Source organism: Homalodisca vitripennis, chromosome 5, assembly GCF_021130785.1.
Source record: "Homalodisca vitripennis isolate AUS2020 chromosome 5, UT_GWSS_2.1, whole genome shotgun sequence".
Lineage (NCBI taxonomy): Eukaryota > Metazoa > Arthropoda > Insecta > Hemiptera > Cicadellidae > Homalodisca > Homalodisca vitripennis.
Window position 1 is genome coordinate 115,861,479 of NC_060211.1, and position 72,089 is coordinate 115,933,567.

A 72,089-nucleotide genomic window follows, 5' to 3' on the forward strand; every position below is an offset into this window, starting at 1 on the left:
AGATAAATAAAAGTGTGTTTCAAAGTAATCTATATATCAGTGAGTATATGTAGGTCTATATGATTGTTACCGTCAGACAACTAGACAGACACAGAGATTCAATTCGTTACCTTCGGCCAAATAATAAGTCTGTTTACATTTAACTGACTGTGATTCGACATTTATTCACGTGACCAGCCGTTGGTTTTAAGTGTGTCAAGCTGAGGAAAATATTACATGAGAGAATAAATTCTCGTTTGTATGTTTAACCCTTTAAAGACACTTCCATTTCGACCCCACCAAATCTAGCGTGGCTCATGGCTGACGATCGATCGCTTTCTTAGGGGAAATTCGTGTATCAATATCAAGAAAACACAGATTATAATATAAATTGCCTCTCGACTCCTGGAGTATCAGTAGATATTTCTACTATAGCACCAATGAAATTACTTTTACTCAATTTTCACTCCACTGTAACAGTTGTAAATTTATATTGCTTTAGGCGTTCATACGTGTTTGACAAAGTGAGCACAACGGAGTATAGAATCGTAAGTACAAATATACAGCATAAGAAGACTGCGTATTCTTAGAGTGATTACGACAGTTCAATTGAGATAGTTCAGAGGAGTAGATTGCAGCGCGCCGGACTTGGAGGAAAGAGAGTAGTTTAGTTAATTCATTGTGTGAAAGGTTTGTCGATAACTAGGCTACGTACTGGCCTCTGTCACGTGATCGTAGCTGTCTGTAGAGAGTGGTTTATATATCTCGGCCTCAATCGTATTTCTCTAAGATGGTTTTACATCAAATTAATTTTAAAATATCATCATTGAAATTCGATATATAACCTATATTAGAGAAAATATTGGAAGCCCTGTCTAAAAATAGTGTTCTAAGATTTTTTATAACATCTTCTGATATAAAATAGGTTTTATTTTGATTGTGTAAATTTAATTTAATTGACTGTTGTTGTTACTCATTAGTACTTTTCAATTTTCAAAGAATGATATTGTATCCAGATGGGGATTTTATGGACATTTTGTTCGGTAACGCGTAGATACAGTTTCTGTTCAAAATCAGTTTTTAGAGTTGTAATCCACTTTAATCCATAGAAATTACCAAATTTTTATTAATTTAATTTAAACTGTCGGGTATGGATTGTTATAGTCACTATTCTCACTACAACAAGTTTGATCATTTTCCGTACTGTACGAGAATCGCTGTTTCTTTCGTTTGCAACTAGGCTACTCTGTTCATTACTATCGGAGAAGTCCCGTAGGTATGTTCTTAAACGTGGTTGTGCTCACTAAAGACATGGTTTGAGTAGTATGCTAATATCTCAAAACCGTATTATTTTATTAAAAAAACAAAAACAAAACATAACTTAAATATCGTTGAGAACTGAAAAGAAGCTGAGAAACCGACCACTGCACTTAGTCCTAAAAGGACTTTTAAAAGTGCTTGCTTCCGGATTGACGATATATTCAGGATGCGTTTTGGGGAAATGGGCCGTCTCCTGTCCAGACCATAAGGAGGGATAGCGGGCACTGTCTGTCACTCCACCATGGAAGAAGTGGAGGGTAGCTTCGTATCAGTCTCTCCAGTCAAAACGAGTCTAGGCTAGCAACTGCTTTGATACTTAGAGAGACCCACCAACTCTCATTCACAATAAACTGACATATCGATCTACCCTTGCACCCCAATATCTCAACATTTGCGGTTAGTGGCCGCTCCTAGACATCCATAGGGTCGCCCAGATTTAAATTACACATCGGTTGGGCTGAACCCAGTGTAGGTTCAACTGAAAAGTATAAACCAGCCAGAAGTGAACCATCTTTCGTAAATTTTAACTATAGTTACGGTACAATGCGACACCCCTAGCATTTCATTTTGCACCCGAATCATGTAGTATAAATTTTCATAAAAAAAATCTACTATACCTATCACGCGATATTGTGTCTAATTTGAATCTAATAATGATTTTAATTTCGAAAAAAAAAACTTTGTATTGCGCCAAGAAATCACCACAAAGAACAGACAATTCAGATAGGAATGACCTTTATCCCGCCTTCCTTATTGGTCACTAAACCTTTAACCAGCGTGTATCATATTGTGTAACGATAGTTTTATATAACTCTTCGCTGCCATCAACATTTCACACCCGGATTATCAGTAAAGTTGTAGAGTGTTGTGCATCAGCATTTTATTTTTTTATAAATTCTGGTTACTATTCAAACAGGTTATTTCAGACCATCCGTATAAAATGTGGTCAAACTGATTAGTTGACTGGTTAGTTAGTGACTGGCTTACATGAAATGTTTAACAAGAAATTAACCCCAAATAATATTTGTAAAACATGTTCATTTTTATAAAATTGTAGAGAGCAAAATGTTGAAATCTAGGAATATTAAAATTTAACATAGGTTATGGTGTTAAATGTATGTTAATGCAATTTGTACTTAATGTTTTGAATAGAAAAATTATCAATATTTTTCCGTTCAAAAGAGAAGCAAAATATATTTGTATCATTCATTTTTTATAAATTATTATATTTTTGAGGTTTGGAGCTTGTATAAGCCTTTGCAATGTCTAACGATTATAGCGATAATCTTTAAATATATTTTAAAATAAAATAAAATATAAATATAAAATACTCAAAAGCAAACAAAATTTTAAAGTGAGAGGATTATATGCCACATTAAATTTTTTTTAAACCATAACAAACTGACAAACTTTTACATTTGTTTTACTGTCATGTTGCATTGTTTTCATGGCTGGAAACCATTTTTGGAGATATTTATTGCCTATTTCGATACAAAGGGATCGAAAATGCATGCAGTTTCTTTCTCGGTAAAGTTAGCTAGCTCCTTCTGTTAATCTATGTATATATTTTAAAATGTTTTGGTTATCTTTTCAGCATTGCGATCAAATCTATTATTGGCATGTCTCCTCAATTTGATGGCTGATTTTTAGTGACACAACGACTTTCAGCTTTTCTCAGAGGTAAGATAAAGAGCGTAAGAGTTCAGAAACTGGGCCATCTCTTACATCTACAAGTGTAAAAAAGTTTTCTAATTTCAAAAACCTGTGTGGCATTTATTTCACGATATCTTGAAGAATCCACGGACAGAGTGCGATAAAGGGACCCGGTTTTTATACCACTTAATACAATTATTGATACTTCATGCATTAAATAACAGAACTATCAATCGATATCAATGTATTTAAAATACTAAATAAAAAACATATGTTTCAAATTGTAAAAATATGGTAAATGTAAAAATATCTCTTAAATAAAAATGGATCTAAGACCACTAAACAATTATTTCAAGAAACTGGAAAACTTTAATTGAAATAATTAAGGAATTGTAACAACAACCAAACAAATTATGTCTATACGATTAGTTTTCTAAAGTTAAATATCATGTTTAAGTTAAGTCACTTTTAAATCAAATAGTATATGTATAACTTGAAACTATCTTTACAATCAGTTCATACCTATGGTTAATTAGTTAATTGTTCAAATTAATTAACCTATTTTGGGTAACTACATTGGTTGTAATAAATTAGCAACACTGTTTGTTACTATCGATATAAAAATCGGATTCGACTATCGTCCTTAGGAATAGATTAGGTAGTGTATTTAATAAGAAACTGTGCACTTCTACAGTAAGCGTGCCTTCCAAAAAGTGGCAGATAACCTATAATTTCGATTCCCAATAGTCAGAAGTGTAGGGAACAGTTTCAAATACAAAATCTTCATCTCATGTCTTCTTATCATCCATAACTTAATTAATATCGTATGGTTTATTGGGATTCCAAAGATTTATTTTAAATAAATGTTTACTATATTTTTTTTTAATATGAGTAATAGGGTATTGACAGGATTTTTGGTCCAAAGTATTCAAAGTTAAAATTGTCAAAAGTATTGACAAGGATAAATAATATGAATTTTTCCAAGAGATCTTGATCAATTTAAGCGGGGGTGATCGTGCGGCCTTAGAATCAGAATTGTAAAGTCCAATACTGGATTATGACAAAAATAATAACTGACAAAATTAGAGAGTTACACGTTTTGTTGGGAAAGTTTGTAGTATTATACAAAATACGAGTTAAAGCTTGGTTCAAATAGGACTAAACATTGTAGTTCATAATTAATAGTTTTGTCATGTTTATAGATTTAACGTTAATACAAGATGACAAGTCCTTTAAAATATAACGTAAAATTAGAATGTAAAACTGTTTAAATATCCTGCGTTTAAATATAGTTTAAATAATTTGAGTTTAAGAAAATATTATAATTGGATGAGCGTCAAATGAAAAAGCACTCGAGGGCCTGGAAAAAATATGATATTTCTGTCTGACAGCACTTTAGAACTTGAAGCTTCAAAATATATAAGCATCATCGAGTTTGATTTTTTGTTTGTACAGTAACTCCAATGAAGTTTGCCAAGCGTTAGTGGCCATTTTGCTTGGTCTTGTACATGATCTTATGGGTAACCATGATAGTGCTGAGAAAATCACAGAATAAATAAATTCGTAGAGAAAGTGAGTACAACCATATGACATTTCAACATGTAACGTAGTGTAGCACTTCTAACAATGAAATAAAATGAGCTACAGATAGAAATAGTTCTTACAACCTCAGCGATGCCTTGATTATCGACCTGAAGTATCCATACGTTAGAGTGGCGTACTTTGTTATTGGAAGGAGGGTGGACCTCTCTCACCCGCTTGTTTATAAAACAGATACACATCTTTATGTTTCTTTAGTTAAGAGAAATAAAATATAATAACAACTTTCTATTTTAGCCCAACCATGGAATTTGACTGACCTTTTTTTGTGATTGAAGTCTATCACTCAATAGACTGACACAATTTTCCTTTTGTCTGGCGGGAGAATGTACACAATTTATCTTCTGTATGTTTGTCTGGCTATCTGTCTGCAGAACAAAATGAGCTATTATAGACTTAAATTTTGCATGCTATCTCAGCGAAGCTAGTTATGCGTCACGCGGTGTGGCGTACCTCTATCTTTTTTATTTTGTAATGGTTTCTGTTATGTTAATGGATCTCCATAAGAAATACACGGAGCTTCATTGCCAATCCACGAAAGAGCTCTCTTTACTTTAAAAACTAAACAACCCACTGTCGTTCATGAATAAACAGTTTTGTATTCCGTAAATTCACATGCCTAACATCATATTTGTTGTTATTTAGTTTTATAAAGTACTCTTCAAAATTAAGATCAATGTTGTACTGTAAAGATGAAAGCTATTTGGATCATAGTATGTTTTATACTAAGAAAACACAGATAGCTAAGAAAAAGTGCCATTTTTATTGTTCCCAATGTACATGCCATGTCTGTTTAGTTACTCGTATTTTCAATCCTGTTGTACAATGATTATACAAAAATAAAGCAGCAAAGCTTGTATAACTCTTAATTACACGCTAATTGTTGGTTCTAAAAGGTTAGCATTTAAATATTCTGGAATATAATTTTTAACCAGAATATATACACTATAAACTATTTTATTACAGTAACTATTGTAGTTCTTGGTTAATGTGAAGTCACTTACAATCCAGTCTATTTATTGGTATTCGAAATCAAAGTACCGTATTCTATAAAACAAAAATTATTCTCAAGTTTGTATTTTAACAATATAGTTACGTAGCATTTACCAATGTCACAAATATAATGGTACATTTATATTTACAAACTTATAGTTACAAAAAAGGTAAACAACAATAACAACTATGGTTTTATTATAACTTTATAAATGAATTCTCATGGGTCCAGAGTTACCTAATTAGAGTATTTTTTATATAATCTTGTATAGTTAATTTGTGATAGTATTTGTGATAGTAATGTTATTACATTACTATCACAAAAATAACCTTTCTTACTGAACCGTACATATCAAATTATACAAATATCAATCAAATTTGGTCGTAAATTTGATGAAGGGAAACTTCATCATAAGAGAAATCAGTATGAAAATTACGCAAAGGTACAAAGACTTCTTGGGTATTATCACTGACTAAATTTAATTTTATTAATTTTTATGGTTTTTTCCTTAATGTTGGAAAATTATACAATCTTTAAATTATGACACTTTTGGCTCTGTGGTGCTTTCTTAAAAGTTTATTTTGTATTTCTTATAAGTCGATTTACTTACCATAACACAATAATAAATAACGTGAATTTATTCACAATTGTATTTAATGAATAAATCTTAATTGCGAATTAATGTATAAACTTTCGTTTTGTGTTATATCATTATTATTCTATTTTGAATGAAACCCCTGGTATAAGCATTTTTAGCGAGTCTAATTTTCTTAATTGTTCTTATGTTAACCTAAAATTTGGGAATTTACCCAAAGATTTGTCTTTTAGAGCATGCTCAAACCTGCTCATATTGCACAAAGAATATAATTGATTGTTTAAAACTTCAAGATCCGTAAGACAATTAATTTGAAGATAACAGTTAAATTAAGTAAAAAATACATACATTTATTAAAAATGGTTAATTATAGTTTTTATATTCTAGTGTTTTGAAAATTAGAAAATTATGTTTTATAATTTTTTAAATTTAAGATTGTTTGATTTATTTTATTTCAAATTCGGACATGCAGAGAGAAAGATTTTACTATGATTAACCTTTAGTGATTTTTTTTTTTTTTTTTTTTACTTTATGGCTATTTCATTACAAGATTGCAAAACGAAACTACAATTGTATAAATAAATATAAAAATTGTCTATGTTGTAAAACTATAATATTTAAAATACTTTGGGTAAAATTTTTCTTTATGCATAGGATACATAGTTTTCCACCTAACTTTCTCTTAGCAATAACAATAAAAAACAGTAGAATAACAATTGTATTTCTTGCTAACAACAAACATAATATGGTAATTGTATGCACAAAACATACCATAATGATGATGTGGATTGTTGCCATCATTACAATGTACACTGTACCTGCTGTACGTTCCTTAGGATAAGTATTCAACTATATACGTACATATATGTGGATAATAACAACCTGGGAGTAATGTTGCCAACTTCCACATTACTCAGATTATTTCACTGCATAATGCACTTTCATTAAGAAGTAAACAATGTTAAATATTATTGTAACAACACACATTCAAGTAAACATAGTTGTTTGTTTATTGCAAATGTTATTGTAATGTGATTAAATATAAATAACAATATTGAAGGGTAGAAGATAATGAATTCCGATAAGCTCTGTCAATATCTAGTTCTTTAACAAGCTTAAAAATATCCACTTTTATTTCAATGCAAAATAATAAAACTTCAAGCTTATTTTGCAATACAGCAATGACAGTTTGTAAGGTGTAGTGTTACCGGTGGTTAAAAGCAAGAACGTACTGTTATCATAAAAATACTTCAGAGCTAACTGATTGTGTCTCTGTTTCATTTATACGTATATCTGCCTACATAACATCAATACTATGCATACTACATAGCCTGTTACATAAATAACTCAAATAATCACAGAAAATTAGTTCTAGGTTCATGAAGCCACCGAAGTCTAGCTCTGCCCCATAGCATTTTACCAAGTAAACCAAAAGACCGAACCAGCTCTTCATCTTTCATCGATAGTCATCGATTCTACGTAAGAAGCATTCAGCGATGAGATTTCAGGGATTACTTCAACTGGGAAATCTCTTGATGAACAGGAAGGAACATCCTTGCTGTAGTCACAGTGACTACTGTTATCATTAACTTCTGATCGTGTGATCTCATTGTTATCCTCGCAGCTGAATCTCTTAGGATCATCAGTTCTGCCCAGAACACTTGTTCGCCTGGACACATCGCTGTTCTCGACGTAACTGTTCGGCCTGAAGTCCACGGAACTCGCGCGCCTACTTCCGGAATCCATGGCGACGTATCCATCTGCTGACTTACAAGAATCTCGTTTATTAATTGTCTTTTTGTCACTGCCAAAATCGTCATCCAGACTTTTATGTTGAGTTAGTAGTTTTTTCACCTCGTACTTGGATTCTTTGTCGTTTCTACCTTTGTCTCTGGTGCGATCAATGTTTATTTGTGCGTCGTTTTGGTATTTGCTCGACGTATTCGATCTCAAAACAGTATAATTCGTGATCCCCAAGTTGTTCATGGAGGTCTCATCGATCAAGGAGCACTTTGTACCCCGAGGGCTATCGTAATGATCTTTCTGTGGCTCGGCAGCTTCCTCATTTTGATACCGTTTTAAAGGTGAAGTCTGATTGAACTCCTCAATTCTTTGGACTTTTGGCACCTTATAGTTGAAGTCATGTTTCACACAATCTAAAACACAAGAAGAGTCCTGTTTAGACTTCGAATACATATCTTTGATGACATTTGTTCTTTTATGAGAAAACAAATCTTATATCTGGCGAATCTTTGCTGTTCTCACCAAAATCATCATCCGGTGAAAACTCTGCGAGATAGCCTCTGTTAATGACGAGCCGCTTCTCCAGCTGGAGTGGCAAGTAGTCTGCTCCATCCTCCATGATTTTTTCCAGACGGGCCGTGATCTGCCAGAAAGGTGGTCGCTCTATAGGATCCTCGTTCCAGCAGCTCACCATAAGTTCGTATCTGCAATCATGTCCCCATTTTTAAAGAAGCTATGTTTCAGAACCAATTGAGAATTAGGATCTTAATAAACATGCACCAAATAGATCACCATGTTTGTGAGTGGTAAAGTTATACACTTACAGTGAATCCGTACAAGTGTGAGGTTGTTCCATGCGGTAGCCAGCCCGTAGCAAGTGGAACAGATTATGCACGGCGACTCCCGGATAGGGTGAGGAACCCAAGGTCACTAGCTCCCACAGTACCACACCGTAGCTCCAGACATCACTCTTGGCCGTGTATACATGGTCGGCCAGAGACTCCAGAGCCATCCATTTCACTGGAACTAACAAACAGACATTTACAACGTAATATTGACAAGGAATACCTTAAAAACTGACAGAATCTAAAACCTTTTTATCAAACTCTATCTAAAGAAAGAAAGAAAGTAGATTCTAATTACTAGTGTTGATCATCTCTTCATCAATACCCATAAACCAATAGAATATATTTCTGCATAAGGTACGTGAGTGGTCCTTATCTTAGAACTCTATTCTCTGTACTAGGCAGAAACAACTCACCTCTCCCTTTGCTACGTTTGAGGTACGCCTCGTCTTCGTACACGTCCCGTGAAAGACCAAAGTCAGATATCTTGCAGATGTTATTCGTTGCCAATAACACGTTCCTCGCCGCCAGGTCCCTGTGTACTAGCTGAAACAGGACCATTGTTGAGCCTTCTACTTTAACAATAATAAATATCAATCTCTTAACTAATGTAAACTTCTTTGTTGCGTTAGTAAAAGGTGTGGGAAAATAAACGATGCATTAAAATGAATAGATATTTACCTTATTGTCTGCCAAGTAGGACATCCCCTTGGATATCTGCCAGGCGAAACCAAGGAGAGTTTTGTATGAGACAGGTTCAACAGCGGGCAAGGACAGTTCGGGGCAGACCAATCGGCTGCGTCTCAGGTACGTCCTGTAAGAAATAGGCCTATACAGTACACGAGTGTTTATTCACTGATATGTTACTTTCATGTTTAACCCGGTGTGCTGGGAAAATTGCTTAGTTTCAAAATCTAATGATATATTGTGATTGAATGAATGAATTAGCTTTATTTCCCGAACACAACATATATTAAAATACATACATTACCTAAGAGAGTAGAGTTCAAGTAACTTTATGGTTATAAAATAAAATGGGTCTTGTGAATAAGGTAAACAAAAGTAGTGAAACTAAGATTTGGTAATATTTGAGAATGAGCTCACATAGGCATTATGGCCTGTGTTCGATCTCGAGTTGTTAAAAATTAATATTAATTATGGACTACGTTGAATAACTAATTTAATTAAAATATGTATACATTGTAAGACAATTGACTTATTAAATTAAATAAAAATAATACGGGACAATTAATCTGAATATTTAACTGGAGTCCGACAGAAAAAATAGGAGCTTATCAGATAAGAGATAAGAGAGGGGAATTAAGCAATCATCACGTGAAAAAGTCAATTAATAATCCCTTATCGTGTAGGCTAAAGAAGAACATGGTCCTCAGTGGATACTAAAATCATTCCAATGCTCCAAGAATCTTCATTATTTATTAGTATCAAAATCCAAAAATATTTCAAGTTGCAGTAATAGTTTTATGTACCTGAGGGAGCCATGTTCGGCGTACTCAATGATGATGTAGACGGGTCCACCCGATGAGGTACAGGCACCCAGGAGCCTCACGACGTTAGGGTGAGAGACGTCCTTCATCATCTGGTACTCTGACAGCAGGTCTGCGGTCTCGGCCGGAGTAGCGTTTATCTTCAGTGTCTTCACCGCCACTACAGTCTCTCCTGCACAGATTACTCTAAATATGTTATTTGAGCATTTTTATTTATCAACAATAGCTGGATTTAACCTCCTTCACAGCCTAAAGTATGGTGGTATCCAACCGAGTCGTAAAATGTATAGTTGTAAGTTTGCAATTATAATACTACTTTATAATAATACTTAGGTTGAATACTACATACTGATTCTTTGTAGGTTGTTTGAACTGAAAGTGATTTTAGTTGCAGCTTATCCAGTGTAGGAGATAAGAATTTTTGCACACAGGATAAAATGTGCTTGATTGTAAAACAAAACAAGAAATGGCATTAATTTTGTACAGTTATTTCAATACTTTTCTAAATGTCCTGTTTTAATTCAACCAGACAACAAATTCTTACAGCATTGTAAAAGCCAGGTATATCCGTCGCGTCGACTTTGGATGACCTACTGTTATGATAATAAGTTGCAACCATATTCGCCTTTGAGGCATCAGTAACCAAACACAACAGTTACCTAGTAGAAAAGAACACAACAAATCAAATTATTACTGCATACTAAACAAATACATAAACAGATGGCAACTGTTCACAAAAAAGGTAACACAACACTATAATTACAAAATACGATGTAATGTTTTTTCCAATAGCATGTCATTAAATTATTTTCATTAATAATAATTAGCACACAGGATGAAGATTACACCAATCAAGAAAGAAAATATTAATGTTTTCTAAATATTGTGATTGAATAATATATGGGGTTTGTGGAGCTGTTTGGTTTGTGGAGTGTACTATAAGATGATGAATATTAAATACTAAATAGCATCAAACACTATTTTTAGTAGTTTTATTCGCCGAAGACCACCCAATACATTACCCAGAAACCATTTATTTCCAACATAAACCTCTTATACATGTTTGTTACATACCTTTCACTCCGTCAATATTCATAGCTCTTGCTTTTAGAACTCTTCCAAACTCTCCTTCGCCAAGACATTGTTCGATTACCAGAGAATCTCTTGGGAATTCCCACCTTGGATCCGGCTAAAAAATATGTTAATGTTTTACTTGAGATACATGTTCCACGATTAAAATTAACATGTTTGTTCGTTTCCATGAACATATTTGTTCAATATGATTCTTACGTTATTCTAAATACAACTGAAAACTTGAGCTACAAATTCATCGCATACCACTATAACCGGCTCGTGGTGTTCTGGAGCGAGGGGAGGCAATGTCTCCAGTAGAGTCTCTGCTGTCCTGTGAGCCTCTAAAGTATGCAACAAGGTGTTTGAGCTGTCCACAATCTTCCGACTGGCTTTGCGTTTCCTAGACAAGAATATGTAATGCTCAACCATATTTAATAGTATTATGGAACTAGACTTAATGTTTAACTAATTACTAACAAAAACTACATGCAATTAAACTCAGAACAAATTTGCCATATTATAATTAACTTCAATAGTACATATAAAAAGCTTCAACATGACCAATAAGACATTGCTGATCATTATAGTCACTGTGTGTGATATTAGCTTTAATAACTCTGTAATAAATATAACTAACAATTTTCATCCAAAAACTGCAAACGTTCTATTCGTTAATAATAAGAGAACAAGTATGTTTAGTTCTTATTAATATAATAAAATAAGCTTGCTAATAACTAGTCAAATAGATATATTTTTATTTACTTTGTAGCCAATCTGTGCGCATTTCCGCATAGTGCATACGCTCCAAGGGGTCCGGACCCACCCCCAAAATTTTCAAACTTTTCAATTACTTTGTTTGTAAACAATTATTATTATTTAAATTTAATTTAAATTCAATATTAATGACATGTACTGCTGAAAGATAGTTCTCAACAAAGAAACGGATCAAGAACATTTTAAGAAACAAAATGGGGCCTTACTCTCTATCCAGTATGGGAAAATATCAATTGCCTGGTTCCCCGCCACTCCTCCCCACAATTTTTTCCTGTATACGTTCTTGGTCCTATTGTGACTGGAAAACATATGTATATGCTTCTTATCTATAATTTTTTGGGAACATGTCCTAAACAATGCACTTCAATAATGTAAAACCTCTTTTAGACAGAAGTTTAGATAATCTAAACCTTAAATTTTAAAATTGACTTTTAGTATGTGGAGTACATTTTTTTTTAATTCTACTCAATGGCCAAAAGCAATTTTAACCCTAATATACGCTCCTCTCCCAAACACCTGAACGCAAAGCAAGAACAAAAGATTACTTAGAATATCGTGGTATTATCATACCCAAATATCGCATATTATATTTGTTATTAATGTTATTAAATATTATGTTTTGAAAAATATAATATCATACCAACTAATCCATTACCACTCTAATATGGAATTCTGTACATTTGGATATTTGAAACCGTTTGCTGGTATATTATTTTAAATTCCTTATCTATGCACATTTATAATGTATAATAAAGTTAATCTACAAGAAAAGTAAAACATATGGAAACTCACTGTCGTCGAGATGAAAATACGATGAAAAAGCAGATGCAAGATGACATAACGAAGATGCCTCCAATAGCTGCCTTTGTCTGGCATTTGAAACCACAACCCTCCCCTTTGCGCCTTCCCTTGGGTTCTGGAAAAGATGCAGATCTATTATATATGTAGTATATTATATTAATACCATTTTTATATCTATTTCAATTCATTAAAATATCCAGTACTTTTATTACAACTGTGTGTAAAGTTTATTTGAGTTCACCCAAAGCCACAGTTATATTAGATAGCTCAGTGACCTGCTTAGGGTGCCCTGATGAACTGTGATTATAGAACGAGATTATAATATTATAATATTATTATCATTATTTTTCATGTCCTGACTTCACCATACTCTGTCTGGTACAACTCGCAACAAAAGATTACTGAAATGTAAGAAGTTCTATTAAAAAAAAATATTTCAAACACTACATGGGATTAAAACTTAAAAGGATATTTTATCCATTCTTCATACTCTTTAACTATCAAAATATCTGATACTGTCATATTTGATTGTTATACATTTTTTGAAAAAGTACAACCTAAAACTCAAAACCTTTAAATTATATATACAACTATTCGTTACTATTTTATACGAAAGTGTCTTTACCGAAATACAGTGTCAATTGTACAGTTTTTTTTATTAAAAGTCATACATAAATATTACTTTTATCTCTATATTTTTATTTATTTATTCTTACTTATAAATAAAATAAGTAAGAATATTATATATATATTATTTATATATGTATATGGATGGAATATAAAATTATTATTATACAATATCTTCATCCAATGCTCTAAATTAAAGCACGGAAAGCGCTCGGACAGTGTTCTGTGGTAGCCCAGAACGAATGAAATAATTAGGTAAGAATCAAATTTTCATGGCGCAACTCTAGTTTCAGACCTCAGAACTAGCAAATCACCCCCCCCCCCCCCAGATATCAGCTTCTTGTGTTACTAATACAATACTCCAGATAAAAACTGATTCGGAGAATTGGGTACTAGATGGCCTTTTGAGAATAAGGCTGGTCTTCATTTACCTAATCACTTCCATCAACTAACCTGGCACCAAAGACATAGTTGTGCTGTTGACTTGAGGTGTCTGTGTTGCTTTTGTGTGCACGAGAACACTCGCGGTTTGTGTGCCAGAACTCTTCATCAAGCTTGTAGGTGCCTGCTTTTTCTGACTGCCCGGAGAGCTGCCGGTAGCAGAAGGTAGACCAGTACAAGAGCAGGCCATCGAGTGATCACAACTGCAAAATGTTGAAGAAGTTACAGGCCACACCCCGTGGCTCAGTTTGGGGTTTACTTTTCCCGCTCCCAGCACTATCTCTGTAAAACATCATTTGGATTTCAGATTTGTATTGGTAGAGATGCGATATTAGCGTAGTATTAGGATCTATTTGCAACAGTTTGTATACACTATAAGCATACGAGGTGTATGCAGGTAATATCCTTAAATATCTTTTGACTTGGGTGTCTGATACTTATAAAATTGAAGATTAGAGATTATCTCACTATAATAACCAGTATTTTAAAATGCATCGATCATCTTAGCCTGCTTCAGTATTACTGTTGTTTGCATTTAAAATGGACAATTAAAAAATAGGCCAGTAATGTCACCTATGGATGGACATTTAAATTTGAGAATACACCTGAAGATAATAATGAAGTGTGAGAAAAAATATTACTTATATTTGGTTAATATGCAAGAGTTGTAATGACACGTAAAATTTTAAAATATATTTTTACTAAGTTACACCCAATATTGCAAGAAAATGATGACCAATATACGTTAGTAATCACGTGCATGTTCGTGATTACTAACGTGCTTATATCACGTTAGTAATCACCTGTACCATAGACCACGTGGTTTTGCTCATACTTATTTATGTGTCCCTAAATACTAGAAGATAGTACTTTCATTGCACATTTTAAAGTAAAAAAACAGTAGCAGTCGTGGGACTGCCGATAGAAGTGAAAACGGAACTATTAAGTTGAGAGTAATTAACAATACGTTATAGTAGCAGTACATCTGTAATTGTAAATGTGACGCGTTTTTAATTTTCCAATTTTAAAATCCACGAAAAAATATTATCAAATAACTAGAAATCTATTTTACCACGCTAGTAAGATAAATCTTATACTGTAATAATACTCATTTCATGATGAAGAGGTTAAATATTAAAAACATAATTAAAATGAATAATGCTAAATTTTAAATACAAATATTCGTACAAATATTAAAAATGTTTAAAAATATATTCGTTGTTTTCATTATTCATTTATAAGTGAGTAAACACCGAGTGAACAACAGTGAGTTGAACACCGTTGTAAATAATACAGTTATTGCTACGGATAAAGTATATAATTGCAATAACAATTAAACCCACAATATATTTAAAACTAATAAATTAGTTAAATTAACTTGGTTCTTTCGTAAAGGTATTTTTATTGCACAATAAACTAATTTATTGAGTTAATACGGTATCAGTGAGCCAATGCGCCAACTACAGTTCCGGCAGAAACGTTCACTCATCACTTCATACGCTACTACAGGCTAAACTAAACTTCCAATAAATAAATGATAAATTACAAAAAAAAATATTCATCTATTTTCACACAACTTTCTCGCTGACAAATTTTGTCTGACCAAAAAATAAAAAAAATCCTCGCTTACTACTTTTTTCTTGTCATTGTAAATGCTATGTAAAATGTAAACAATAATCAAAATTATTTCGTAATTTTTTTAATATTTAAAAATGTAACCAATAGATTGCCAATATTAAGAGCTTTAATTTGACGCATCTTACAGAATTGTACGACATTGGCTTCACTTTTAAATCGCGAGAGGAAGCCGTAAAGGTCACTGATTTTCGCAGTCTGTTTTCATACTCCGCCGGGACAGTTTTAACACAGCGAGGCTGACTTTTTCATGCAGGTTAGTAGTCCGCGGCCAAGTCTACGGTTTAAAAAACACAGCGAGACTGACTTTTTCATGCAGGTTAGTATCATTAGCATGTCGGTGACGCGAACCGAGGATTTTACCCTCTACCAAAACGCTCAACGCGCCTAAAGAAGTTTTCACTTCAAAAACACTTGTTTCACCTACAGTTTATGGAATTTGAGTGAAAATTAAAATTAGAGTCGAAATAAAACAATTTAAAACATATTTCCAAGCACGTTCATTGTTGCATTACTTATAACAAACGAAAATTCAGATTGCATTTTTATACGTTTTACCTGTTTGGGATATATTGAACTTGGAAAATATTCTAAATTTCTCAATACTTCTCGTACTCATGGTAACGTACCTGTGCAGTCCTGGAGGCAAGTGAGATTGCCTGACAGTCGCTCCAGGGGGTCACACCAGTCGTCGGGACAACTACCAGAGTGCGCGGTACACGTGGAGTACCCCAGAGAAGACTTTGTTGTGTCTGCCACCCACACGCACTTGGCAAGCTTTTTGTCGGACCTTCACAACCATTCATTGGTATTAATTGCAGACAAACTGACCATTTAGAAATAGAGGCTAGTTACGAGGTTCAAAGATCAAATTAATGTGTTCCCTAACAGTAAGTATGAGTGGATTATTGATTAAAAATAATGTGTTTTTCCTAAAAGTTGAATTTAACAAATTAAGAACTTACATTAAAGTACAATAAATAATAAGTTCGAAATAATACAATGATCAATTAACCAATGCAATATATGAGCATGTTTAAGGAAATAAATAGGGCCTCTAAGGCAAAGTTTGTATAGAGATTCCATGATTTAAAAATGCTACCAGTGTCGGCATCAGTATAAAAAAACTAAAATTACAGAATTTTGTGTTGCACAATACACACGTCATCACAGAGAAAACACAGAAAGAAGCAACTATCTATAACATAACTTCTATAATTTCCAATTAGGTATATATTAAAATTGTTCCTGGTATTTAAATCTACACCAAACTGCGTGATAGTAAAAAGCACCACCCAACTAATTATCTAAGACATAACACACCATGCATTTAAGGAAATCATTTTTAGAGAAGTATTATCACCTACCTTTGTCCCGAAATATCACTTTTATAAATAAGTGTAGTAGTTAACTACTACACATAAATGCAGTATCATTAAAAGCGAATAATAATTAATTGCTTAAGACAATTTTTAAAATGTATTATAGTGTTTTGTTAATAAAGGGCTTTAAGAGGGAAGTCTCTGATATGTCTTTTTTACTTCTTTTTGAGTGATTTTTAAAGATATACTTTTAAATTTGCAATCATTAAATGATACTGGACACGAGCTTATTTGTTTGTTGGCTGGAACTTTGATTTAGAAAAAAGAGAGCCTCGAAATTGGGATTAAACGAAATGGATAGAATCAAGGATAAACAAAAAAAGAGCATAATAGAACTTCTAGTACGTATTTTGCATTCCAAATGCTCTTTTAATTTTGGATTCAAAGCATCATTCACCGACACTAACAATGTCGTGGCTGAAGCGAGGTTTCCCCTGAGGTAATAGTATAACACCACAATAAACGTTTTCTGAGAGATAATAATGAATTGTGAGAAAATAGATTACTTATATTTGATTAATATACAAGAGTGTAGTGGCATGTAAAATCTATTCAAGTGTCTCGAAACCAGCGTGGATGGTAGTAGATATTGCTGAAGGTGATACTGCTGTAGTCTGACGATGTTTAGAGTTTAAAATGAATATGGTTATCATGCTTAAAAGTTGTTGTTCAATCTCTAGAACATTCCATTTTTGGAGGGATTTTAGTCAACTCTTAACATTTGCATGTTCATAAATTTACCAACAGTGTTCCTACCCGGAGAGCAAGCCTAGTCCGTGGGCGCAGCTGGTGCGGACACACTGTTTTTCGGAGAGGGACGAACAGAGATTGTCAACATGGTCATAATCCAGGCACGCCTCGGCGTCAACTAGCTCCACAGCCAGATCTGTGCCCTGTCGTCCTCCCGTATCCTGCCACTCGACCCGCACCCTAGCGGCACACATACATATTAGATCTAGCACAATACACACACTTGACAATGTTACAATTACACATAATACAACACGTCAACTTACTTAAATGTTTTGGGTGCTAGGCGCAACGCTGTTGTGTTGTACACGAAGACGATGCCGGCGCGCTGAGTGACATTCAGGGCGGGGTGGCGCATGCTGAATCGCGGACTTCTCGGGGTATCCAGGCTTTCGGCGCCGCGAGGCTCTGCAACCCTGGCGTGCAGGGAGGCTGCCCGGGAGAGTAGCACTGTACCGGGGTTGTACTGCACCTGGGGGATGGACCTCTGCAATGATAGGGACTGTGGGGGAGGCCGCCGCACCTCCACAGGGACGATCACCTGTGATAACAAAGTGACAAGAAGCATTGTCTTGAGGTTTTTAAACTTGATTTTATAAATAAGGCTGGAAATAATATGAGTGGAAATAACAGTGAACACTGCGCTAATTATTGTTTCGCTTTTTAGACTTACTTACATGGAACATCAACACCAACACGCTAAAACCTTCAACCTGTAACGCAAGTCTAAGAGTTCAATATTGAAATACCTGCCGTTGGTTGTGTACACACTATCAATAAATCCAACAGCAGAAAAGGTTTAAATGCGCTTTGGATACATCTAACTGAAACTACAGTAGCTAATGTCCTACATACGGATGTCTTACAATGCAAGTTGTGAAGACGAAATTGTTGATGGAAAATTGACTTGAAGAAAGAGGGAACATTGTACTCGATTAGCTGTATCAACTAGATACTTTTAAAATAGATATCGGAATAACTGAAAAAAAAACAAAAAGTGCGATGATTGTGAAACATACAATTTGAAAGATTGCCAATAAGTATATTGTTAAGGGTGGTTATGAGCACAGATCAACTTTCTTCAATAGGGGTTTACGAAACTCCTACTAGTCCAGTCAACGAATGGCCAAGTGAGGGGTCTAGAAAGAAGTCAATAAACGAAGAACCACTTATGGGACGTTGTTGGGAGCACCTGATAGTATAACATACTAAAAGTGTTCAACCCTAGGGGTAGCGGTGGGAGGGATGTTCAAAGGTCTTTTTTGGGGGGGGGGGGGTTTTGCCTATATCTCAGTAAAGGTGAACCTACAGACAATTTTAAACGTATACAAAATTAAAGCTAATAAAATGTAATACTTCACTTTCTACAAATATTTTATTATATCTGTTACCGTAAAAACCTTCGTAAATTTATAATTTTCAAAAACCACCTTATACTTTAAATCCTTGTACATAACAGTACTTAATTTTCAGTTATGACCAGAAGAGGGTGGAGGTTGATAGGGATTTGCAGGAAGGGGGGAATTTAGAACGAAAATAGGAAAAAGGGTAAATGTTAAATACAAATATTTCTTATTTCGGAATAGTTTTTAATTCGATTAAAAATAATGAAATCAATATTTAACGTCATGAATGTATTATTAGATATAGAAATACAAAAATATAGTTTCGGCAGTAGCCTAGAAGTTCCTCAGATTCCCAAGCGAAGGAATATTATCCAACTAATGTTGAATGTAGAATTGTAATAATTTGTTCATTACATCAATCAAAAAATTATTGATAAACAAATTATAAAGTATAATATATATAAAACACTTAACGTAGCTATAGTATTAAGGGTTAAGGGTTGATTCAATGCGACTATTGAGTTTAGCCCCTAGCGCAACGTCTGAAACGCCCTTAACACCCCTGCTGCACTAAGCGGAAGGTGAAATGGAGCAAAACTCAATATTTGCACTACAATAAAGAAATTATGGCAGTAATAGTGTATAAGATTCAATGTAGCTTACCTTGTTAGGAGGGGGTAGGCCGATATCTGTTACTTCTAATGCAATGTTATACGGAGAAGTTATCAGAGAGGTGCCCTTTTTCATACCAATCTCTAAACATAACAAAATTCAGTAAATATGATTTTTTATTTTCTCTAATATTTGTAATACTTTATGTATATATATATATATATATATATATATATATATAAATTTTGGGAGCACTTTTGGGATATATATATATATATATATATCCCAAAAGTGCTCCCAAAATTTCCACTTTTTATTTTTTAAACTCTTCATTACCTATTTTGAACATTCATACATAAACTAGCAAATTATATACCAATTACTGTCTGCATGTATTTGGAAAAACTAACAATTATTATCTTAATATTTAAAATTATGTTTTGTGCATCGATTCCCCTAAATCAGTTAAATCCAAAGGTGAGATTCTAATCTTCCAGATTTAAAATTATGTACCTTGTGTAATTTCATCGACTTTCTTGTATTTTATAGCAATTTTAAAAGCAATTACAAATGTTAAATTTACTATAATATCAGAAGGTTCAAACTGCAGTACAGTATTTAAATAACAATCTTACTTTCACTACACCACATTCAAAGTTTTGTTCACAACTGTTTTGATCAATCAGAACATATTGCTTTTTAAATGTAACTTGTCAAAAATATGGCATAAATTAAATAAACATTCCCATTTTTATGCTAATCATATATGCGAAACATCGTTTAACAAAGTTATTTATTTTTCTAGGATTTCCTAACAAATAAGAAATTTAAATATTTGTCCTTTATATGTTTTCGACAAAAGTTCATTTCATTTAATATTTCACTTTAAATTTGTTTCTAATAATCCATATATTTTTAATTTTGACGTTTGTTTGTGTAATTATGAGCTTAATTATAAAGTAAAAATGTCATAAAATATTAGTTCTAAGCCATCTCTTTGGTTTTAATAAATTAGTTCAAATACAATGTAAAGTTATTGGAATGTTCAATGTTTATGATCTTTTGGGAAAATACATAAATCTTTACAATTTTATTTGGCTGATAAATTTGGTTGAACCAAATCATTAACAAATTTAATAATAACTGTAACAACTCATAAATGTAACTATAGAATAAAACAAAAATTATTCCTCTGTGTACGGTATAAAAAGTATCACAAGTATAAAGAATAAAAAATAAACTAACCATATCGCGTAACATTTTAGATCAAGAATAACGCGCTGTCGTTCAGTACTGTTGAAATGTATTAATCTGATACTAATCTGAACTTCATTGGAATGTTAAACTATTTCCAGGTAACAATGAATGTCACATGGCAGTGACATTAAAACTACATGCACGCAACAAGCAAGCATGCGAAGTACTTATGCAGTCAATGATATAACAAGTACAACAATGCTCCTGTCGACAAACATTGTATGCGCTACATATTTCAATCCGTATTTTTTCGATAGTAACAAGACCTTAATTAAAGACTTCGATTTTATTACATAACCACAGCTTACGTTATATCCTTTCCTAAAATTGTAGCTCTGGAATACAGAGTAGCTTGTATACACAGACGTATATAAGATTGTTATAACCAGAGCTATCAGTTAAGGATCGAGTGAAACTTACCAATTCTAAGAACTGAAGCTTCTACACCGCGATGTGTTGTTTGTCTGACAGTAAAGTGAACTTCCAATATATCCAGAACATCATCCAAGAAGACAACTGTGAAGTTGTTTACACCCACACTGTCTAAATCCAACAACTCGATTGTTCCCTGTACATCAGAAAACAACAAATAAACGTGTGTCAACATGAAAAGTTTTCTTTTATGCAAGGATTCCCATAAATTGGTTTTGCATAAAGGTTGTCCTCTAGGCTACTATTTCATGCAAGGAATAACATTTATGAAGACTTTTACCATTTGGACTATTTTAAGGTGTTCTTATCCGCTTTTGTTGGATTAACATTCTTAAAAGTATCGTAAGATTTAGCCTAAATAAATTTAGGTACATTTTAGGGAACAAAAAATTATAATTATTTTCTTATTACCACACGTGGAGTTATACACATGTAAAATATTAGAGTTGGGCAATTTTGTAACCGCCCTAGTAAAACTGTATCCAGCCTCCTTCAAATAAGAATAAGCAATTTGCACATAACGAACCGTACAATGTTTGAATGACAATTGTTTGGTAAATTTACTCATGAATTATGAAAGTAAAAATTTTAATTAAATACTGTGTAAGCTAACTAATGTGTATATATAAAAATGTTGTTCTTTGTAGTCATCTGTTATAGAGGGTATCGATAAATCAACACACATCTTATATTTGAAATGAAATATTTGATTTTTATGGTGAATATGGTAACTAGCTTAAAAAGGAAGCTTAATTTATAAGGTCTCTTCCCTATAAATTACTCTACTACAGTTCAACAGGTACTCTAATGTTGTCAACACATTTCTCCAACCGCCGTCGGACATGTATCACTGAGGATTGCAGCACGTGTGCTGGAATGTACGTTAAAACTTCCCGCAGTGTGTTTTCTCGAGACAGTTAAAGTTATAACCTTGTAAAATGACAGTTCATTTTAGACTAATTGTATAAAACTGACAAAGAATTGGGTATTCGCTTATCAAAAACTAAAAACAGAGTGCGGTAAGTTGTTAACAAATATTTCAGTACACATTCTGCAAAGCCTCATTGGTTCGACAGCGGTTGAAGAAATGTGTTGCCAACACCAGAGTACATGTTGGACTGTAGTTGAATAACTTAAAAAACGTTATGAATTAAGCTTTCTTTATATTCCAGTCACAATTTCCACCGTAATAAATCAAATATTCCATTTAAAATGTAAGATGGGTATTTTAATTATCAAACACCCTGTATGTAACATAGTGTAACAAATCATATCCTTATCAACAATAGCTTTACGTAGAGATTATTTAAATATAATCTCAATTATGACTTAGCATGCCAATAATACTTCGTGTAATGATAAAAATCCCTTTCTTTCTAGCTTTCCTATCCAGGGAAGGTGTTTAAAAGGCTTTGACAAATATATTTTAATTATTAAAAAGATGTAGCCCAACCGAACCCTATGCCTACCACGGGTCGACAACCCTGGCAGCATTATTTTCGTCTACAGCGTAGGCGATGGTGTAAGTGATGCAGGCACGCCCAGCCCCTTGCATGTGGTAATTAGGCAGCAGGTAATTGATAGACCTCGCCCTGTACTGTTAGCGCCTCACGTATCACATTGCCCCTGATTAACTGTCAACCTCCCACTCCTCACCTCCCCTTCCCCACAGTTCTACAAACACATATTTATACAAGCTCCTTACGTAGTAATTACATTACGTTAGATGTGTCTCTTACCAACGTTGAAGAGCTGTGGGTCCAGTGCAAGACTACAGGTGACGGAGGAGCTTGAGGAAGGTTGTCGTCCAAGTCGAGGATGCTGAGGCTAAGGATGCGGTCGTACCTGGAGCCTCCGAACTGACAGGATATCTGGACCGATGGCGCGGGAAACATCCTCTCTGTCCAGGTCAGCCAGGCTCCACAGCTGAGACCCCCGCACACTGACATACTGTTGGCCTGGTTCAAAGTTACGCTTGGTTTAGAATGCTGCTGACCAACATTGAAAATAAAACATTTTTTTTATTTTAGCTCCTTTCGCGCATTTGTACTTCTTGTTTAAATATCCTCTAGCATCCAGTGGCAAATAGCAGACGTATAAAACCATTTCTGTAGACAAAATAAAATAGTTGATCTCCAAAACAAAGTTCACTCAGAATCTGAAAACACACTTCGAATTGTCTTCAATTTCTGAGCTAATATATGTACTTTGATAGGAAACTCCATCTCGGAATTCTATCCTAATTCCCTGCTAAAGACGGGATATAATTTGACGCCAAAATGGAAAGACACCAGCCACCATAAACATAAACGGAATGTATCCTAACATTCTTCAGGTAAGTGACGAAAATTGGAAGAAATCAAAATCTCTGCATTCACTTGCGTCACTACTTCAGAACGAATACACTTGGCCTACACACAGAGATCATCGTGAAACATACGTATAACAATCGAAATGCTCCTTAGAAAACTTGGAAAAGTTATTTGGTAATAGGTATGCCATTCAAAATACTATTGGTTTCAAGTTTGTCTGTTAATTAAAATAAATTCTAAAATAGTTTATTTTTCTAAGGGTTGATTTGTGCGTATATTTTATTAAAATAATACACGTATTACATATCGTGATGTAGCCCACTATTTCATATAATTTAACCCAAGACCATAAACCTTTCTAAAGTTCTTTGAAATTATTCAGGATCAGTTTTTTATTTCTTAAAACAAGGACAAATTAATTTTTCCAAGAGAAAGTTACGATGTATCTTGTTGTCTATTAAACCTTTTACAACAGGATGTTAATTTTTATAATATTTAATGATGGGGGTGTTTTGACTAGCCATCGTTTGTAAACATTCGATATGTTAAATAACCTCTTTAAACCTGTGTGATCAGAAGTATTTTATTTACTATTCACACACATTAATATATACTTGTAATGATAAAACATAATGTATTGTGAATAAAGATACATAAAGCTACTCATTCACCTGAATGAATATCACGATGCTTTCTCACTGACAGGGACAGGAAGTAAAAATTTCTTAAAACCCATTTTATAAGTAATTAACATTAAAATGTTAATCTAATCCATATCAGGGCAAATAATTAATAAACTTCCTCTTTCCTTTGTAGGTTTTTATTAAATTCTAACTTACCAGAGAGTACGGAGTAAAAGGATGAACGATTGTGGTGGCAGTCAAGCCCCAACAACCCTAGTGACATTGGTGGTGAGTTCTCGGGCACACTGTACTCGCCGGCCGTCCCGTAGCATACTTTCTGCGGTCAAAGTTAAACCATAAATCGTGCATCTTTTATATTATACAATGTTTTATGTACTAGCATTGTATCACACTCTGTACTGCGTTGTATCACACACTCTATTATAGATTGCAATACAATATTCTAGCATGTTTTATGTGTCAGTACCATTAACAGATTTTTATATTGTTGTAAGACTTCTGGAAAAAGCACGATGTGAAATACAGCTTTTTAGGAAATATAGTAGAAACTATAAATGAGATAACTTTTGAGTGAAATTAGGATACTATTTACACTATTTTCATCAGGTAAAATGTCATAAAATCATGTTCTTGGGGAAGCTGACAGAAAAGGTTAAATAATTGTATCCCACCATTCACTGGTTTACGATATATAGGCCTAAAATATTTAGTGTTGGTTCTCAAAAATTGTCCAATATTTCAGAGTAACTATAATTAGTACACCTAAGGTATAAAAAAACTATTATTAAGAAAATTCCAATTTTAAGACATCACTTTTTACCTATTTATCTCAAAATCCTTCACGTGAACATAGTACTGTTCTTTTCTTATCCCTTTAAAACAGGTTTTTTTACATAACTATTGCTATTCACCTAGACACTTAAGATTGTAAGCCTTGTAATAACTTGCATTATTAATATAACTAATTAATCTGATACGGACCACGACCGTCCTCCGGACATTTTTTATGGTTTACGTAAGTAAATCCACATCCTCTGCTCCTCTTTGTACATTAATCATTAAAAAGTATCGATGCCTTTTAGAATTTTTTGACACCATTTATGTAAAACAGAGGCACTTCAGTCTTTAGTCATAACAACAATCAGGCCTGTATTGTTATTTTCAAGAAGCTATACAGTTACCATTTCTTTTCTACGGAAACAATAAACTACATCTAAGATGAATCATTGACGTTTCCCACAGAGGGGAGAGCAATTGTTCTTATTGACGTCACTTGTTTAAACAAGGGAAAATCAATTATCTCTGTTACGTCCAGCCCAGGCGGATCTTATTGTTAAAACATTCTATCACTGTAAAAGTAACAACAAATGTTTTAGTATCAATGTGTATAGACACAATACATAATGAGATTTAAAAAGATACTGTTTAATAGACGCTTTCGTATATTTTTCAATATAAATCCTTTACCAATTATCAGATTTTAAAAGTTCTCTTAGCTTATAATTTGCGTTCAGTGCCTACCAAACGTATTTCAGTGCTTCCCTTATTTTCGGGACGATCGTACGCTGCATGAACGTGTTGTTTGGTACAAAATATTATGAAATTGTGTAAAGAATCAAAGTGATTGAACACAGAATAAAAGGTTCCTCTCTTATAAAGTTCCACCTTCATAATCAAACATATGCTCCCCTTCTTCTGAATTAATCCCCCAATAATGTCATTATGACTTGCCCCGAAAGTTCGAATTGATCTTCGGAAAGCCCCCGCCGTCATCTACGGCCTTGTTTGTGTTTGACTGTACTCGTATGTTTTAATCTACAATGGTATCATCAGAATATAAACTAATAGTTTACCAAGTGCATACAAATATTCATATACAAATATTCTTGCGGAACATTTAAAAGCCCATTCTCTTAAAACTTGTTAAGATATTTGTGTGAAAGGATTTAATTTCTCTAAATGTTAACTTCGCCATATTTGCTTTAAAACCTTAGATTTCACAAATTGTACATTGAACAAAAGTATCTGGATACATAAAGAATTGACAATGCACATTGAATAATGTGGAATTTTTTGTGAAAAAAAAAAATTAATTGAGAAAGTACCTATATATATTATGTAAATATAAATGCTTTTCAAAGTTACCTAAAATATTTCTTTAGTGCAGCTGTGGAGGAAAGCTAGGTGTCATGTGTGGCTGCCACTTGAAAAATTAAACTGATGATTAATTTTAAAGATTATTTTGCAAACGTAATGCAAAATTTTACGAAGAATCGATATATATATATATATATATATATATATATATATATATATATATATTTTATTTATTTATTCTTTTAAATGACACATTTAAACAATTACAAATAATTTTATTCATAAATGCAAAAACCTTATTGGGTTTGTCTGCATTTCACTAAATATACTAATTACTAATTTTATGCTTTAAATTAATTTGTGGTCAAGTCCATGCAGTTTTATTAGAAGAGTAAACACCTCACCAATAATGCAGTTACAATATAAAAAATAATAAATACAAATTTCAAATTAACATACCAAAATTTCTCAAGAAAAACAATAGCAATAATATAATATCTATATAATATATTATATCTCGATACATAAATTCCAGATATAAAATATCTGGGAAATTAGCTATATTACTTTCGAAAATTTGGTATATTTACCATCTTAAAATTTCAGATTTAAATTGTTATAAACATACGAGTGGTTTCTAAAATGTAAAGTTGATTAATATTCTATTTTTGTTTCGTATAGGGTCGTAAAAATTACTAACTATTATAATGGTTGTAATAATACTATTGAACGATAAAAAAGATCAAAATTAAAATAATTTATATCAATTAGTCCATTTGACTTGAAATATTATTGAATGAACTAATCTAAAACAATTACATTGCATAGAACAGAAGTTTAATCATTTTTTTTTTCATTTTAGTGGAATTTTAATAAAATTTGCTTAAACTTTAGAGATGAAAAATATGTGAACACATAATATTTCTCTACATAGCTACTGAATATAGCTCAAACATTGTATCAACTCTTTACTTGCCAGTACATAGTGAGCGAGTCACACTAATGAGAGTAAACAACAGTCAGAATCATGTATCTAAATGCGTGTATACTATGTTTAATCACTGATGTATTATATATATATATATATAATAGGGTCTCTTATCTCGTAGGAGCTACATAGCTACGCGTGACTTGTACCGTATATCAACCGTGCAGTTGTAGCATTGTCCTCCCCTGTCTCGTAAACATGTAAACAGACACTAAAACAACACTACTGGAGGGAGATTTACTGTCCATGTTGATGCGAGTGCACTTTTAACATTTTACGGCTGAGCTTAAGTGGTATTGTGCACTGTGCATGTGTGGTATTCTGAGTGATTCGTTCTTACTATGTGACTCTTCAACAATTTATTGTTTTGACCCTGTCTGGATTAAATTTAAACTATTAACGTCGATATTTTTAAGTTGGTTTGAAGATGAAGGCTTCATTCTTTAACACTCCGAGACATTCAGTGATAGTTAAATTATAGATATTTAACTTATCAATAAGTTGATTGCGAGTGATGCTTGCTTCAAGTGTGAAACTCTGTGAGAAAGTCCCTTTTTCATCTTTTCAACTTTAAAAAAATATTACTATACAAAATGGACCAAAAATACTTCATATATGAATTGTGTCTCTTTTCAAACTTTAAATAACAATTATCTATAAACATGCCTTCTGTTAAATATTATTTCCATATTGATTCTCACTGTGACGCCTTCTAAATTTCGGAATGGTTATTAAACAATCAGAAAAAAACGAATTACAGTTCCTTAAGAGCACCAGAACGATCGAGTAGAATGTCGATATCAAATCATCGATATCTACAATTGATTGTAAAATAATAACGTCAGTTTAACGTGTTAAGTGTTTTTAATTTTATACTTGTTTAAATCCTTTTTATCAGTAAAAACAATAACTACTGTTTTATTGAATAATAGCTTAATTAATGATCTCTGTATTCATTTTTTTAATGTATATCCAGTCCGTTATTTCTTCAGGCGTGAGCAACTCGAGTCTGCGCACAGGCATCATAGCCCATGCAGGCTCATTTCCCGAGGACAATGTTTATACATGATGTTATTTTTATGATGTTTATTTTATGATGATTATTTCTTATGATATTTATTCTTTGTTCTCATTTCAAACTACGTTCGGTAATGTAATAAAAATTTTTTAGAAGTTAATTGTAAAGATTGGAGTGTAATATTGTACATATATTTGGGAAATAAATCAATTCATTCATTCATTCATTTGTAATCTCTGTATTAAAGAGTTCTGAGTCTGTATTTTCATAGTTATAAGAGCGAAATTTTGTTTAAAACATATATTAGCAAACTTTGAATGATGTAAGAGGATGTATGAAGGTATGTCAGATATGAAAACAAGGAGCTAATGAATCAGAAGAAAAACAAAAATCACTTAAAACAGAGATAATGCCTGATTTTTCAAACTACTTGGCCTTTTGTTTACTAGCTATCTGACAAGGATCTAATTTTGTATTTCCTTCCCTCTGGCCGTGACGAATTTGTACTTCATAAAACAATATACATTATCTGCTTAATCTATGGTTATTTTTTATTAGTTTTGTTTAGTGCAGTTGACAAACTTTACTTCTTTTTATATTGTTATTTACTATGCAATTGATAAAAGAAGATGTAAATAATACTTTTAATATTGATAATTTAATTAATAATAATTTATACTTTTTGTTCAATTGAGTAGAACCGATATATCGATTGTTATAGTTCAATATTTTATTTCATTGTTTTGGTGGTCCAATATGGAACTGCAACCATAATGTGTCTCAATGTTTTTATATTAAAATCGGGATTGATTTATTTTAAGAAGTTATGGAAACATAAGCCCGAGTTGGTCTGTTCTTTTCTTCTGTGCATAGTGCATCAATTTTCTTAATACTATTATGACGTATGGATCAAGATATATTACTCGTGTATCAAGATATTTGACTTATAGTTACAGGTTGTAATTCACATCGTTTGTTAGCTAGCGACGCTATAGCACTATTTCAGGAAGGCTTTACATTTGACCCTTGTTCGAGCTTATTACCACTACTTTGTCTCATACTACAGCTTTGTAGTTTTAATTGGATGTTTCGTTTAAAAACAGATATTTATCAACACGTAAATATTAGAGAACAATAATACAGCTATAGCACTAATAATAATAATATTATAACTATTTAGATAATTCTAATCTAATGACACTAAACAAGTGTTGTTACCTCGGGACTTAATCCGTGCTCACACAGTCCAGACTGCGGGGTGAGGAGGGAGCTGCCCAGGCGTTTCCCAGTTGTTATTTCTGTATAAACACAAATGTAGTTAATATGCTTTCAATCCTTTTGCTCACATATTATTACTGACTGCATTCGAAAGCATATTATCTTATATGTTAATTATTATTTATACATTGAAATATGTCCAATCTGTTGTATTGTAATATGCAGAACTGGAGAAGTTTGATTTGGAATAGCGAACAAAATTACTTTTAACAAGCCACAAAACTAAGAGCCCATTCATGGGGTACAGAATTTTTAAGAATGTTTTAAGTGTGAATGTATCGGAATCCTTTTTCACCTGACATCCACACCGACCTTTAGTACAAAATACAGAATATACCATAATTTATGTCATGAAATTTCAGTACGTATTACTTTTGTGTCCTGAAATGCATTTCTGGGACCTACAACACACCAAAGGCTCTGATTAAGTATGTAACAAAATTTGGTATTTCGGTACTGAGTCCCAAGTAATACGCTATACCTCAAAATTTAAAAATGTCTAATGTGAGAAATTTTAATTTTAGAAAACAAAGATGTTAAATGTAGTTTTGAGAAGGTTTTGGAGGTTTTTGTAATTTTTAGGGTGGAACTTTTAGGTTAAGAAAAGAGAAAAATCTTAATTTATAAAAAAGAGAAGACAATTAAAATTTTGCCTTTTGATCCCACCGTTCTTGGTAAACTTTATATTTGAATTATGAAGACTTACTTAAAATACATCGGAGCGATTGTACGCCTGCGAATATTGCGGGCGCGTAGGAGGCACTCTCCCCCTCCCAATCACCGACAAGAAATTTGGAATTTGTTCCAATAGTTTTAGACACATATTAGCTACTTAATAAGGGAAGGGATGATATTGTTACCTAATTTGGGTGATGTTTGGATACGTTAGAAAAATATTTTATTTTGACTCATAAAATATACCCTGGTTAATTTAGCTAACGGGTACTAACCAGTCAATCTTTGTTAGTAATTAAGCTATTATATAGTCACAATCATATTTCCTTCCTATTTAATTTCAACGCGCACTTGTATACGTTTGTCTACGTTTCAATCCGCCAAACATGTAACCGCCGAATGTTGTGCTAACATTTCACAGATTCCAAAATTATTATTATCAACGCGCAAGTTGATACTTGTCGTTGACTATCGTAACTAACTAAGAGAGAACATACTAAGACCACGCAGTTATTACATGAGGGGAAGGGGTGAATATCTGGAGGAAGAGGGGTTCCCTACTGCTGCTTCATACTCAGAATCGCAAATAGTTTTCTGTTGTCAAATTTAAGTGTCCCGCCATCAAGGACAACAACCACTCAGACAAGGTAACCCACTCACTCTCTGTGTGTGTGCACGAGTCTGGCCTTTCACTGTCCCAATCTTGCTGAGTGCCCCCCCCCCCCTCCTGGCTGCCCAATACTAACAACAGACACTGTCGAATGTACTTTGATATTAAGTGAACTTTGGACGTTAAATGAACTAGGAGTTGCAAACACTTCTGATCAAACAAAAAAACGAGTGTTAGAATGAATATATTAATCAAACCTAATTTTAAAATAGGGCTGGATCGCCTTTTTAAATTAAAAAAAAAAATACAATAAACACATGAAATAGCTTAATTAAAAGACTAATATGAAAGTTTTTAGAGCTTTAAAGATGAAATCATAAAGTTATGTTTTAATGATATGTTTTACTGTTTCAAAGTGTGAGACTATATGCAATATGTAGGGCATACATATTTCCCCGAATGGTTTCCGTTGACTGCGGATATGCTTTACTGTGTCAGTCCTAGGAACATTACTCTGGATCAGTCTGTGTGAACCCGTAGTAAATGTGTCACCCCTGTAGCTAGAAAGTTGTAGACAGTAGTTTTATCGGGTTTTATGTGGTTTTATTTCATGTAAACTATATGAAAACTACTAACGTTCAAAAGTTACATTTGAATATTTTACTAATGCAAAAGAATTTATAATAGAGTCGTTCCTCTTTTCTAAAACACAATCTGGATCAAATAAACCAATACGAAGGAGTATATACGGGCGCAATTAAACGTAACGAAAAATGTTAACAAGGACTCCCCTTTTACAACTTTAGTTAATAGAGTGTTTTCTTCGATCAAGACGCACCTAGGTATCAAGTTTTAAGTCACTTTGACGTTTTTATCAAGAGTTATCAAAGAGACAGACATACGGACGGAGTGCCCTTTAACCTTTAACCCCAAAATAAATACAGGTCTTCCTTGAACATAGAGAATCCTAGTTACCAAGTTCCTAATCTCCTGGACCTTTCTATCAAGAATTATTGCACAAATACACAATTTAAGAAGAGGCCTTAATAATATAAACATTGTACAAAATAATCGATGTTGTCATTCAATGCATTGTGTCAACTTGTTTATTATTTCTCAGAAACTCACCTGAGATGCACACTAGTATTAGCAGCAGTCTTCCAGACATTGTGTGTAGCAACTGACAGTTTCTGTGTACTCGTAACTCTCGGCTGTCCCTTGCACTTATTCAAACTTTGCTATCGCACTTCGTTATTAATCAATCAAATATGGTTGAATATGAAATCTACAAATATAATATATATATATATATATATATATATATATATATATATATATATATATATAAAATCTACATAATTTTGCTACCAATTCACTGTTATATCATATAAATATATAAGTTAGTGAATTTTACACAATGTTTAGTTTATATTTAGTTTAAGTCAAGATGCTGCGTTTCTAGAAGAATCGTTGTATTAAATCAAAATTTGAAGCTTCGAAATAGCACACTTTTGGACACCCAAAATGGAGGTGGTTCTGAAATATTAAATAATATCTATTACTACGCATTTATTGATAGCTAAAAATTAAATTTTAATCCCACAGTATTGCAGATTTTTAATCAAATCTAATTAGTGTCGTATATGTGCTTTAGTTTCTTCTGTTAGATAATACCGAAATACAACTATGTTCAGTTGTTAATAAAATATGTTTTTAATAGAATCTATTAAATTAAATTATATAATTTTAGTTCTTGTATTTTAGCTTAAATTGAATTAATAAGAGACATATAATCTGTATTAACATTTTAACTCTGATTTAATATCTATAAACCATTTTCCCTATTTATAAATTTAAAAAAGTAAATTATTTTAACTTTCGTAATAAATCTAATGCACAACATTAACTTTCTTGCCCTAAGTTAATATATTTTCGTAATTAAATTTTAAATTAAAATTTCGATCTATAGAATTATACTATTACTAGAAGCAACATAAAAAAGTTGTATCAGACTTTCATGTACCGGATAGTTATAGGGTTGGTGACGACGGGATGATGTTGCGCGAGTAACTGTCGTATTGCCATCTTTCGCCACCCACCCCCACTCACCACCCACCAACCACCGTCATTGCCACCCATCGCTACAACTTGTGGCTCGCTTACTTCAGCTACATTGTTGTGGCTGTCTGCAAATACGTATACCATAATTAATCTCGCATATGTACAAATATTTTTATCTTTAAGCAACACAATACCAAACAGTGCATTTTAATTGTAAAGTGTGAAATATAATTGGATTTATTGTCTTTAGAGAGATGTTCAAAATAATAGTTGCAAGCTTTTTATCGCAGTTTTACATAACGAAAAACCAACCTCATACAGTTTATTCTAAAAATAAAACTACCTTTCTGAGTCTTTATTTTTTAGTTATAATTTAATCGAGAAACTTAATTTTACAGAGTGTAAATTATACTCCATAGTGTGCTTATCGATCAATATATAGTCAAATTGTTGCTTCAGCTAACGTTTTTATAAAAGGTTATAAAAACTGTAATAACCTTCCAACTCCCAGACTTCTTACTCTGGCCACTGATATTATCCATTTGGTCGGAAAGTATGGATGAAGTTAGATTCATGGGATGAATTGATTAATAGAATATGCCAATTGAAAATCTAAAATTTTGAAAAAAAAAACAGTATATGTACTCGAAACCTGAAATGGTAAACACCCTTCATCTCTAAAAGTTTAAATGTGGATAAGCATAAGTTTCTCACCACGACTTAACATTTTAACTTAAGCTTTGCATACCACCAGATATGTTCATTAGCCAAACCTTATATAATCTAATTGGAGGGATAAGCTTTAATTAACTTACTGAAACCGGGATTTCCATAAAATTAACAACTTTAACTTAAGTATACATGTTTTTGGACATTTTAATTTTATAATAACTACACCAGACAAAACTTCGTGGATTTTGGACTTGCAAATCATAAATCATACTTTGATTAAATTCTATTAGTTGAGTTCACTTACAGAGTTCGTGAGGGATGACAATAACTTCGGTTGTAATATTGATCACATTGGCTGCTAGAGCTCAAATGACGAGGAAATTCTTGCACAATCTGTTGACTGGTGGGTAGATGAGGGGAGGGGAGGGGGATGTTGTCACTGCGAGATGAGTCACAGGGTCTTCAGCAGTCTCATCCCTCTCTTGTAGGTCAAGTGACTAACCAAATATTGCGTCACTAATGTCATTCCATCAGAATACTTCGGTATTTCCTTGCACAAAACACCAATAGAAAATGCCTATTCCTTTTATTATTATTTTTATTACTCAACGTTGTTTGTTTTATAATGTAGCTTAAAAGAAACGCCAGTACAATACTTTTGGTAATATTATTTAATGGGTAGTTGTTTCCTCCTCTTTAACGTTTGATAATTATTTTAATATTTATAATGCAAATCACTACCATTATGTTATACCAAAACAATCATATCATTTTATATGCCATGTTACTATTTTGTAATTTAACATGTCAGTTGAATTAAAAAATGCCTAAGTAAAACAAGAAAGCATATACCGTAAAGCACATTCAAATGGTGTCAGTTTTCTTACAAATTACATACATGATAAATAAATTTGTGTGTGGCAAGAATTTAGGAAAAACACTTTTTTACTTTCGTTATTGCGAGTTATCTTTTATTTAAAGGACCATCTATTAGGTTAGGTTTAGGTTAGGTATTTGGTTTTAAATACACTCTTATCTCGGATTTAGAGTTTTTTTTAACTACATTACAGTATAGGTCTAAGCAAAAACTTTACTTTAAAAGTCCTTATGAGCATTTACGATCATTGTCTATTTAAATGCTATTAAGTCTTTGAGTCATTTATTTTATAAAATGATGTGAAGAATTAGCATATCCGTAAGGCTAGGCCTCATGATACTGTGCACATGCATTGATTATAAAGCAGCCTATAAGATATTTAATCCAATCTTAAAATCTGTTCCATTTGCAACGCTGAGGTTGCGCGCTATCTAGCAACAAACGAAAGAGAGACACAATAAATATAATAATATAAAACAGAAAATAATAATATGTGTTATTATGAGTAAACTTTGACAATAACAGAAAATGCCCAAGGTTTTAAAATTGAACGATGAAAATAAAATAATTACCAAAAGATTCACTTTTATTACAACTCAAAATAAAAACATCGTGGTAGCGCTATATTCAAAACGCCACATAGAACTAGCTTCAGCGCACAAAAGTTCTGCCACTCGATCCTCATAAGGATGCAAGGTTTACTTGCTCTCGAGGTTTACTACTCTCGAAGTTTAAGGCACAAAGAAGAGTGGTCATGGGTTTACCATTAATTAAGTACATAAATCGTAGTGCAATCAATTCAGCTTCAGTAAAAGTTAACAGAGAGATAAATAAGGGATTGAAGTAATTATTGGTCAATTTAGGGGTCAGAAGGGGAGACACGATAGCCGTTTCCCGGGGCAATAGCTTGGGGTGACGAGAGACAGCGGTACCCCGGTGTCTCGCGATAGCTTATACTCCGGACAACTGGTCGAAAAATGGTGGTGTAAAAATAAAAATGCTGAAAATACCATACGAGCGACCATCTAAATATTTTCTTGTACAGCAAAAAAAAAAAAAAAAAAAAAAAAAAAAAAAAAAAAAAAAAAAAACAATTCGTTTACCTAAAAATAATTGTTATATCTTTTTCTATTTTATTAATTTGTTTTTTGCTTGTCTGTTAAGTACAATATTGTATAACCGATTTTAAAGTATTGGTGGGCTGAGCCTATATTTGGTAAAACTTTTCAGCAGCCAAATCAAAGAATACGTAATTATATTATATTATTTCTGAAGATTTAAAATCATTGGCGTTTTAATAGGTTACTTGAGTGTATATTGTGGCATTAAAATTTATACAGCAATAACGAATTTTAAGAACCCACCCTATAAAAAAAACTATAAAGACTGTAAAAAAGGATTTTGAAGTTTAAGAAGCTGTATACCAAATATCACGTTATTTCAAAAATCGGTTCTCAAAATAAAAATTATTAATTACACGAAATAAAATGGGGTTTTTTTGGATGATAATCTATCTAGCTTTTTAAAACTTGAATGAAATATTTTGGTTTGTCTTAGTTCCATGCATAATGTCATGAAAATTGACATAGATTTTGGGGACACATATTATGACGTTTGAGTGAGGTGACTGGTGTAGAGACCGCCCAGAACCGATGCCAACACGAGTACGAAATGAGATAACTGATTTAGTGGTTGTCGAGTATCATAGGCGTAACTGTGAAGAATGAGGGGATTGAACCACCGTTACGAGACCTAAAAAAGATCCATACATCAGAAATCCAATCTCTTTAAAATATAGCAGGTAAATGTTATACTTTGATTTAGGCCTATCTATTTTTTCAAATTTAGATTTAGATATAACCCGTTGAGGTTCTCTCTTCAATAAGATTGATACCCTCCCCACTCGAAGACAAACTATTGTCGAGCGTGCATTTTGTAACATAGGAGCGGATCAGTAATTTAAAACCACTATGATAAATTGCCTGAACTAGATTCAGGAAACTGTGTTATAGTATGCTGAATACATTGAAACTGTCAGCTATTCTAGCTGTGCAGGTGGTTAGAGACGGAGACATTGTATGGCTACAACACGCGCAGGTGTTTGTCACTTAGCCGATGAGACCAGCCACTTTATAGCAGGCGCCACAGCCTTCTCAATCACGCATAAACTCATCTTTATCTGTTAGCAATCAGTCATATATGTCGTTATAGCACATTAATATTATAGCTTGAAGTAATTACTTCTTATATTTTCTTCATTTTTTCCAAAAAATTTATTTAACAGAACCATTTTATCCTAAACCGCCAAAAACAACCTTTTTCTTAATAGACCTAGTAGTGTATATTTAACTTAAGAAGTGTGTAATTTTTAATTAGCCATCTTGATTGTTTAAGACAGAATGGTTTCTGTCTTAATTTATTAAAATTGTATTTTACTTTATTTTATTAGTGTTGCAAAAATTGTAGTATAAAATTACGACGTATTTTATAATAATATATAATTACTTTTGAACGTATTAATTTTGTAATTAATTAATTGTATTAATAACATTCGTATCGGAAATATAAGCAGGTGACCCTTATTTGATACTTAAGGTGTGTGTAGAACTTATTTCATTCTACCAATTCATAGTTTGGGATGAATATAGCATTTATTTGCTCTGTAAATTACATAGCAGTTTGCCTATGCAATACCTACTACAGAACGTTACCATTTTCGAACTGTGCTTCATATTGTCAAAAACACAAACACCACTCCCTGTTTAAATGGCGTGAATTAATGATAAAACCAACTTCATTGTGTTGCAAACAGTTTAACTCACAATCATACTGGATACCACATAACACTTGAAAACATTATTTTACCTTCATTCACATTCTCCTTCCTCAAGGAGTGGCTCAAGAGAGACTAGTAGAAAATGTCAACTATATATCAAGTGGCTGTTTTATATTAAGACATTCCAGTGGCATAGACAGGTCAGAAGAAAATCATTCAATCCGCATTAGGTTTAAAAGCTTGATATAAATCATTGTAAATTAAATATGCACTTTTGTAAATTTATTTTAACTTGGAACAAAATGGAAAATGTTTTTATTTTGGGCTATATAAATCTATGAACTCTACTCTTAAACTTACTTCATTTATATGTAATACAATTCTTTGAGTGTGAAGCAATTTTGTTTCTTGCCTCAAATTTTACGAAAATTGTAAAAATGAAAATATAGGTTTTCTTACCTTAGCGCATTAAAGTAAATACGTTATGTCGCTAAAATACAAATGTAAGTAATACATTAATCATTTGCTGCATGTAAAAATGTATGTTTTTCACTTCATCCCTGGAAAACTGAAACATTATTTTTGAACTCCCCATTTATAACAGTAATAAAATAGTATAGACGTATCGTAAGAGTTGTAAAACATTGGATCTATCAGAAAACCTGCTTAGTAAAACAGAAAATTCTTGCGTTTCTTTTCAACCGTATACTAAATGAAACTATCTCTAAAAAAATTTAAAACTGTTTCTTATATCTTCATACAAATCACTAAAGAGTTCTCTTAACTTTTACGTGATTTTATATGATTGGTTTTCATGTTTACTCTTCCCCCTTAAATGATATAAGATAAACCGTGGTGATACGTGAAATATAGTTTTGTTTTTCATAGAACATAGTGTCCACTTTAAATTTTGTGTTTGCGGAAGCGTGAGCGCGGATTGTGCGTATGTTTTAAGATATGTTACGCCCAAAGCCATATCCTTATAAAAGATACAGGATATGCCACTCTCAATTAGATCTCGTATTTAATTCATTGTATCAAAGAATAAAAATATTTTATATACAGTTTGTTTTTTTATAACCAATTACATTCTTAAATAAATACACATACCCCTGATAATTTGTTTCCGAAAGTTCGAAGAGGTGTAATTTTAATTTTATTGATACTCAGTTTTAAGTAATAGAAACCATAGGAATATTCTGGTTTTGATTAAATTCTACATTTGTGGCTAATTTATTAATACGATTTCAAAAATAATGTTATTATTTTATAATTGCAGCCGTTAAGTGCAGTCGAGGTTAAGTGGTAGAGAGGACTTTATAGTCCTAACTTCGCCTCTAATAAAGACATTTTTCATTTCATTTCATTTAACTATGGTAAAAGCACAAGATAATACAGTTTAACTCTAAGTCGTAAGAATTATACATATATATATATATATATATATATATATATATATATATATATACAGTAGGTTGCCATTCAAAGTTATAAATATAGCATTTTTCAATTTGGAATTTAAATCATCAGCTGACCATGGAATTTACAAGTTTCTGGCTGTAAAGTTTACAGAAAATTGATGTAAAATGAATCTAATACTACCTAGTATAAAATATGAATCTATCCATTGGGAAAAATAATTTTTGTTTATTACCTTTTAACAAAAAATAGGATAACATGCTAAAAGTACTGCTATTGTTTACTGCATTTCTAAAATAATGCTTGAACAAAACAATACTCAAACGAGGACAACGAATTACTGCTATTCAGTTGGTAAACAATGATTGGTAAGAATCTGCTGAGGTCACACCACTCCGGCTTGTATGCAAACCCCGCAATACAGCCAAGCCTCTATACTGTATTGCGTTTTCGCCTAAATCGTTTGATAGACAGCTTCGTCGCGACATGTCACGTCACGTCGCATCGTCTTGTCTCTTTTACTGCGCCCCTTGATCCTTGGTCGGTTATGGCCTTCTATATTCTTCTCTTGTAATTTATTTATCACATTAACTTATATCGACATGTTTAAGAGGCACTGAGGAATATTGCACCAAATACACGTACATAGTTACATTTATTTAAACTATTATTTTAAAAATTTAATATCAGTTTATCATCCATCCCATGCTTGTTGTTTTTGTTTCTACAGATCTCAACAGATTTTGATTCTACAGATACGGTAAAAAAAGTGTAAACTGTTTATTTATTTCATACGGTAACGATTTGTATGAAATTTTGGGTTAGGTTTTACTTACCCTCTATTTAAAAACCTACCCTGTGCCGAGGGTTTTTTAGGGGTAAAACCCACCCCTAAAAAAATTAAAAAATTAAATTGGAGCATGTAATTTATTGAAATAATATTTATACCAATTACATGAACGTCAACTGACAATTTTTACAATAAACACTGATTTATTAACCAGTGTTGGCCTTTACAGCCACCCCTTTTGCCAGAAATTAATAAAATAAAAAATAAACGTGTTATTAAGCTGTTATTTAACTGATTAAACCGTATCAATTTGCATAAAAATTTGGATTTAGGTTCTATTTATTTTCAACGTTGACCTTGTGTCGGGGGTTGATTTTTATTTATTAGGGGTGAAAACTATCCCCACTCAAGAAAAAAAATCATAAAACACTAATTTCGAGCGTGCAATAATCTGTAAATAAGTTACATTACGTCGATAGACATCTTTTTATATATTAAGCAGTTTCGCCCCTAAAAACCACCCTTATGATAGTTATTATTAAAAAATTATATCCAAATTTTTGTTAAGTAGCCGGGAAACCCAATTCTACGAAAATGTAAATTTAGGTTCTACCTACTCTCTATTTTAATAAAAAATATAATATTATATTGTGTGTGAGTGTTTATATTTTGTTTATTGTAAAAGTGTTCAGTATAAAACATTGTAGGTTAAGAAATAATATTTTCAAAATACAGCGTCAATTGAAACGCTTTTTAGTTTATTATGTATAAACAATGTTTTATACTGTAATTGTTTTGTAATTATTTACGTTACTGAAAAAAACTTATAATGATTTGATTTTACCAATAACGTTTGTTTAATAAACAGATTCTGTCTTATTTTTCGCAGGTTTTGATTTAATTAAACAGTAATTTTTTTAAACTTTGTGTTTGTGTATTATTGGCCTATTTTACATAATTCTCTTTGGAATTAAATCTCTACGACTTTTGGTTAAAAAGTTTGCGTGTTTATTACTCATTTAATAAAGTTATGTAATGTAATCTAAACAAAGCAGATTTTTCGAGAACGAATTTTGAATATGTTGTCTGATATCTCAGAAATGGATGCTCTTACAGGTCTGGGACATATTTTACTCCATTTTTAATTTCATTATAAATAAAATTCGTTACATTTAACATCTTTATTTGCACCATTTATACATGCGCTTCATCACCGTTCTTTTCCAGAAAATTGGGCGAAATCTTTAGCTAGCCGTAGTTTGCTAACACACTGTTTCCGGTCATATATTTTGTATGATTTTTCCATTATTTTGATGAGAGGTTTGTCGGGTTACTCGCTGACACCCTGTATATAAGTGACATTTCAACTAAGCCTAAAATATAGCCACTATTCATCAATACACTAATATAGGTACTTGTTCTAATGTCTACAAAAATGTGATACTGGTTTTTCTCCATAACACGTTTAGTTTTTAAGCAATCAAGTCCTTCAAAAAAGCATGTTGTATGTATTTTTATAAGCTATATATAGCTTATATGCTCATCTGAATAAATTTTTCCAGATCTTATTTTTATAAAGGTTCATGCTAAAAGGGCTCAAAAAGCTACTTGCTTGAACGCACGCAGACTTTGCACGGCCACACCTTATTCATTTTTACTCTAAAAAAAATAAAACGCCAAAATTTTCAGAAAAGAAAATCTACAATGTTGTGCTAAACAAAATTTTACGTATCATTAATAGTTTTTGAGTTATTTTGAAGAACATGCGATTTTCACTAAATTACGAAAATAAGTATTTTAAACTGGTCAACCACTCCGAACGTATTATAAAAACATAAATAAAGTGAATTGTAAAGTGGCAACGATTTTTTCAAACGGGGTGGAAGAGAGGGTGAGATTTTCATTATTTTTTCCAACGAAAAAATAGGAATCGACATTATTCTCTTCACAACTCGCTTAGTTTTGATGCTGGACACTTTTATACAAAAAGGTTTTTAAAGAACAGGTTCTGAGTTTTCCCTGAAGAATGTATTGCCTTATCGTTATTTGGCACCCTTATTATGCGTACTTAAATGAAATGATTGAGCGAATCCAGATAAAGTTTTTAAGGTTTTGATATTTAAAATCATTTGAAATGTATACTTACCTTGTCCCTTATTCTGAGTTATTAACTTTGTTTGAAATGGACAGTTTGCGTAAGCGCCGATGTGTGGGCCTGTTGGTATTCTTAAAAAAGTTGTTTAACTGGAGCAGTGGATTGTGGTGAGTTGCTTGCGCGTCTGAACTTTCTTGTCTCCTGCCTCTCCAGCCGTGGTCGAGCGTTGTTCAAACCGCACTTTGCCCACTCGTTACTTGGTGCCAACTCACCTATCAATAATATGATGCGACTACACAACGCTCTGCCTCAACATATCGATGTGCTGTCCTCGACCTTGACCTCTTTCAAACATCAACTGTTTACCGTTCTTGATTGAATTTGTATTTATTTATTGTTTTGTCTAATGTTAACTTAGTAAAATGTGATATGTATGTCTCGTAGTCTCGTAAAATATGTTATATTTTAATTAATATGTTCAGCTTTCAATATTTTATCTAAGGTTATTTCTCAGACGAGAATAATTTGTATAATTTATTTATTATTATTATTAGTTACAGTTATTAGAATTTAAACTTGCATGATTTAGTATTGAGTATTTGTATTTTGTATATTTGCTAACTAGCTTAAATTTAATAATTTATAGTACAATGCTACAATGTAATTGGATAAGTTGTCTGTAATGTAGCATACAAATAAATAGATAATAAATAAACTGTACACAATTTTCTTCAGTATTAAATTTTCTACAAGTTTCTCTGTAAAAAATATGTTTTATTGCCTATATTTAACAAACTAATTGTACGTTACACATAAAAAAATCGTTTTTCAAATGCTCTTTTTTGTGTTTTACATAATACATCTTAAAGAATAAGACAAATACATTTCTGGAACAAAATTTATTCGATTTATCATGTCAAAAAGCATTAGAAAAAACTGAATTCGTTTCTAAATCCGGCCGTCTTCCCAAACTCCCAGCAAATGATCATTTAACCTCAGGTACTAAATTGTGGGTGAAATCTTTTGTTGACCGTTACTCATTAACAAAGCATATATATTATATATATATATATATATATAATATACAGTGTATATAATATAGTATAAATATATATATTTATATATATATCAATATTATATATACTATATATGTACTATATGCTATAGTACAGTATAGTATAGTAATTTTATAGTACAGTAAGCCCAGAAAGTGACGGTAACACTACCCGACTCTTCCTGTATATTGTAGTCTACGTTTTAAGGGAATACAAACTAAATTACTTGTCATAGAAATTGAGTGTTCGAATAATTTACCCCTTTAATCTACTAATTACGCCTATAAAGCTTAAGGTTGCCCTTCAATGACAGTTTTAAAGAGCTCGATTTACTACAACGTAAATTCCTGAATACACAATGAACCTCCATTGTAAAGATACTGTTCTAGCAAGTACTGATATCTAGCGGTGACAACTTGAGTTTGTGATTACACGATCGGCACATAGATAGCAGCACATACTACGACTTTTCCTTTCCACCCCAAAGCTCCCATTCAAGTCTCTCATCCTATCCATCAGTAGATATGGGAGCTTTAATCGCTGCATGGAGATAGGAACAATTTATTCTCATAAAGTTCGTTATATAGTAGTAAGGCATATCAATTAACATCCATTAGTCGTGTTAACACTCTCCACGTTAGCGCTTTCAAAACTTATATGGTACATTTTAACGAGCTGAGGACTACCGTAAAAAAGCCTAACACTGAGTATTTTATAAAATAATATTTTTTTAAATTAAGATTTCACCGATGTCGAAATCCATTCCATTCAATGAATTTAGTCAATATTGTATTTAAAAAATTATTTTTATTAATTATTTTGTAAAGTTGTTATTTATTTTATTCTTTTCAAAATTGTATTACATCATTACACACTGAATGAAATACCAAGTCTACAATCTATAGTGGCAGGGTTTATATATTTAAAAAAAGAAAAATGCTTACAGTATAATTATATTCATTGTGGAGTTATATTTTATACCAGCACTTACCCATAGCTTTGCACACAATTTCCTATTGAATAAACGGTATGTCATATGCTTGTGCTGTTTAAATGATTCAATAAACAGTCCTGAAAATAAGTTTTGGCGAACGGAAGATATTCCAGTCTCCCTTCAGTTCTCCACTTCAAAATAATTGGACTTAAGGTTAAAGGGCAATTTATTGGAGTCTTGAAATCGGAGAGTTAAACAGTTATAATGACTACCAATGATGTAAACATATTCCTCTGCAACATTTCATAATATTTGAATGAATACCTCTAACAATTTCAGCAATACTAGGAATATATTAAGAGTGGAGGAATACTAAGTCCGTCGTAGTAATCTTAGTGAAATCACGTGTTAGATATCATGAATATGATGAAACTATATGATAATATTAAATCGGAAGCAGACATGTTTATGGTACGAATTATTTCAGTGTTCATGCTAAGAGGTTCATTCAAAAGCTAAAATAAATTGTAGTTGGCTCTTATTTCAGGTTTAGCGTGTGAATAAGTATTTCTGGTTTGAATTAATCATATTTCTCCGCCGCGTGGTAGCGTTTTTGTTACCTGATGAATGAAACATAAAACTTACATGCATAGCTCTGGAAAGACTGGTAAAAAACCATCTACTTCCAACCTACCTTCGTTTTAAGGTATTTCAGCCACCATAGCAGCGTTTGCTTACTGTCCCAATTAAAAAAGTTGATATGTACGTTAGTCTGAAAAGTCTATTTTCGGTAACCTACTTCCTGTCTAAGGGATTTCCTGTGCGGGTAGTCTGTTAGGGCATGATACAAATGTTTCTCAAATACTACCTTTCTAGGACAGCAGTAAGTTGAAAAATAAAATATTGATCTTCTAGGGGCAAACCAAACTCAGCACATATCGGAGGCTGAAACGTATGAACAATCTTTAATGTGTATGTTGAGATCGTAAGCCTCGTGTATTTCAAATTTTACCGTTCTAGACCATCGAGAAATTGAAAAACAAAAATAAATTTCTTCCAGAATTTCAACATTATTTCAACCCCTATAGGAGGGGCTACTTTTGATTTTTTTATTTAGATGACGAGGCACGTTTGTGTAAAATTTCAATTTTATAGGACAGCGGGAATCTGAAAAGCAAAATAGTAATAATGTTCTAATAGGGTTGCGACCCTATTTCAACCCCTATGGGTATACATTCTACTAGACTATTCGAAAGCTTTTGAGTCGAAGCACCATGGGATGTTCTTTGCAAAAATGCATTACTATGGTTTAGTGATTACGTGGTCCATTGGTTGAAGTCTAAGTTGAATGACAGACTGCAGGTTACCAGGCTGGGAAGTGAAATATCTGGACGGTTACTGAGGAAAAGAGGTGTTCCGCAAGGTAGTTGTCTGAAGTCTTGTTTACAGCTAAGTTCCCAGTTTGTTTGCGCTGCTTATTTATATACAGATGAGTCCCAACTGCATATCTCTTATGAGTCTTGCCAGATGGAAACAGCAATTGATTAGCTGAATTCAAACCTAGAGGGAGTTGCCGCATGGTCGGTTATCAATGGACTGACTCTCACTCAATGTTGGTAAGTGCACGGTTCTACACACAGCACCACACCCCTTACTAGAGGCTCCTAACGAGAGTGGCGTGAGGGTTATGCTGGGTGGAAAGGAGTTTGGCACTCTGTGAAAAGGTCGAAACTCTTGGACTCATGTAGGACAGCAAACTTACTTTTACTGACCATGACGCACGCTATCCGGCGTGCCTTAGGCAGACTCAAGAGCCTTTACAGGTTTAAGAATCTACTACCAGACAGCAAAACTGCAGCTCATACAGTCACTGGTCCTATCAGTGATTTTACAGCTATCCTGTTTATGGCAATACCGTCGTAAGGTGTGACACTGAGCGAATACAAAAACTGTAGAACAGAGTCATACGGTTCATTTTCAATGTTGGGCGATTCGCTCACGTGTAACAGAGAGGCCTTAAACATGCTACCTATGGCAACCATATGCAGAATACTTACTAGCTGTATGACCACAAGGTTCTTTCCCTCAGTATCCGAGTGAGATACTAACATACCAATGGGAGGTCTCACGGTGAAGCACAAAAGCCATGATCCTTTGAGCTTCACCTTCCCAGAGTGACAAGGGAGATCGGAAGAAGTTTCTCTTTTTTTGGCTCGACGGTGTATAATTTACTCCCTGAATATCTCAAAGAGGACATATCGGTTCAGGTTTTTAAAACAAACATTAAGAAGTTTTATCTCTGTAGTGTTTTAATTAAAAATTATGATTTCACGTACGTGTCGGTATATTTATTATTATTTATTTATTATCTCGTATAGTTCAGTTAAATGCATATTAGATTAAGGATTGTTGTTATAGTTTATTTAAATGAAGAATTTGTAATATTTACAATGTGACATAAGTTGCAATGAAAATCAGTGTATCTGAGAAACTCTCGAATGAATAAAGGCATTTTTATTTTATTTATTTATTCATGAAAACTCTTTATTTTTTTCTATTAAAGTTATGAGGCACGTGCCTATCAAATTTCATATATCTAGGACAGAGAGAAATTTAAAAACAAAAATAAGGATCTTCTACGCGTTGCAGCACTATTTAAACCTCTGTGGGTGTTCGATCTTCGTGAAAATGTTTTTCTGTGTAAGTCATAAGGCATGTTTATTTCAAATATCAAATTTCTTGGCCATTGTGAAGTTGAATAACAAAAATATAGGTCTTCTAGGGGTTACAACTCCATTTTAACCTGGCATGGGTGATTGATATTCATGAAAACTTTATTAATTGTCTGTTGAGAGCATAAGAAATATGTGTATGTCACATTTCATCTTTCTAGGAGAACGATAAGTAAAAACACAATGTAGTTCTAATGGCAGAAACCTCTTTTCGCCCCCTATGGATGTTTGATCTTCATGAAAATGCTTTGGTTTTTCTATTTATTTCATGAGGCATACATGTACCATGAACTTTCTGAGTTATCGGTAAGTTAGATAGTTAGTGGTTAGTGAGTGTGTGAGGACTTTGCCTCTATCTCACTCACTCAATTACATTCCCATTGTATAAGCACACAACCTTTTTTTATAGTTTTTATATAATAATATATAAATTTTCTCTAATAAAGAAATTAATCGCCAACCACGATAATTTAGGTGGAGGTTGAAATGAGAGGATATCAAAAGGGTTAAAGATGTGGTACAATATTGTTTTTACTTAGACCAGATTTTTTATCCTGACAAATATAAAATCAATTGTCAGACATGTGAATAAATGTTAAGTTCTCTATCGATCTCAAGAAAAAGTACTTTATATGCTTCAACAGTGCAAATTGGCTTTCGGTTCATAGACAACGGAGGTAAATCTTGAAAATTTACGTAAAGAAGACAAAAACGACATTGACTTGCTCTAAGACTTGGAAGTTTCTACAAGCTGTTGTGACTAGGCAGTTGTTAACGGACAGATTGTCCCCAGTCAATAAACTGAACATGACCATAGAGAGGAAAACTAACCAAAACCTCCTGATCTCTTGACATCCCTCTTCTCAGCTCCCCATCTGAAGACTATTATTTTGTTTTAGATTCTCTTCTTGTCTGGATTAAATCCCAAAGCTTCTTAGCCTCATAACATCCCTAGTTACATCATTCAAGGCTTTCAAAATCAGGCTCCTCGTACTTTGGTATAACCATCGAGCTCCCAAATCTTTTATTTTCTCAATTTCTGCGTTACATGAACCTCCTGTTTTCCTAGACCGTTGTATAATAACCTCCATCTCTTAACCCTTCAACGCGTTTTGCCGTACTAGGTACGTCATGACACTTTCACTTGAGATCGCGTTTTGCCGTACTGAGTACGTCATGGAGTAGTCGGTTATTTTTGTAGCTGTAACAGACAACTATCGAATGTTTTCAATGAAAAATGTATACCAATCGAAAGTAGAAGATTCAAACTTTCGATTAATTGAGTCGATATCTCGAAAAATCGATCTTTAGAAAAAATATCTGAGAAATCAGCTGCATTCAAGACGACGTCATTGCCGTGCACCCGATCGTTTGTCGGCTTACGTTTGTTGTTGTTTACAGTCATTGTTAGTGTGATGGTTATGTTCTACTGACATATTTTTGTGTGTTTTATGTTCCTTTGTTTAGTTATTATTATTAGTTATGCTTAGTATTAGTTTTACAAGCTAACTATATGGTTTTGAAGAAGGAAATCCCGTTTTGACAGGAACAATTTGTTGTGTTTTACAAACATGAGTCGGGAATGTTTTGTAGGTTAGCTAGCTTTTAGGGAAATATTTTTGCATATTTTAGGGAATTTATTTTAAAACTGTTATCGGTTTTGTAAAATATTTTAAAATCAATCGAAAAATGAGTAATCTTGAAGGACACCTAGTGGAAAGAGACAGTAAAATTGACAGACTTTTGAACCTTGAATCAGATGAAGATTTCGACGATGGATATGACAATGACTTTGCTCAAGCTGAGTTTGAAGTATTAGACTTAGGACAAAATAGTGATGATGATATTGAAAATAGGCTAGGTGAAAACATTGTAGTACAAAATGAGTTCAATGTTGTTGAAAGAGGAGGAGGTGATGCATACCTAAATGTAGGCCTAGGCTTACCTGGTTTTTGAATCATTGTAAAGTTAATAAACTAACCTAAAGTAGGTTAATTTTGTTTAATTTGGCTAATTCTAAACACTAACAACATAATAACAACAAAATAATTATAAACTTGGGTAATTTGCTTATATTATTTATAAAACACAAAATCTCTAAAAAAACCGCCAGAAAAATCAACGCAGGAGGGGGTATGACCATGAAAAAAAAATAACGCGTTGAAGGGTTAACGCCCATTCATGGACACTCGTGCTTTTCAGGTTTATGTATACAAACTTCCTTTGCTCCTTGGTTCCTTTAATGTCCTAGTGTCTCAGGACTCTATATTCAAACGATCCTTATCCTCGAAGCTTCTTAATTATTTTATCCTTTGTATTTTCGATTACTGTATGCGATAAAGTAACAATATTAATGACAAAACATAAAGTATCCTTCGCACTTTACCTCTCGCCCCCTTTAGCGTGGCCGTGGTGCACCACTCGTAGCGGTAGAATGTACTCAACATTTATTGTGTAGTAATAATATTTTATATTCTTGTTTCAAAATTTCAAATAATACATTCCTACTAACTGCAAAGAGTAACAAGAGAGGCCCAAAATAAACCATTCACCGTAAAATACACAGCGGGGTGATTTTAACTATCAAGCATCTTGTAAAAGTGTGGGATGGGAACGTTTGAATAAAGCACCGCGCCGTAAAGCGAGTAAAACAGAGACAAAAAGCGGCCAAGCCTCAAGAGAGAATCATCGATTCGATGGGTACTGGAGTGGAGGGAGCGCTGAATGAACGGGACGGAACAATGCTGGGAAGATGCTCAATGTTTATCCCGAGTTTGTGGTCGTCATGGCAACGCAGCATATTGCGCAAGCCTCGCTACTATGCGGCCTGCAAACATCGGATGGGTTTGTTTAATTAGTGATGAATCGATTGTTGTCCTCAGTACCTCCTCAATTAGCCAATCTGACAGCGCAGCACGTCGACTCACGTCCATGTATTCATGTTTCGTTATCAACGCCATAAATACAACATCAACCGATGTAATTTCCCTGCCCGCTTGTCGATTGCACCATTATTACTTCCCATTCTAACCCTTGTTGAAATATTACTTTCCGATCGCAAAGTCAGATTTCACAATTCCAAATTTTCAGTTATAACGTCATATTTCAAACACTCGACGTAACGCGCATTTTACAGGATTATATAGACAAATTACGCGTTTTTATATCTTTAATAATACTTCTTACGCGTTTTAATAATACTTCCTCAAAATACACAAATAAATTATTTTAATATTTGCTTAACCACTTATTATAATAAAATGTTAACTGAGTAGAGTTGACATGTTACTGCCATTTACAATGTTGTTTAAGAAACTGTATGTAATTTTGATAAAGTATAAGCATTAACTACCACTATCTTCATGCATTTTATAAATTCTCGATTTTATAGAACCCTAAATAACTTTAACGATTTTAGACTACTGTTTTTGTCTCAGTAGCGTATATTAATTAAAAGTTAGGAAGGGCATAACCGCATGGGGCCTGGAAGCTACAGCATGAGGAGATTTAGGAAGCCTTCCCCCATAATATTATAAAAATTAGTTTAAAAATCAAGTTTTTAAAATTTTGTTTGAAATTTGAACCATATTGTTAAAAAAGATAACAAGTAATTTTGTACATTGTGTTTATACTTTGTAATATAGAAGTTACAAGTAGTGCAGAATTGAAAGTAAAGATCCGATAAACACTTATTGTGACATTATTAAGAACCTGATGAGCCCTTCTTAAAGTTTTGTTGTCTGTCCGTCTGTGGAATAACACTTGATGGAAATGTCTACAGACTTTAAACTTAGTATTGAATCGGTTTTTTCTCGGCCCAAACAAGAACTAATACATTTTGGGCTCAAAGAGTCAAAAGGAAACAGTATACATTTAGCTTTTGTTTCTTTAGCTCTATCGGGAAGGACCCGATATGTCCGGTATGTCGATTATTATTAATTCAGTTGTAAACTTTTTCCATCTATTTATTATAAATATATAAAAATTACACTCGTCTAGAACTAGTTGACAGTGTGAAAAACATAACAAATTTATAAAAACACTATATGTTATTCCATTATAATATATTGAGGTTATGGATATTTCTCTAACAGTATACGTATAAAATATTTTAAGTTCCTGGCCAATTTGAATATTCTCTTTTTGCAATAAATATTAACTAAAATTAAACCGAACATACTTGAAGTGCGCAGTTACAAAAGTTGGCACAAAGAAATTTCATTTAATTGCTTTTCTTGTGGTAGGTTTTTTCAAACCGACTCTAACAGGATAATTTGATTAAGCTGTTGCATTATTATCGCACCCTTCTGCGCTGGTAGGAGGGGTGGAGGGAGTCAGTCCCCTTATAATTGCAAATGACCGAGGGTGAAAGAGATGTTTTAGTTGAAGCCGTAGCATCGCTCCTATCTTGGAATGTCAACACTTAACTGGACCTAAACAAACAAAGTGGGGTGTACCTAGTGAATGTTTTACCGCCTCATGTCTGCCAATACAACTTAATGTCTGAAGGGCTAGTCTTCGTAGTTATCAGATGACCGAGGGTGAAAGAGATGTTTTAGTAGAAGCCGTAACATCGTTCCTATCTTGGAATGTCAACACTTAACTGGACCTAAACAAACAAAGTGGGGTGTACCTAGTGAATGTTTTACCGCCCCATGTATGGCAGTACAACTTAATGTCTGAAGAGCTAGTCTTCGTAGTTATCAAATGACCGAGGGTGAAAGAGATGTTTTAGTAGAAGCCGTAACATCGCTCCTATCTTGGAATGTCAACACTTAACTGGACCTAAACAAACAAAGTGGGGTGTACCTAGTGAATGTTTTACCGCCCCATGTATGCCAATACAACTTAATGTCTGAAGAGCTAGTCTTCGTAGTTATCAAATGACCGAGGGTGAAAGAGATGTTTTAGTAGAAGCCGTAACATCGCTCCTATCTTGGAATGTCAACACTTAACTGGACCTAAACAAACAAAGTGGGGTGTACCTAGTGAATGTTTTACCGCCCCATGTATGCCAATACAACTTAATGTCTGAAGAGCTAGTCTTCGTAGTTATCAAATGACCGAGGGTGAAAGAGATGTTTTAGTAGAAGCCGTAACATCGCTCCTATCTTGGAATGTCAACACTTAACTGGACCTAAACAAACAAAGTGGGTGTACCTAGTGAATGTTTTACCGCCCCATGTATGCCAATACAACTTAATGTCTGAAGAGCTAGTCTTCGTAGTTATCAAATGACCGAGGGTGAAAGAGATGTTTTAGTTGAAGCCGTAACATCGCTCCTATCTTGGAATGTCAACACTTAACTGGACCTAAACAAACAAAGTGGGGTGTACCTAGTGAATGTTTTACCGCCCCATGTATGCCAATACAACTTAATGTCTGAAGAGCTAGTCTTCGTAGTTATCAAATGACCGAGGGTGAAAGAGATGTTTTAGTAGAAGCCGTAACATCGCTCCTATCTTGGAATGTCAACACTTAACTGGACCTAAACAAACAAAGTGGGTGTACCTAGTGAATGTTTTACCGCCCCATGTATGCCAATACAACTTAATGTCTGAAGAGCTAGTCTTCGTAGTTATCAAATGACCGAGGGTGAAAGAGATGTTTTAGTAGAAGCCGTAATATCGCTCCTATCTTGGAATGTCAACACTTAACTGGACCTAAACAAACAAAGTGGGGTGTACCTAGTGAATGTTTTACCGCCCCATGTATGCCAATACAACTTAATGTCTGAAGAGCTAGTCTTCGTAGTTATCAAATGACCGAGGGTGAAAGAGATGTTTTAGTAGAAGCCGTAACATCGCTCCTATCTTGGAATGTCAACACTTAACTGGACCTAAACAAACAAAGTGGGGTGTACCTAGTGAATGTTTTACCGCCCCATGTATGCCAATACAACTTAATGTCTGAAGAGCTAGTCTTCGTAGTTATCAAATGACCGAGGGTGAAAGAGATGTTTTAGTAGAAGCCGTAACATCGTTCCTATCTTGGAATGTCAACACTTAACTGGACCTAAACAAACAAAGTGGGGTGTACCTAGTGAATGTTTTACCGCCCCATGTATGCCAATACAACTTAATGTCTGAAGAGCTAGTCTTCGTAGTTATCAAATGACCGAGGGTGAAAGAGATGTTTTAGTAGAAGCCGTAACATCGCTCCTATCTTGGAATGTCAACACTTAACTGGACCTAAACAAACAAAGTGGGTGTACCTAGTGAATGTTTTACCGCCCCATGTATGCCAATACAACTTAATGTCTGAAGAGCTAGTCTTCGTAGTTATCAAATGACCGAGGGTGAAAGAGATGTTTTAGTAGAAGCCGTAACATCGTTCCTATCTTGGAATGTCAACACTTAACTGGACCTAAACAAACAAAGTGGGTGTACCTAGTGAATGTTTTACCGCCCCATGTATGCCAATACAACTTAATGTCTGAAGAGCTAGTCTTCGTAGTTATCAAATGACCGAGGGTGAAAGAGATGTTTTAGTAGAAGCCGTAACATCGTTCCTATCTTGGAATGTCAACACTTAACTGGACCTAAACAAACAAAGTGGGTGTACCTAGTGAATGTTTTACCGCCCCATGTATGCCAATACAACTTAATGTCTGAAGAGCTAGTCTTCGTAGTTATCAAATGACCGAGGGTGAAAGAGATGTTTTAGTAGAAGCCGTAACATCGTTCCTATCTTGGAATGTCAACACTTAACTGGACCTAAACAAACAAAGTGGGGTGTACCTAGTGAATGTTTTACCGCCCCATGTATGCCAATACAACTTAATGTCTGAAGAGCTAGTCTTCGTAGTTATCAAATGACCGAGGGTGAAAGAGATGTTTTAGTAGAAGCCGTAACATCGTTCCTATCTTGGAATGTCAACACTTAACTGGACCTAAACAAACAAAGTGGGTTGTACCTAGTGAATGTTTTACCGCCCCATGTATGCCAATACAACTTAATGTCTGAAGAGCTAGTCTTCGTAGTTATCAAATGACCGAGGGTGAAAGAGATGTTTTAGTAGAAGCCGTAACATCGTTCCTATCTTGGAATGTCAACACTTAACTGGACCTAAACAAACAAAGTGGGGTGTACCTAGTGAATGTTTTACCGCCCCATGTATGCCAATACAACTTAATGTCTGAAGAGCTAGTCTTCGTAGTTATCAAATGACCGAGGGTGAAAGAGATGTTTTAGTAGAAGCCGTAACATCGTTCCTATCTTGGAATGTCAACACTTAACTGGACCTAAACAAACAAAGTGGGGTGTACCTAGTGAATGTTTTACCGCCCCATGTATGCCAATACAACTTAATGTCTGAAGAGCTAGTCTTCGTAGTTATCAAATGACCGAGGGTGAAAGAGATGTTTTAGTAGAAGCCGTAACATCGTTCCTATCTTGGAATGTCAACACTTAACTGGACCTAAACAAACAAAGTGGGTTGTACCTAGTGAATGTTTTACCGCCCCATGTATGCCAATACAACTTAATGTCTGAAGAGCTAGTCTTCGTAGTTATCAAATGACCGAGGGTGAAAGAGATGTTTTAGTAGAAGCCGTAACATCGTTCCTATCTTGGAATGTCAACACTTAACTGGACCTAAACAAACAAAGTGGGGTGTACCTAGTGAATGTTTTACCGCCCCATGTATGCCAATACAACTTAATGTCTGAAGAGCTAGTCTTCGTAGTTATCAAATGACCGAGGGTGAAAGAGATGTTTTAGTAGAAGCCGTAACATCGTTCCTATCTTGGAATGTCAACACTTAACTGGACCTAAACAAACAAAGTGGGGTGTACCTAGTGAATGTTTTACCGCCCCATGTATGCCAATACAACTTAATGTCTGAAGAGCTAGTCTTCGTAGTTATCAAATGACCGAGGGTGAAAGAGATGTTTTAGTAGAAGCCGTAACATCGTTCCTATCTTGGAATGTCAACACTTAACTGGACCTAAACAAACAAAGTGGGGTGTACCTAGTGAATGTTTTACCGCCCCATGTATGCCAATACAACTTAATGTCTGAAGAGCTAGTCTTCGTAGTTATCAAATGACCGAGGGTGAAAGAGATGTTTTAGTAGAAGCCGTAACATCGTTCCTATCTTGGAATGTCAACACTTAACTGGACCTAAACAAACAAAGTGGGGGTGTACCTAGTGAATGTTTTACCGCCCCATGTGTGCCAATACAACTTAATATGTGAAAGGCCAGTTTTCGTGGTAGACAGATGAAACCATCTCTAACAATATAGTAAGGAGTTTCTTCATGCTTTATAAACTATGTTTACAACTGACGTATACCTATCGTAGGCAGGGATACGACTATGAGACTCAAAGACTAAGAGGTCGCATGTTCGATTGCCAGAGAAGTAAATTATAATTTTGTTGGGGTTTAAACGATTTCCCTAAAAAAGGACGTTCAGTAGAATTAATTATATTTTCACAGACGTACCAAGAGACTCTTAAATGGTTAATTATTAACTGATCTATGCATGTATTATTGAAAGAAACGTCTTAACACAATATTCAAAGACCATTAAGACAAAAAGTATAGACATATTTATGTATCTTGCAATAACCCTCCTGATAGGATTTCCGGAAAGTTTTGCTTATAATTCCCGATCATGATCCTTAGAGCCCAAAAAATCCACATTACTTTTTATTAAAGTTCAGTATGTATCTTTCTGTCTATTCACGGTGTTTTCCATAAGGGTGGGATAGCTATGAGAAAGGATAGTAGACATAATAACAGGAAAAAGCATTTTCAACAATAACGTTATATCTTGCTTTGTTTAGCGTTTATTATTTAGTTTTAAAGCATGTATTATTTTAGACAATTCTCCACCTTAAAACGGTTTAAGTGTTGTATATTGACATGCATCTTTTCTTACTATTCACTGCAAAAATATTAACATGAGTTTTAAATTTAAAATTTTGAAAGGTAACCTAAGCACAATTCTGTCCATGGAATTCCAATTTCAGTTTCACATGAGATTATGAACATGCTTACTAACTACCTTAATGCCTACCTAATGCAATCTAGGCTTGGTAAAGGTGGAGGAATAGTATTAACACGTGCTTTGGATAAGTATGTTGGCCAGCTTCATTCAAGATATAAATAATTGTAAACATAACTGTTTTATAATTCTCAGTTATTTTGATCACTTTTACTTTTTTAAGTTTTAGAATATCTTTTGTTTAATGAGCAAAAAAAGCACTACCACATTTTGACATTCCAATCAAACGTGCGCGATATTATGTTTTATGCAGACTCTCTCCATTCAATTAAACTTTGATTATTTTCATCAATAACGTGTTTATCAATAGATATGCAATGTATCGATATTTTCGCAATATAGAGTATTTAATTAAAATATTTAAAATTCTGAGAGTTTCATATTACAGTTTTATCTAGTTTAAAAATCCAAAGTTTTAGAAATAACTTTGGCGATGTGTAATTTCTAAGGTTTTGAGACGATGTACATTTTTAATTTTATTTTTTTAAATACCACCTTAAAGACTTTTCACGATAGCAATGTAAATTAACCTTAAAATCTGTCAATATATATCTAAACTGATTTGATATCTAACGATACTCCCATTTCGGACTGTGCTGGAAGGGATGTACAGTCACCAATTTATTTTATTTCGATGACAGGTTTACTTGGCGTTGGGTTGAGTTCTATCAGATTCTCAAACAATATTAAGTATTATTTGAGTATGCGAGTTATTGTTAAATAAAATATTTTTATTTTACTATAAAAGTAAACTAAATTGTAAAGGTAGCCTCACCTAATTATTTTTTAGCCAAATTTGATTTTTGTGAGCGTGTGTTCTGCAACCTACTTTGATGATTTAGTCTTAGGCACTGACACCTGATGAAGAGTGATATCAGTTCTGAAAATGTAATCTTTCAAATGTGCCATAATGTACTGCTTTGAAAAAAAACACCAATTTTAATTTGAATTTATGAATGTCACTTTTTATTTATAAAGTACTACTTGGTAAAACTTATAATGTTTTCCTATTATATGATCCATTATTACCTGCAGTATATAAAACAAGATGTAATGTAAACTAAACTTTTGTTAAAAGAGTCAATTTCTTAACAGTTAATTATTAATTATTGACAATTACGAAGAATTTTATTTATACATTTTTCTGATAAACTTATTTCTTGACGCCAATGTCATTATTCGAGTGTCATTTATAATATGATAATAAAATAAAATATGATAATTATGCTTTATTATAAAGTATAATTAACATGTATTTCAAGTACGTATTTAAAACTAAAAAACATGTTCTATGTTTGAAGTGTAAAATTGTTCGTTTTAGATAACTATGTAATTTGTTATATTTTAAATAATTATTATATAAGTTAGGTAAAAAATACACAAGACGCGACTTAAATTAGAATGTCAGAAACGTGTTATATTTTATTTTATTTATAAGTGGTGAAATGAATAGCACGAAAACCATCCAAACTGGTTTTGTTGCTTCTCTATAATGATTTTACGTATAACTTTACCATTATATTGTACTAATCAAAAACCGTAAAAATGACTGATATATCACTCATTTCTAACTAGTATATTTTGATAAAGTTATTCGTATTTTATCAAGTAAAAATATTAAAAATTATACAAAGATATATTTAAGTAATTTATTTATGTATCTTCATGAATATGTTATAGAGTATGTGGCTGATAGACCGTCATAGTTGTCAAAACAATAAATTTGGAAATATAACTACAAGGATCAAATTCATTGTTATTATGGGCATCTACATCAAAAATTTACTTAAATTCATATTGTAATAAGAATTCAATATTTTAAATATATTTTAAACCAACAAGTTATCTTAATTGCCATACATGTAAAGATACCGGTGAATGTTTGATGGATGCATTACTCAATGTAATTCTAAATTGAAGCCATTAATGTAATAGGATTACTGGGTATTGTAATAGGATTATTGTATATTGTGTACTAATGGTATTGTAGGCTTAGAGTATAACACGTAATAGTCAATAAGTCATTACAGTGATCATTAGTCCCTCGTACATAACAATAATATCATAAATCCTTATTGAAGTTAATTTTGATAAACATACGCGTTTATATCAATTTTATATAAAAAGTTTCTACTACTTTTCTCTGATACCTTTGATAAACGTAAGTGTTTCCTTTTCAAACTCACACCGTATAAACTTTTTAAAGTTTAAAAGTTACACTATCAAATTTAATTGAAAAAAAGTCATAATTAAATTGTATTAAAATGGAAAAAACCCCTTAAAGATACGTCAAAAAACATTTTTTGTGTGCGTAAAAGATTCTCATAATGTTTTTGGTACCCTGGTATCTTAGTGTAGACTAGGCTTGTCTTAGGTAATGATCTAACACGTTTATATTAGAATCCAGGCTGTGCTCTCACACATATAATATTCGGACCTACCAGAGTGTTCAAATGTTATCAAGTAGTCATAATCACATCGGCTATGGTATGGTGTCGCGACCCCAAAATAAATTAACTAATAAAAACGTTCAGAATATTACGGGAAGAATGAGCGTACGTATAATACCAGTACGTTTCCTGACAATTTCGGACTGTATCCAAACCAATATAGTTTTTATTTCCTTCATTTAGACCTTTAAATTTGTTAAATTTGTTATAAACCATTTCATGGTTAGTCCATAAAACAACCCATCTATTACCAATAGTTAGTGGTCATGATATCTTTTACCAAAAAAGTCAACAATTTTTTAGCCATTAATAACAAATTATATGACAATCAAAAAATGTTTGACTATAATAAAAATAATCTCAAAACGTTTTGACGTGACAACGTCTTAAATTAGGTTGCGGCTCGGAGTCACTCATGAAAAAGTGTAACGCCCGGTAACGTTACGATGCCCGTCCAGTGGGTCCGCCGCACGGGATAAAGCAGATAACTGTGGGTCCGCCGCACGGGATAAAGCAGATAACTATGTTTATTCGTGAAAATGTGGAGTGCTTAGATTCGTCATTTACAACAACTACAACAATAAAGGTAAATAATTGTACACTGATATTTCATTATCGTAAACTATGATTGATTGATTAATTGTTAGATTGACACAAAAGTTGAGAAACTGAGTTTATAGGTTATGTCATACTATTGACAAATGTTGATAGTGTTAAGTAAATTATTAGTTTAAATCACTCTGCAATCAATCGTAATTCAGTCGATTGAGAAGAAACAGCGCGTATTGCTAGTCAAACATTTAAAATAACAAATTATAACCTCTAACCTGTCATAACAGTGCGACCAAACAAACGAACTAAACCGACCAATCACCACGCGCGGAGTTAGAATTTAACTGTGTTTAGCAAGAATTTCAAATTCCAATTTTAGTAAATGTTTTATTCAACTTTACCATTTACAATAACAAATTTTAATTAATTTCAAATTATGTACAATGTTTTAGTAAACAAAATATATTTCTATAGTTAAAAATTTGTGCAATTCTTATTTTCATTCAATTCCTTGTTCCTATTGTGCAATTTAATAATATTCATATCAATAAATATTCTACCGAGAAAAAAGACGTTGTCACGTAAAATCTTCGCCCGTAAAACCGACTTTACAGGCAACCATAATTTTTATGACATAGATACTGTTAGCCTTTAAACAATAGTAGTGAACCAACTAATTTTTGAAACAGTGAAAGGCGCAAACACAAAGAAACATAAAGCTTAATGAAGTGACAAAGGTCGCATTTTATTTCCGTAATCGCTGTTGGGAAACTGAACAAGAAAATAAATCAGAGCGAGTGTAAACAGAAGCGGTGAGCTCTTTGTTCGCTTGCTGGCTAAGGGCTGGAGGGGGTGGGTGAGCCGATGTTTTCTGGACGGAGAGTTTGTGGGGCGCGCAGCCGTCAGCAGTGGCAACGGTGGCATCAGCACACGACCACGTCAGCAGTGTAGGCCTACGTCATGAGCCACGCAGACGACACGGCCTGTGGCTGCTGCCTACCCCTCTTCAGGCGGCCTGTGCCGCGCTCTACCGCCAGGAACATGCTGTGGGCGCACAAGCCCTGCAAGGTAATCTATCTATCCGTCAACAGTCATAGTATATTTACAATTAATGGTTCATTTTCTTCAAATACAAAAGAGATTATAAAATGATAATTTGTGGTGCTATATCAATAATGTTTACCATTAGCCAACAATAATATACATTACAATACTGTACAGTAAATCTTTTCACTGATATTATTTATACTCGTATACTGGAAATAACACGAACAAAACAATTATACATTGTTCTACTTTTTTATAATATAATATAACATTACTTTGAATATAATATAACATCCCATATCATTTCTGGCTGTTTATTTGTATATAATTTAAATCGAATAACTACTATTCATAATAAAACCTTTATTTTTATTGACTTCCAAGGCTCGTATCATTGAGCAAACTGGCAGCGCATTGTGAGATGTGAATTCAAAAAAGAAAAGTAAACTTCCCGAGACAAAGAGGATCCTTGGCATAGGCAATGTTCGGGGGCATGTATGAAATTGCACTGTCAGTTTGGAAGGCGATTTGATATGGTGATTTTTGTATATAGGCTGTCCCAGAACTCTTTACCAATATTTTCAGATATTATTCCTGAAAAGGTTAATAACCAAAATATCATACTTAAACTTACGATTACTCAAGAGTTACCCAAACAGCCGCCATTTTGTTTTTCTGCACTAAACTATTTTAAATTAAGAAATGGAATGTTGTAATAAGTTGAGATTTGATGTGTAGACTAAAAGCCTAATTACATAAACACGATAGGTTTATAAGCTTTACTGTTGAGATGAGAAATAAATTAAATAATTCGCTTTTAGACCAAGTGCTGAACAATAACAACTGACAGCACTGCTTGGGAGCCACAACAATCAGCTGTTTTAATTTTAGCTTCTCTAATCAGCTGATTATAACATTACATTGTTGGATTGTGATCATAAGGGGACCCGGACAGTAAAAAATTTGGTAAAAAATTACGTTTTCACTTTTTTATTTAGTTTTGTAGACAATTTTCTTGTGAACATTTTGATATACAACACTTTATATTTTAAATTTTATTAGCACTCGTAAAAAAATAAATTTGAAAGTGTGTTTACGTAAATATGGCAAGGAAACAACACCTCATAGCTGAGCAACGCAACTTATTTGTTGTAGTACTCATTACTTTATCAGTAAAAGAGATGATGCCTTATGGAGCAGATGTCCTAATAGACAAATTAGAGTGTATTGGACATATACAAAAGCGGATGGGTACTAGGCTATGCAAACTAAAGTCCTATAATAATTCCATAAAACTTGCTGATGGTAAACCACTGAATAGTAAAAACCGCCTTTCATCAAGTGCTATAGACCAGCTCCAGGCCTATTATGGCCAAGCCATAAGAAGGAGCAATACAGTTGAAGAGATGAAGCAAGGAATATGGGCTTTATTTCATCACAAGTCATCCAGTGATGAAAATCCTCAACATGGTCTTTGCCCAAAAGGCGCTGAAAGTTGGTGCAAGTATCAACGATCTCTTGTAACTGGTGAAACATACAAATATAAAAATAATATCCCCTCAGTTATTATGGAGTTTATTAGGCCAGTGTTTAGGAGCCTGTCAGATCCTGATCTCTTGAAAAAGTGTTTACACAAAAAGACCTAAAACCCTAACGAAAGTGTAAATAGTGTGATAGGGGCTCGCCTCCCAAAAACTGGATTTGTGGGTAAAAAAACCTTACATTTTGGAGTTTATGAAGCCGTTTCAAACTTTTAATATCGGACAGATTACTAAATGTAAGGTCCTACAGAAATTGGGCATTTCAATTGGCAAAAACACTGTTTCTACAATGAAATTACTAGACACCGAGAGGCTTCGAAATTCAATGCGCGCTTCTGCTGAATTATAGAAAAGGGCAAGGCAGACCAAGAGGCAATCTAAAAGGAAGCTGAAGGACAAGGAAGAAGACACAGACAATCCAAGTTATGGGGCTGGCCTGTTTTAAACACAATTTGTAAGTAAAATATGTTTTTTTTACAACATTGAAATGGTACGCATTACTTTAAATCGCGATTCCCGAAAGTTGCATTTTTTTACATTGTGGAACACTTTTTTCAAAAACCATTTGAGATATCAGACTGAAATTTTTTACCACTTATTCTAGGCTATTATTTGAACACTTTAACACGAGGATTTGTTAATTAGCACATTAGTTAATATTTTATAAAATATTATATGTGAAATTTTAAGTAAAAGATTAGCAGCATATAAACAAAATTACATTTTTAAAACAAATGTGTATTTTTTTAAATCCCTGTGTTAAAGTGTACTAATAATGTCAAAGAATGTGTGGTAAAAATTTCATTTGGATATCTCTAATGAATTTTGAAGAAAGTGATCCACAAAATACACAATTTAACATTAGCGTAATAGGACTGTCCGGGTTCCCATAATATTCTTACCGATTGTAGGGTGTAGAGTGGTTTCTTTGCATAAAAAATATTGAAACAAAAATATTAACTAACAACAATTTTATTCACATAGGACTTCTAATGAATTTTACACAAGTATATTTTTTATTACGAGTACAAAATAATTTTGAATTAAGAACAATTTCCGCTGCTGAACAGTTTCAGTCAAGTATTGAACAAGCGATGTTCAATATCTCCACCACCAGTTTGATAATTTGATTATGTTTGAATCAAAAGAAACCCAAATCCTATGTGTGCTTAAAATATTGTAATTGTATCTACAACTTTAATTTAATCTTTAAAATAACTGAAAGTATAGTAACGGTTTTATCTAACTATAAAAACATTGATAACAGACGTGATAACAACAAAATGTTTACTTGATAATATGATGTTGGTATAAGCCATCAGCCAAACAACAGGACAAATAATCTCATATTGCGCCATGTAAAACAGTTTAATGTGGATCTACGTCACAATTGTCATGTCTTACAATATTACTAATGTGGAAATGTTATTTTAACATTACCTTACATTGTGTAGCCTAATTCCAATTTAAAACGTAGTAGCATTCCTTATAAATATCTTTACTGGGTATAAGGTAACGACTTCAAACATATAATCATTTTATTCCACAATATCTTTTCTTCTTAATATTTCCTTTTACTATTTTTAATGACTTATTGTTTTTATTTATGATCAATGTCATTAACGCGATTAATAACAACTGAAACGTTTTCACTAACACGAAGATCAATACATTTTATTTACCATATGAACAACAGTAGACGCAAGGCATGCGCCTATATCTGCTGTAGTCTATAAATGCCACTTTAGTATTAAGAATAAATTATTTCACTATAATAATTATAATTTTGAACAAATAATTATATATATTATATAGCCTATATATATATATGAATATTGTTTATTTATTCATTCTTAATTTATCACAAGATGATAAATGCCAACATTTTGACGATTGATAGGCTACATTTTTACATTTACTACCACTTCGTTTGACTATAACAAAGTGACCAAGTGTTCAGAAAATATATGTATATATTTCTTGAACACTTAGTCACTTTGTATATATAATATATATATATATATATATATATATATATATATATATATATATCCTTATGGTATTTGTTTAATCGCCTTATGACTTAAAATTGATAAACTACTTCAAAAGAATAAATCTCAACAACAGGCTTCAGTGTTTCTTTCTAGAGTTCATGTGATTTTTCGCAATACTATTACAACATTGCAAAGATCGTAACAAACTAAAGTGTGAATTATTAAAAACTGTGATTTAAATAGCCTACTTTCAGAATACTGGAAAATATATAACTATTTTTTGGTATATACAAAAGATACATGAGACAACGCAGAAGAATACACAGCATATAACAAGTTTGTTGAGGTGTGAGGTAGCATTGAACAATATACAGAATACTAATGGCTTATTGAGACGTCAGCTAACACTGAGAACTACGCAACATACGAGAATACGCGGTGTGGGATGTCATATAGCATTGACCAGAGAGAGGTTCTCATCCTTTCAGGCTCTGAGCCCCCTTCATACTTTGTGTGAGGTTACGCCTCCCTTTACGGATTAAGTTAATTTAGACTTATACTGTATATGATAACTTTACTTCCATAATTTTTAGTAAAATGACTTTGAACTTAGGCTAGACATACTCTGGTATGGAATATTAAATCGTATTTATTCAAATACAAATTTTAATTAAACAAATTATCGAAAAATCACAACAAAATATCAATAACCAGATATGTAACCAGAATAAGTTCGTTTCTTTTGTAGTACTAGTGTGAGTGCTGGCTCTGTTTCTCGTTGACTATTTGTTGCTTGTGTGGTTGCAATTTTGACAAAGAACAATGCGGGTCACTTTCCACCTCTAGTCTGGCTCGATATTACATTTTATATTAGTCAGGGCTGAAAATCCTGACTCGCTTAGATAAGTTGATGAAAATTGTACAAGCAACTTGGTTGCCTCCATTGATGCTTCTGGGTAAACAGGAAGATTTGGTAGCCAGAAATGTTGGAGACCCATGTTTGGGAAATTCTCTTTAGCGTTGGAATCACATTGCAACTCAATTGTTTGCTCTTAAATGTGATCAGGAAGTATATCAACGTTGTTTAGAATGGGGTTTCTTTCTAACTTAAATTCCCAATTTTCCGAGCTTATATCTGGGAAATAGGCTCCGATTTTGTTCTTCAGAGACAACAAATGCTCTGATATTAGGTCCTTCACTTCATTTACTAGGTCTTTTGGGAGACTGAGTTTCATCGAGGAGAAAAGTTCGGCTCCGAATTCTGCAGGCAGCGTTGCCAAAAAGCCATCTTCTCAGTAAAACTCCTAATTGAATCATAGTTCTTCAAAGTACTTTTCTGACCATTGCTACCATCTTTAGGTTCAGAAGATATCGTGTTTCGAAAATGTCAGACAAATATCTCAAGTAAAAGATAAATTTGTCATCTGTAAATGTCTTGTATAGTTCTTCACTTGAACTCACCAAAAAGATTTCAACTTGTGATTTCAAGTTGAACGATCTTGCAAGAATATTACCTTTGGACAATAAGCGAACTTCGATGCGAGATAGAAGTATCTTTAGATCACTGTTCAGTTCTGACGTAACACTCGAAACAGTCTGGTGTTCAAAGCATTGGATTTGACGTGATTCACTACTTGAACTGCTAAGTTCAAAGCAGTGTTAAGTGATTCAGGGAAAGTTTGACATGCCAAAGCTTGTCTGTGGATGATACAATGGGATCCAATTATTTTAGGATTCTTTTTCTTAGAAAATTTAATAAATTCTGATCGACAACCTGACTTGCCATTGTTATGGCGATGATAATCGACAACACAATCGCTATAATATTTACAATAAAACTACATTCACAGGCGAAGGCAAATGTGTTACTGAATATTGTGTGACAAGTAGCGCTTGTGGTGGACATTGGTACTACTGTGACAGACATGCGTACTACGCCCCGCCCCGTCGGGCTACAAATAAATAAAGACCCTGCTATGCTGAGTCAGCTAGTTTCTCACGCCTGGCATGACGCTCAGTTACATTTTATTGAGTTAATAGCTATAAAGAAATTTTCATGATTGTGTGTTTGTGTCTAGCATCAAATTCAATTTTTGTTGTCGTAAATATTCATAAAAAACAACTGTTTCAAAAACTACAATTTTTTAAAAATTTGTTAACACCTTCCCTGGAATTCTTTTACGCCCCTCAGGTTGAGAACCGTTGGCATAGAAAATACATAGAATATGTTTGTTGAGACGATGGATAGCACAGAATACTATACAAAATATGAATAGTTTATTGAGATGGCATTCAGCACTAGAGACTACATATCTTAAAAGTGGTTTCCCTAAGATCTCAGGTACACAGTGTGTGTATATAAGTGGTTTGTTAAAACATTAGGTAGCATAGAAGAATGTCCAAGTTACACTTGGTTTGCAGAGATGTCATTCGGCACGGGAGCTTCATAGCATAAAAGTTGTTTGTTGAGATGTTTATTAGCACAGACGACTACACTAAGTGTAAAAAAATATAAATAGTTGGTTGAGATGTAGGTTTGAACAAGTAACTACACAGTATATATGTAAGTAGTTTATGGAGATGGTAGGTACCACGGAACACTACACAGTGAGTGGTTTGTTGAGAATGGTATGTTGAGAATTGTAGAAGACTACAAAAAACATGAATAGTCTGTTGATATGGTGATAAGATACGCACTGGATACTACAACCCTAAAATTAGTTTGTTGAGACTTCAGGTACACAAAAGAAGATTACAAAACTTACAAGTGGTCTGTTCAGATCTCAGGTAGCACAGAAACCTACACAGTATATACGTTGTTGAGAAGTGAAATAGCACAGCCGAATACACAGTATATACGTTGTTGAGAAGTGAAATAGCACAGCCGAATACACAGTATATACGTTGTTGAGAAGTGAAATAGCACAGCCGAATACACAGTATATACGTTGTTGAGAAGTGAAATAGCACAGCCGAATACACAGTATATACGTTGTTGATAAGTGAAATAGCACAGCCGAATACACAGTATATACGTTTGTTGATAAGTGAAATAGCACAGCCGAATACACAGTATATACGTTGTTGATAAGTGAAATAGCACAGCCGAATACACAGTATATACGTTGTTGAGAAGTGAAATAGCACAGCCGAATACACAGTATATACGTTGTTGAGAAGTGAAATAGCACAGCCGAATACACAGTATATACGTTGTTGAGAAGTGAAATAGCACAGCCGAATACACAGTATATACGTTGTTGATAAGTGAAATAGCACAGCCGAATACACAGTATATACGTTGTTGATAAGTGAAATAGCACAGCCGAATACACAGTATATACGTTGTTGATAAGTGAAATAGCACAGCCGAATACACAGTATATACGTTGTTGAGAAGTGAAATAGCACAGCCGAATACACAGTATATACGTTGTTGAGAAGTGAAATAGCACAGCCGAATACACAGTATATACGTTGTTGAGAAGTGAAATAGCACAGCCGAATACACAGTATATACGTTGTTGAGAAGTGAAATAGCACAGCCGAATACACAGTATATACGTTGTTGAGAAGTGAAATAGCACAGCCGAATACACAGTATATACGTTGTTGAGAAGTGAAATAGCACAGCCGAATACACAGTATATACGTTGTTGAGAAGTGAAATAGCACAGCCGAATACACAGTATATACGTTGTTGAGAAGTGAAATAGCACAGCCGAATACACAGTATATACGTTGTTGAGAAGTGAAATAGCACAGCCGAATACACAGTATATACGTTGTTGATAAGTGAAATAGCACAGCCGAATACACAGTATATACGTTGTTGAGAAGTGAAATAGCACAGCCGAATACACAGTATATACGTTGTTGAGAAGTGAAATAGCACAGCCGAATACACAGTATATACGTTGTTGAGAAGTGAAATAGCACAGCCGAATACACAGTATATACGTTGTTGAGAAGTGAAATAGCACAGCCGAATACACAGTATATACGTTGTTGAGAAGTGAAATAGCACAGCCGAATACACAGTATATACGTTGTTGAGAAGTGAAATAGCACAGCCGAATACACAGTATATACGTTGTTGAGAAGTGAAATAGCACAGCCGAATACACAGTATATACGTTGTTGAGAAGTGAAATAGCACAGCCGAATACACAGTATATACGTTGTTGAGAAGTGAAATAGCACAGCCGAATACACAGTATATACGTTGTTGAGAAGTGAAATAGCACAGCCGAATACACAGTATATACGTTGTTGATAAGTGAAATAGCACAGCCGAATACACAGTATATACGTTGTTGATAAGTGAAATAGCACAGCCGAATACACAGTATATACGTTGTTGAGAAGTGAAATAGCACAGCCGAATACACAGTATATACGTTGTTGAGAAGTGAAATAGCACAGCCGAATACACAGTATATAAGTGGTTTGTTAAGCAATTAGACAGCGCTGACGAATATCCCATTTTAAATTGTCTTTATTAATTTTAAGAAACAAATAATTTGTCTGCGCATTTTAACCCGATAGGTACACAAACTTTAGAGCTTTCAACTTCAAAATTCAATTTTATTGTGCGAGGAGAATGGTAATCTTATTATGATGTTATTATGTCTTCCGTATACGCGGTATAGTAGAAAATATTGAGATAGAACCATCAATCAATTTACAGGTTTAGGTGGATTTAAATATTTTATATTATAAATACACTTGTCTATATTATAAATATCTTATATTACTGTATATAAGTACGTTTTTCATCTCCTCGTAAGCTCGGAGCCGTTTTCCCTGTAAAAAACTAATTACTGAAGATTAAAACACTCATTACTACAGTACCTTCCCACGAATCGTGGAACATCGTAGAATCGTAGAGTTCATTGTCGACATGAACATTTCTATATTACTCCCTTCCCGTACTTCCGTGTACGTCACCTTTGTTTTATTAAATACTTAATTATACCGACGGAATTTATTCAATTAATTTATTCTACAATAGCTGTACAAGATGGGGGTTTTTATTTCAACCACCTCATGTCATCGATCAGGCTTGCAGGATTTATGCTATGTTGTATAAATAATCATTAATAAGCATTACAGTGCTCGTCAGAGCCTGACCAACAATGCCATACGAGTATTTTGATTTGTTCACCTGTACCTTACTTTTTTACTTCCACCACCCTCGAATGGTGGGTGTTATTAAATTCTTAATTGAAATACATTTCACTCTCAAATTAAAGTTTCCAACAACAGCTCAGAGATTAGCGACAAGATACTGGCTGAGATTGAATTTGTGAAAATAAATCTTACCACAACTCAAATCTCCGACATATGCATGTGCTTTTAATTAACTCAAGCAATTAGTTGGCTTCCAGATAAGTGAAGATATGATGGGTGGATCTAATAAAATAGAACTTGTATATTTAACTGTTAACTTGAGCAACACTGTAGTGTTATATATTTTTAAACAAACATTTAAACCGTGTTTCGTCATTAACACAGTCACGACGACGTGTACCCCATCGGGTACACGCGATACTCCACAACTGCCGTCGTGTCCCAATTGGGTACACACAGGGCGTACGTAAAGCACGTCGTAAGCCCGATGGGGTACATGTATTTCACTATTGCGTTTTATTGTTTGCCTGTGGTGTTTAAATAAAAACCTGAGGCTATCGTGTACCCCGTCGGGCGCATGATTGCTTAATTTTTTGTATTGATTAATTTTTAGGTACCCTCGAGAGTACACTAAGAAACATTAAAGAAACATATTAAAATCAATTCTTTTGAACAAAATTCCGAAACTCACATACATTTTTCGTTATACTTAGATGTCGTAAAGAAAGATCACGGGTTTTTACTATTATTATTGAACAATTACACGGCAAATAAAAAAACTCTGGAAATAAGTCACCGTCATGAACGTGTTAAAATTGTTACATTAAACGTAAATTAATGTAATGATAAACTTAAAATCACAAGAGTTATAGCTCTGCAACAAAAAATTTCATCATTTTTTCCTATTTTACATCCGTTATGACAATGATGTGACGGATGCAAGAGGCAAGAAGGCATGAACGTTTGAGAAATCCATATAAGTGCTTTATCAAACTGTCATACCTAGGGACAACGGCCTACTCATAATTCAAGAAGCCTGCCCTCATTAGGCAAGAGGATCTCACAACCCCACCTTCTCAGACGTTACTGCTTGAGATTCTCTCTTTTAATAATATTTACGTACGGTTTCATGTTGCCACTTCCAAAGTTCAGCTATATGTGTCTGAATAGTGCCGCACTATATTTTTTAAGATGATTATGACGAATTTTACTAATAAATGCTATTCTGGTTTATAAACTTGTGTAATTTGTAAAGGTGAATTAGAGCCTATCGAATACTTTCAATTATTTGGCCAATGAACGAGAATTCCCACTAACAACAATTATAGCAATTCACTGCAGGATTGTATAAGTAGGTTTTCCTCTGCTATAAACAATCGTCTACTGCTGCAAAATCTCAGCAGAGGTTTCCCTTGGCTGAACATGCATAATAATAACACTGTAATTTAATACACACAGCACAAAAATTAAATATAATGAGGGGAAGCAACCGGTCTAGAAGTATAAATAACCAATATATTGAAGTATCTGTTCAATAAATATTTTTATCGAGTGAATATAGGAGAGGTGGAGCTTGTGGAGAACCAACCACCTCTGAGGACGGCCTATGGTTGTGATGGTCGGAGGTCATGGGTGTTTTTCTGAGCCTAAAGAATTCACAATTTCACAAATTCTAAGGTATTTTAAAATTTGTTATAAACTCGTCTGCTAAACATATATGTGAACCACTTGTAGCTTTAACGAATACATCTTTTCTAGAAAGCGTTGTCCCTCCAAATTGAAAGTTGCATTGATGAAGCCAATATTATAAAGAGCTCAAAAGTAAAAGTCTCCAGTTATAGACCTATAACAAACCTCCACTTGTAAAATGTATAAGTACATATATCTCAGGCGCTTATTTAGTTTCCTACGTAATAATAACTTGTTATAAAATAGACAGTTTGGATTCACACAAAATACATAAACCATTGACGCTGCCATATCGGTGGAAGACGTGTCTTTCTTGATCTGAAAAAACATTTGACAGTGTCAGTCACCTAACACTTAGGACACAGCTGGAGAAAATAGATAAAGAGGAGTACCCAGAACGATGGTTCAAATCTTACTTTGACAATAGAAGCCAGTGTGTCCAAATGCCTGCCGATTCTATGCGGTTTTTCAGGGTTCGGTATTGAGACCCTTTCTTTATAAAAATAAATGTAAATAACAAATGAATGATTTTAATTCTGCTATCGCACAAAGAACGCCAACTCTCTATGCTGATGCTATAGTTATTGATTTTGGCTTTGACAGCTAAAAAAAAACTCATTTTTAACCTTATTCAGACTTATCAGTAACTTTAAAACCAAAATTTGAACAAAAAGATCGTAGCCTAAATCTTACTCTGTCCTTTCTCTTCCATTTACTTTCAAAACATTTAGGAAAATTCGTCACACGTGTTCGGTTAGTGACAATTTGCTAAATTATGAGAATCATCCTCAATATCCAGTTATACTACTCAAAAATCGAAAACGGAATTTACAAACTGATTTTGTATCTTATCCTCCTTGTTTTTACTTCGACAATCGTCTAAGTACAAAAATATTGATTTTTAAAACAATGGCCGTTTTACTTAGGGGTCAGTCATGTCGGTAAGCATTTAGGCTCTCTCTTCATACTTGAAACCAATTTTGCTTTCCAATTTTAGAGATAATGTTGTACATAACTCTAATTTACATAGGTATAATAAAAAGAAGTAGACATAACCTTACAGTCTTAGCAAATAGTGACATCGGCTGGAGGCCGAGTAGTTTTACACTAACGCACACACAACTGCAGGGAATTAGGACCGGCCGCATTTCCTCCCTCATAATTAGTGCACCTCCCCGATCAATCCTATATTTTTCTTATTTGTAATTTTATCTTAAGGTGATTAGTATTTATAGATTGTAAACACAATAACACGAACAATTATACCATACACCGTAAAATACACTGAGGTTGTTTCAGAGTATTGCTTAGTCTTTAGTCTAAGCTCTCACTGAATAACCTGGGAGGGAAAAGTGAAGGTGCAGGGCTGGCCCTAACCCCTTGCACTTGTGGGTGTGTGTGCGTGTGCGTGTGCTTCAGCCGCAATCCCTAATTGCTATTATCTGGAACTTGTCGACTGGAGGTTTCCGCTTCACCACCACAGGATTTTGGCCATAACATATTTATCATCCCAGTAGGTTTCAAGAGTCAACTGTGAGAGTAACTTGTCAACAATGTGTTTTATATTTTTGGATAGTTCGTGAGTTATAATGCATGTAGAACTGTTTTTAAAATATTTATACATGTGTATAAAACTTAGTAAAACATTGCTATTGGGTTCAGCTTGTCTTGTAAGGCAATCAATGATTTGAAAATAATAACTCAAATCACACTTTGTACAATTTTAACTGAAAATGTTCAATTGTGTAACAGTATGTGTTATGTTACATTATTAATGTAATATAAACTAATACGATGACTGTTGTTATAGATGTAAATCATGTGTTTCGCGCCAAGGTGTGTTGCTGACTTAAAATTCGGAATCTTCATTTACTTGCGTATTTATAACTCCCATAGTCAATTTTCAAATTTTTTGTTACTGCTTTAAAAAAATTATTTGTTATATAAATTTAAATAGTTTCACTTTCAATTGTAAACGAATTGATTAAAAAGATTAATATCTAGACAAATTATATAGAAAATTAAACTAGTTTTAATAACTAGTGGAACAAATAATCTGAATAAAGTTGATCAATATAGGGTATATAATGGTCTAACAAGGTGAGATTATGGTAATTAATTGTGCCTACTAATTATGCCAACACTGATTATCTAAAAGACTATATGGTGTAAAATGGATACACCTTTATTACCTTACACATAAAAACAACTAGAATTATGTTAAGTAAAAAACATTAATTGTGATTTTGTTACTTCAAACCAAAGTAGTTA

The 72,089-nt window shown here is 33.3% G+C and overlaps 2 protein-coding genes across 2 annotated transcripts in view; one reads left to right on the plus strand and one right to left on the minus strand.

Annotated features, from left to right (window-relative positions):
* Positions 1-7,132: 7,132 nt before the first annotated feature.
* Positions 7,133-29,703, minus strand: LOC124363590. The gene is made up of 18 exons (XM_046818847.1): positions 29,645-29,703; positions 24,519-24,639; positions 23,107-23,325; positions 21,356-21,503; positions 19,730-19,821; positions 17,987-18,261; positions 17,727-17,900; positions 16,218-16,378; positions 13,966-14,235; positions 12,877-13,000; positions 11,575-11,710; positions 11,311-11,425; positions 10,219-10,408; positions 9,410-9,542; positions 9,145-9,274; positions 8,708-8,909; positions 8,406-8,587; positions 7,133-8,296 (listed from the first exon to the last, which is right to left on the minus strand). The coding sequence occupies exons 3-18, from the start codon at positions 23,314-23,316 to the stop codon at positions 7,590-7,592; spliced, it is 3,249 nt and encodes a 1,082-aa protein (XP_046674803.1). The 5' UTR covers positions 23,317-23,325; positions 24,519-24,639; positions 29,645-29,703; the 3' UTR covers positions 7,133-7,589.
* A 29,632-nt stretch (positions 29,704-59,335) lies between these two features.
* The window catches only part of LOC124363903, a 21,030-nt gene continuing 8,276 nt past the window's right edge, over positions 59,336-72,089 (plus strand). Inside the window, exon 1 of the mRNA XM_046819176.1 lies at positions 59,336-59,482. Coding sequence (XP_046675132.1) covers positions 59,375-59,482 — 108 coding nt within the window. The 5' untranslated portion in view covers positions 59,336-59,374. The remainder of the gene's footprint in view (positions 59,483-72,089) is intronic.

Coding starts and splice junctions, on each gene's coding strand:
- LOC124363590 (XM_046818847.1), bottom strand. CDS start 23,316: ATGTCAGTGTGCGGGGGTCTCAGCTGTGGAGCCTGGCTGACCTGGACA. Junction 16,379..17,726: donor GGACTAGGCTTGCTCTCCGG/GTAGGAACACTG, acceptor ATGGTTGTGAAG/GTCCGACAAAAAGCTTGCCA. Junction 9,275..9,409: donor CCTACTTGGCAGACAATAAG/GTAAATATCTAT, acceptor GTCCTGTTTCAG/CTAGTACACAGGGACCTGGC.